The sequence below is a fragment of the Hyperolius riggenbachi genome, chromosome 8 (assembly GCF_040937935.1).
Source record: "Hyperolius riggenbachi isolate aHypRig1 chromosome 8, aHypRig1.pri, whole genome shotgun sequence".
Classification (NCBI taxonomy): domain Eukaryota; kingdom Metazoa; phylum Chordata; class Amphibia; order Anura; family Hyperoliidae; genus Hyperolius; species Hyperolius riggenbachi.
Window position 1 is genome coordinate 51,447,309 of NC_090653.1, and position 72,089 is coordinate 51,519,397.

At 45.6% G+C, this 72,089-nt stretch overlaps 1 long non-coding RNA gene across 1 annotated transcript; it reads right to left on the minus strand.

Moving 5' to 3' along the window:
* Window positions 1–29,691: 29,691 nt before the first annotated feature.
* Window positions 29,692–56,066, minus strand: LOC137528149 (uncharacterized). The gene is made up of 3 exons (XR_011023294.1): window positions 55,981–56,066; window positions 37,844–38,009; window positions 29,692–29,800 (listed from the first exon to the last, which is right to left on the minus strand). It is a non-coding gene; the product is annotated as an uncharacterized lncRNA (long non-coding RNA).
* Between the last annotated feature and the right edge of the window lie 16,023 nt (window positions 56,067–72,089).

Here is a 72,089-nt window from a genome sequence, read left to right on the forward strand (position 1 = left end):
TACATTGTTAATGGCAGGGTTCTTAAACTTTGCACAGTTGGTCACTGGGCGACTGGGATTAATATTCAGAAAAGTGGATGGAGCCTACAAAAGTGAATCAAAGTTCACCTATTGCTTTCCAAGGGGAATATTTAATTGCTGCCATTCTTGCACTGTTAATGGCACAGGCCTCAAACCTGGTACAGTTGGTTATTGGGTGACTGGGGTTAAAATTCAGAAAAGGGGGTAGAACCACAAACAGCCAATCAGATTGTTTTCATTCCAATACAAATTATTGATGCCAAAGACCGCAAAGCTCACAAACTTGGTCATTGAGTATTTGTTTGTTAGGGTTAGAAAAAATGGGCGGAGCCAACACCACCCAAATACATAACCGGGCAACGCCGAGCAATCAGCTAGTTAAATATATAATTTAGGCACACCCTTATATTACATAGAAATGGTAAGATTGGGTGAAAAAGATTGGCTCATTGGCCAGCATTAAGCTGTGTACACACGACAGATAAAATTCTTTGCAAACCAAGAAACCAATCTGCCACTTAAGCCTGGTACACACTTTCAATTATGATTGGCCAATCACTGACCAACTTTACCACCTCCCTGTAGTATGAGGGTTTACCTACACAATCTGCTCATAGTATTTAATACCCGTTAACTCTTACTACATGGAGGTGATAAAATTGGTCAGTGATTGCCCGGTTTGAAAGGCTGATTGTGCTAAAGGTGCTGTACACAGTTCATGCAAAAGACTGCATTTGTAGTCAATTTACTTCCTTCTTTTCATGCATGCGCTGCACACACAAAAAAAAAACCAAAAAAAACACAAAACACCTCAATTGTTTAATGAACAGTCATCATCAGGCCTGTGGAGTCAGAGTTGGATTCTGAGCCATTTTGGGTACCTGGAGTTGGAGGTTTCATAAACCGAGGAGTCAGAGTTGGATGATTTTTGTACCACATCCACAGTCCTAAGGGGTCAGAGTCGAGGAATCTGAGCCATTTAGGGTACCTGGAGTCGTAGTTAGAGTTTTGGTTTTATAAACTCTGTAGTCGGAGTTGGATGATTTTTGTACCGACTCCACAACCCTGGTAGTCATCAGATCCACCAGGATGGATTTGAAAGATTGAGAGACAAATATCTTTTGCTACTATCTTTGGAAGTCTTTTGTAAACTTTTTTTAAGCTGGGTACAACGGTCTGATAAAAATCTTTGGCAGTTGAGGAATCAGACTGCTGCATAGATTTGTCATGAAGGTTTGAAAGACTGTAGCCTCTTTCACACTGGCATGTTTTCATTGCGTTGCATTACCCATTTTTAATGCAGGGTGACACAAAAGCAATGAAAGTCTGTGGGACATCTCAGATCGGAAGCGGTGCAATGCCCTGGAAGCATCCGATCTGACATTTGGTCAACAGCGCGTTATGGGACAGCATCTGCGGTGACGTACGTTGACCGGACAATCAAGTCAATAGGGGCGCAGATACAGTATTGTAAACTCTTTCGCGTTAGCATTGCGGTGCACAGACGCCAAAGTAGTCTGGCTCTGCGATGGAAAAATTGTTTGCAACACGTATTTCCGCCACATTGAGCAGTAGAGAGCCTCACTGAGGATCCTTGCACACTGCATGAGATTCCGATTCAGATTCCGCTTTTTAATTGTTTTTTACATCCGATTCCGATTTTTAATCCTTACTGCATGCTGCATTTTTTTATCCTTTTTTCTGTTGATTGTACTCAGGGAAAATCGGAATTGAAAATTGGAAACTGAATCGGAATCGCAAAACGGATTTACAGTGTGCAGGGAGCCTTATGGTGTGTTTTGCTGACAATCACAATAAGGCCCATTGATGTAAGTATACACAAACCTTGTTTTTGGCATTACGATGCAGTGCGATCCGCAATATAAACTCTGGTTACCAATGTGAAACCGTCCTGATCATTCTTAGGGCCCTTTCACATGGGCAGTTGAGCTGCATGTTCAGTGAGCAGTGACAAGGCAGCAGCAAGCAGTTGTGAGAGTTCAACAGTCTTTTTACTGCCCATCAACTGCCCATGTGAAATGGCCCTAAAGATGCTGCACACAGGCAAAAGAGCCTTTAATGTAAAAGACCAGAGAAGTGTTTTTGTAGTCCATTTATTTCCTCTCTGAGCACAAAAAAAAAGTTAAGAAATATCTGCAGATCTTATACACACCTTGTTTAACGAACAGTTATCTGTATATCCAATCCGCCAGTATGGACTTGAAAGATTGAGAGACCAATTTCTTTTGAGGTCTTTTGCAACTTTTTTTTACAGTTTTTTTTACAAAGATTATCTACAGATAGTATTTTCCAAATACTTTTATCTCAGGTGTGTACCCAGCTTCAGAGTGTGCAGCAAGCGACAAAACTTGTCCTCAGAAGCCCTTTACAAATAGAAGTACAAGACAAGATATTCAATAAACTTTATTCCTTAATTTTTAACAGTCACAGAGAAGATCAGTATAAGCATTAGTCATTTAGCAGAGAGGCAGATTAAAGTAGAGCAGCTGTAGAATAGCCCATCCCCACAGTTACTGGGGCGCTACAGAAATACAAGCCCTGTAACATAAATAAACCTGTCTGTAGAGGATCAGAACTGAGAGACATAGAGGGACAGTATAGCCAGCAGGGCGGCGCCAATCAGGGACATCACATTGGTGGATGCAGAGTTGCAGAGATTTTTTGAGCAACAGGATACTTTGAGCTCTGAGGAACCATCTGAAAAACCTGGAAAATTGGCACAGAGGGCTTTATTCGCGCAGCTTTTAGCCTTAATTTCATTTGTTCCTGAAACACAAAACAACATACAGTAAGTATAAGAGGTAAAACATCTACCTCCCAAGCCTTGTCACCATCAGATGAGCTGAGAAGTTTATTTGATGTAGTGCCCTCTGGTGAAGGCGTGAATAAAAGTGTAAGCAGACTTATAACCTCCATAAATTAAAGGAGCACTCCAAAAAGGGTCGTTTGATTTAGGCTTAAGTAGGAAAACCATTTGTAATTTACACCTTTTTATAAAAATTCTGCCCTTCAAAACGTTACCAAGTTCTAAATTCTCTCTCTTTTGCCAGGTGGCCAACTCACCAATAGGCAGCGAGACCAGTTTTATCAGTACTAATCCTGGAGGAGCACAGCCAATTAAACTAATAGAGCTATAAACATTACCAGGATAATGCAGCACAGTGTGTGCTACCATAGTGTAGACTGCTTTAAATCTAAGGCCACATACACACATCAGACCATAGTCTTTTGAAAATGAAAGATCACAGACCAATTTTACCCCCTTCCATGTAGTATGAGAGCCATACCTACACAGTCTTTTCTATGGAGCTGAACTCCCCATCAGACAGAAATCTTTGCAAGATGCAGCACACACAGATGCTGTACAGACACAAAAGATCAGTATCTGCTAAAGATCTGTTTCTGCCAAAGATCTGTTCCTGCAAATTGCATTCATAGTCTATGAGATCTGCAGATCATCATACACACCTTGTTTAACTGACATTCATCTGCAGATCAGACAATCATCTGCAGATCTGAAAATCCATCCTGGTGGATCTGATCTGCAGATGAATGTCTGTTAAACAAGGTGTGTATGATGATCTGCAGTAGAGATGGGCCAAACCTCCGATTTTAGGTTCGCGAACCGGGTTCGCGAACTTTCCCGGAACGTTCGGTTCGCGTTAAAGTTCGCGAACCGCAATAGACTTCAATGGGGATGCGAACTTTGAAAAAAATAAATAATTATGCTGGCCACAAAACTGATGGAAAAGATGTTTCAAGGGGTCTAACACCTGGAGGGGGGCATGGCGGAGTGGGATACATGCCAAAAGTCCCGGGGAAAAATCTGGATTTGACGCAAAGCACCGTTTTAAGGGCAGAAATCACATTGAATGCTAAATGACAGGCTTAAAGTGCTTTAAAACATCTTGCATGTGTATACATCAATCAGGTAGTGTAATTAAGGTACTGCTTCACACTGACACACCAAACTCACCGTGTAACGCACCGCAAACAGCTGTTTGTGTAGTGATGGCCGTGCTGGACTGGTGCGCACCATGGCGAGAGTGCAGGTTTTGGTGGCTTTACAGCCCATATGGTCGCCTGGCTGATGTAGCTGAATGACAGAACAGTGACTGTCCAGCTGATCAAATTTGGTCTGACCACAATGAAGCAACGACCTTATTATCTTTTGTGTGCCCCCCGAGACACTCATCTAGGCGCCGGTCATTGCTTCATTGTGATACGCAAGCCCCTTCACCACGGCAAGGTAATGATCACGAAGGGGAATGGGCGCATGTACATGCCTTTTCTTTTGTTGTTGCAGCTGCCCGCAGTGCAACAAGAAAAATTAGGCAGTCATGTACACGCACCAGAAAAATTATTACAGCGGCCGCTGCTAGCAGCGGCCTAAAAAATTCAGCAATCCGCCTGGAGTCCCGGACCCTGTTGGTGGTGGCGGAGAAGGTAGTCAAGCGGCCTGCAGGCAGACATGCTGTGTGGAGGGACTGGGAGTGACTTAGTCTTCTTGGGGCAGCCCAGGCAGCCAGTCACACGGCGTGCAGGCAGAGATGCTGTGTGTGCGGGGACTGACTTAGTCTTGGGGCGGGCAGCAGCCCTCCGGGATCCATGCCTCATTCATTTTGATAAAGGTGAGGTACTTAACACTTTTGTGATTTAGGCGACTTCTCTTCTCTGTGACAATGCCTCCAGCTGCGCTGAAGGTCCTTTCTGACAGGACGCTTGCGGCACTGAACACAACAGGTATGCAGTGGCGGGTTCACTGAACACAACAGGTATGCAGTGGCGGGTTCACTGAACACAACAGGTATGCAGTGGCGAGTTCATTGAACAGGTATGCAGTGGCGGGTTCACTGAACAGTACAGGTATACAGTGGCAGGTTCACTGAACAGTACAGGTATGCAGTGGCGGGTTCACTGAACAGTACAGGTATACAGTGGCAGGTTCACTGAACACAACAGGTATGCAGTGGCGGGTTCACTGAACACAACAGGTATGCAGTGGTGGGTTCACTGAACACAACAGGTATGCAGTGGTGGGTTCACTGAACAGGTATGCAGTGGTGGGTTCACTGAACAGGTATGCAGTGGTGGGTTCACAGCACAGGTATGCAGTGGTGGGTTCACAGAACAGGTATGCAGTGGTGGGTTCACAGCACAGGTATGCAGTGGCAGGTTCACTGAACAGGTATGCAGTGATGGGTTCACAGCACAGGTATGCAGTGGCAGGTTCACTGAACAGGTATGCAGTGATGGGTTCACAGCACAGGTATGCAGTGGTGGGTTCACAGAACAGGTATGCAGTGGTGGGTTCACTGAACAGGTATGCAGTGGCAGGTTCACAGAACAGGTATGCAGTGATGGGTTCACAGAACAGGTATGCAGTGGCAGGTTCACTGAACAGGTATGCAGTGGTGGGTTCACAGTACAGGTATGCAGTGGTGGGTTCACAGAACAGGTATGCAGCCAGCCAGGAACAAGTTAAGCCTAACTAATCTTTCCCTCACTAACGCAGGCAGCACACGAGTGACCGTAATGGCCGCCGCTGCCTGCCTTATGTTCGCCAGCGGGACGCGAACGCGAACCACCGAAGTTCGCGTGGAACCGTTCGCCGGCGAACCGTTCGGCCCATCTCTAATCTGCAGATCTCATAGACTATGAATGCATTTTGCAGGAACAGATCTTTTGCAGGAACAGATCTTTTGCAGAAACTGATCTTTTGAATGTCTACTCTACAGCATCTTTGTGTGCAGCATCTTGCAAAGATTTCTGTCTGATGAGGAGTTCAGCTCCATAGAATAGACTGTGTGGGTATGGCTCTCATACTACATGGAAGGGGGTAAAGTTGGTCTGTGATCTTTCATTTTCCAAAGACTATGGTCTGATGTGTGTATGAGCCTTTAGACTCGGCTAGGAGGGATCCGCCAGACACTGACAACTGATTGTCAAAAATGACACTGACAACACAAATTGGTCAAAAATGTTAGAATCTTCTCAATTTTCTCTTTTTATCAAGTAATTTCCAACAAATCACACAGTTAACTCTTACAATGTACTTCAATTTCTTTACAACTCTATTTCTTCTTACACCGGGTGTAGTGACTGTGACGCTAGAAAGCAAGTGGGTTACATACATGGAGTCGATAATTCTCCACAACTAATTAATCACAGTTTATAATTAAACTTCAATCCTGGCTATCATAAAACTACAGATGTACATTTACTTTCTTCCCTCTACTAGGCCTTACTATAAAATTAGCTCCCTTTTCACGTAATTAACCACTTGAGGACCACAGTCTTTTCGCCCCTTAGGGACCAGAGCTTTTTTTTCGATTCAGACCACTGCAGCTTTAACGGTTTATTGCTCGGTTATACAACCTACTATCTAAATGAATTTTCCCTCCTTTTCTTGTCACTAATACAGCTTTCTTTTGGTGCTATTTGATTGCTGCTGCGATTTTTAGTTTTTATTATATTCATCAAAATAGACATGAATTTTGTAAAAAAAAAATGATTTTTTTAACTTTCTGTGCTGCATTTTTCAAATAAAGTAACATTTCTGTATACATTTTTGTCCAAATTCATTGTGCTACATGTCTTTGATTAAAAAAAAAACATTCAGTGTATATTTATTGGTTTGGGTAAAAGTTATAGTGTTTACAAACTATGGTGCAAAAAGTGAATTTTCCCATTTTGGAGCATCTCTGACTTTTCTGAGCACCTGTCATGTTTCATAAGGTGCTACAATTCCAGGATAGTGTAAATACCCCCCAAATGACGCCATTTTGGAAAGAAGACATCCCAAAGTATTCACTAAGCTGCATGGTGAGTTCATAGAAGATTTTATTTTTTGTCACAAGTTAGTGGAAAATGACACTTTGTGACAAAAACGGAAACATTTTTTCCATTTCTGCTAACTTGTGACAAAAAAAATAAATAAATCTGCCACGGACTCACCATGCCCCTCTCTGAATACTTTTAAGGTGTCTACTTTCCACAATGGGGTTATTTGTGGGGTGTGTTTACTGTCCTGGCATTTTGGGGGGTGCTAAATTGTAAGCACCCCTGTAAAGCCTAAAGGTGTTCATAGGACTTTGGGCCCCTTAGCGCACCTGGGCTGCAAAAAGGGGTCACACATGTGGTATCGCTGTACTCAGGAGAAGTAGTATAATGTGTTTTGGGGTGTATTTTTACACATACCCATGCTGGGTTGGAGAAATATCTCTGTAAATGAGATTTTTTTGATTTTTTTCACACACAATTGTCCATTTACAGAGCGATTTCTCCCACCCAGCATGGGTATGTGTAAAAATACACCCCAAAACACATTATACTACTTCTCCTGAGTACGGCGATACCACATGTGTGACACTTTTTTGCAGCCTAGGTGTACAAAGGGGCCCAACGTCCCATAAGTACCTTTAGGATTTCACAGGTCATTTTCAGGCATTTGGTTTCTAGACTTCTCCTCACGCTTTAGGGCCCCTAAAATGCCAGGGCAGTATAGGAGCACCGCAAGTGACCCCATTTTAGAAAGAAAACACCCCAAGGTATTCCGTTAGTAGTATGGTGAGTTCATAGAAGATTTTATTTTTTGTCACAAGTTAGCGGAAATTGATTTTTATTGTTTTTTTCACAAAGTGTCATTTTCCACTAACTTGTAAAAAAATTTTTTTCTATGAATTAACCATACTACTAACGGAATACCTTGGGGTGTCTTCTTTCTAAAATGGGGTCACTTGTGGGGTTCCTATACTGCCCTGGCATTTTAGGGGCCCTAAACCATGAGGAGTAGTCTAGAAACCAAATGCCTCAAAATGCCCTGTGAAATCCTAAACATATTTCTTCCACCCAGCATGGGTATGTGTAAAAATACACCACAAAACAAATTATACTACTTCTCCTGAGTACGGCGATACCACATGTGACACTTTTTTGCAGCCTAGGTGTTCTAAGGGGCCCAACGATCCTATTAACAGGTCATTTTGAGGCATTTGGTTTCTAGACTACTCCTCACGGTTTAGGGCCCCTAAAATGCCAGGGCAGTATAGGAACCCCACAAGTGACCCCATTTTAGAAAGAAGACACCCCAAAGTATTCTGTTAGGAGTATGGTGAGTTCATAGAAGATTTTATTTTTTGTCACAAGCTAGCAGAAATTGATTTTAATTGGGTTTTTTTTGTTGCACAAAGTGTCATTTTCCACTAACTTGTGACAAAAAATAAAATCTTCTATGAACTCATCATACACCTAACTGTATACCTTGGGGTGTCTTCTTTCTAAAATGAGGTCACTTGGTGGGGTTACTATACTGCCCTGTCATTTTAGGGGCCCAAAACCGTGAGGAGTAGTCTGGAAACCAAATGCCTCAAAATGCCTGTTCAGGGGTATAAGCATCTGCAAATTTTGATGACAGGTGGTCTATGAGGGGCCGAATTTTGTGAAACCGGTCATAAGCAGGGTGGCCTCTTAGATTGACAGGTTGTATTGGCACTGAAGTGCAGGAAGCGCAGGATGTTCTCAAATCGTGACCGGGACATGGCAGCAGAGAACATGGGCATGTGATGTATTGGGTGCGTAGACCAATAAGACCGCAATACATTCTTTTTGACCAGACCCATGTTAAGGAGAAGGCCCCAAAAAATGTTAAGTTCGGAAACTTGGAGTGGTTTCCACCGAAAAGGCTGGGCATGGTAGCTTCTTGGATTGGCGGTTGCATTTTGTGTGGCATAACTGTTGGTCTCAACGACAATTAAGTCATAGTGACCAGCAGTGATCACAAAGAAAAAAATTATGTCACTGCGGTGGGGCGGGTGAGGGTTTGGCCGGGTGATCAGAAGCCTGCAGGGGGCAGATTAGGACCTGATCTCATGGATAGGAGTGCCAGGGGGTGACAGGGGGTGATTGATGGTTGTCTCAGGGTGTGATTAGAGGGGGGAATAAATGCAAGCAATGCACTGGGGAGGTGATCGGGGGGGGGGGGGGGGGGGGGGGTCTGAGGGCGATCCGAGGGTGTGGGTGGGTGATTAGGTGCCGGCAAAGGGGCAGATGAGGGTCTGATCTGATGGGTATGATGGGTAGCAGTGACAGGGGGTGATTGATGGGTGATTAGAGGGGAGAACAGATGTAAATAATGCACTGGAGAGTTGTGTAGAGGCGGGGTCTGAGGGTGATCTGAGGGTGTGGGCGGGTGTTTGGGTGCCCGCAGAGGGCAGTTTAGGGTCTGATCTGATGGGTAGCAGTGACAGGTGGTGACAGTGGGTGATTGATAGGTGATCAGGGTGTGATTAGAGGGGAGAATAGATGCAAGAAATGCACTGGCGAGGTGATCAGGGCTGGGTTCTGAGGGCGTTCTGAGGGTGTGGGCGGGTGATTGGGTGCCCGCAAGGGGCAGATGAGGGTCTGATCTGATGGGTAGCAGTGGCAGATGGTGACAGGGGGTGACGGGGTGATTGATAGGTGATCAGTAGGTGATTACAGCGGAGAATATATGCAAGCAATGCACTGGCAAATTGATAAGGGGGGTGGTCTGAGGGCAATCTGAGGGTGTGGGCGGGTGATTGGGTGCTCGCAAGGGGCAGATTAGGGTCTGATCTGATGGGTAGCAGTGACTGGTGGTGACGGAGTGATTAATGGGTGATTAGTGGGTGATTAGAGGGGAGAACAGATGTAAACAATGCACTTCGGAGGCGATCTGAGGGCGGTCTGCGGGTGATCTGAGGGTGAGGGCAGGTAATCAGGTGCTTGCAAAGGGCAGGTTAGGGTCTGATCTGATGGGTGTTAGTGACAGGGGGTGATTGATGGGTGATTGACAGATGATTGTTGGGTGATTGACAGGTGATTAGTGGGGAGAATAGATGTGTACAGTACACGGGGGGGATCCTGGGAGGATCTGATGGTGTGATCAGGAGCCCCCAGGGGGCAGTGTTAGTGACAGGGGGTGATTGATGGGTGATTGACAGGTGATTGACAGGTGATTATTGGGGAGAATAGATGTGTACAGTACACGGGGGGTCTGGGGGGCTCTGGGGAGGATCTGAGGGTGTGGGGGGTGATCAGGAGCACCCAGGGGGCAGTGTTAGTGACAAGGGGTGATTGATGGGTGATTGACAGGTGATTGACAGGTGATTAGTGGGGAGAACAGATGTATACAGTACACAGGCAGGGGGGGGTCTGGGGAGGATCTGAGGGTGTGGGGGGGGTGATCAGGAGCCCCCAGGGGGCAGTTTAGGACCTAACCTATAAAATAGCACTGACAGATAGTGACAGGGAGTGATTGATGGGCGATTAGGGGGTTGATTGGGTGTAAACATGGGTCTGGTGGGTGGGCAGGGGGGGGGTCTGAGGAGTGCTGTGGGCGATCAGAGGGCAGGGGGGGGCAGGATCAGTGTGTTTGGGTGCAGACAGTGAGGGCTGCAACCTGCCCTGGTGGTCCCTCGATCACTGAGACCACCAGGGCAGGAGGCAGCCTGTATAATACGCTTTGTATACATTACAAAGCGTATTATATGCTTCCTATGCGGCGATCGTCGGGTTAACAACCCGCCGGCGCTTCCCATTGGCCGGCGGGTTGATGTCGCGGGTTTGCGGAGCCTTTTGCCGGAGGATGCGTGCGCATAACAGCACGCGATCCCCGGCCAGCAGCCACATAACGAGCCGCCGCCGATGGGAGTATTGCGGTCGTTTAGGCCTAGCCTTTGCCGCCGCCCATAGGCTGTAGGCGGTCGTTATGTGGTTAACTCAGGGTATTATCTTAGAGCAAGCGTGTTGTACTGAGCAATTCAGTTCTATGGCCTAGTGAACACCGAGCAGTTTTGGTAGCGTTTTTAGAACCGCTTGCGGATGTGGAAACACATGGGTAATGTATTTCAATGTGCTGGTGCACACCAGAGCAGTAGGCGTTTTGCAGAAACGCATACTCCCGGGCTGCAGCATTTTTTGGATTTCTGCCTCCAATGTTAAGTATGGGAAAAACGCAAAACGCTTGATAAAACGCCAGATCAGAGCAGTTTTCCAGGCGTTTTTGTTACAGTAGCTGTTCAGTAACAGCTTTATTGTAACAATATCTGTAATCTGCTACACAAAAAACCGCTACACAAAGCCGCAAAACGCTAGCAAAACGCTTCATAATAATAAGAAAAAACACTTCAAAAATCGCTAGCGTTGGGGGCGTGTCCAAGATGGCGCTCTGTTAACAGCTTTTTATGAGGAGCTCCAGCGCCCGGCTACTAAAGCTACAGTTTTCCGCCGTACCGCTGCACTAAAACTGCACCTAGACTCGGCTGTTACCCTCCTGATCCTGCAGGAACAAAACTGGAGTGGTACGATCCACCACGAGCTGCTACTGAGGAGGAACCGGCGCCGCCACTCCCAAGCAGAGGAGACTCCCCTGGTCCGTCCAGATCCCAACGGACAACCAAGCGGTTCTTCCCGTATAGCTCTGAAATGTCTCAATGAAACAAGGGGAGAGACAGAGATAAAGAGAAGGACGGGGGATAAACATACCTCTCCAGAGAAGGCTGCTCCCCAACCTACACCAGTGAAGGCGGCCCAGAAAAACAAGCAGGAGGTCCAGGCCATCGTCCACGAGACTTCCCAAGATGGCGACGAGAATCTCCCTCCGCCCCCCCTGACCCACATGAAATCTTGGAGGCCATAAAACAATGCCAAGCGATCTTAACCCTCAAGATGGATAATTACGAGACGGGCTTGGATCTTCTGAGGCAGGATGTCTCCAACCTGAGAGACCGCACAAGGGAATCCGAACGCAGAATCTCGGACCTAGAAGACGCCAAACAAAGTCACTCCCGCGCAATTCCCAGAATTGAAAAAAGGCTTGGTGAGCTGGAAACAAGGGCAGTCGATGCTGAAAACCGAAATCAACGCAATAACCTGAGGCTATTGGGTCTCCCTGAGGGATCCGAGGATGAGAAAGTCCCAGACTACATTGAATCACTGCTCCGCAAACTCCTCACGGAGGACACCTTTTCGCCTTTTTTCCTTATAGAAAGAGCGCATCGTATGCCCGCAAAGATGGGTCCCCCGGGCGCACTTCCCAGGCCAGTGATCTTTAAGGTTCTCAACTACAGGGACCGAGATGCAATCTTGAAAGCAGCGCGGAAGTACGGCGACCTCATGTTTGGAAACACCCGCCTCATGCTATTTGCAGATTTCACCGCTGAACGCAGAAGCAAAGGAAAACATTCGCCCAGGTGAAAACTAAGCTTCAGGAGAAACAAATCAAATACGCAATGTTGTTCCCCGCCAGATTAAGGGTACAGGATGGCGAATCAACCATCTTCTTTGATGAACCTGACAAAGCCATGACTTGGATTAAATCACTCCGGTAACAGCATTGTGATTTCTACTAACTCCTTCTTACTCAGGTACTGTTGCTCTCCCTCCTCTTTAATAATAGTTACTTTAATGTCTGATGTGGGATGCACTCTACCATGCTGATGCTTTTGGCCCTCCTACCTGCTCACCCAGACTGCAAAAGTACTGAGCTCAGCCAGGTCTGCACCTCGGTGCCGTGTGTTCTGCACCCCTGCAATATACACTCCGCCCACTGGATAAACCAACCATAGCCAATTGGTGATAGATATACTTTTCTTGTCTTTACTTTGCCGTTGTATGTGACCGGATACAGTCTACCTAACCCTGCTATCCATTAACTGCATAATTAAGGCCGGTTGCAATCCGGTGTTTGCTATTATCCGTGAGATGCCTCAACCATTGCATTTCTGCTTACTACTTATGATGCCCTGTTAAATTGTTATCGCACAAGCTATGTATACTGAAATGTTTTTTCTGAATGATATACCCCAGTTTACTTTACATACATTGATGCTATTGCTTATTTGACACCCCCCATTTTTATTCTTATTCCCTAACAGTCAATATGATACTGTCTGCACACGTTGATTTACTCCTCTGGTTGCCTGCTGGTGGGGAGGGGGGGGGGCGGGACGGAGGGGGGTAGCCGGCCCCGTCACTGGGTCAGCCATTAGCTGGCCTACACCCCGGCTGGCGCCTGCCCTGTCCCTCCCGCCCTTCTTGCGGGCGGCGTTTAGGGAGCTATCTTCGGTGATGTAGTGCGGGTGGGGTGTGTTAGTGAGAAACGGAGTGCATCCCTGGATATGTCCGGCTCTGGGGGGAGGACGGTGCACGGTTAGGGTGGTGGGCCCCGTCACTGGGCTGTTCCGCAGCTTACACCCCGGCCTGCACCCGATCTGTCCCCCTCCGCCTGTCTGGGGCCGAGACAGTTCATTGCCTAGGGTTATTGATAGGCCTATAGCTGAAGGTAGATGGTGCACTTTTGATTGCAATTTATTCGGTGCTCTCCCTGGGCCTGGGGAGTCTAGTGCAATGCCTAGTACATGTAGCAATACTTAGCTTCTATCACTTGCCGCATGTTGGGCATGTCATTTTATAACACTTGCTCCTTGTAAATTTCTCTAACAACCTCCCATTAAGCTGCGTGGACTCCGCAGGGTCTGAGGAGATGTTGCCATCTAGCCCATATATAAATGCCATTTTTCCGGGCTCTTTTTTTTTACAAAACACTCAATCCATAAATGCAATTTCACGGCTCTCCACTGGGTTCGGCAGAACACTGTGCCCCTTTATTAAGGTTATCTCTGTCACGGACATAATTATACAAAACTCTTACTTTACTCGGATTTCATTTGGTGACAGTAGTGGAGAGCTGTGCAACCACACCAGTGTTGACAGCTGGGCGTTGATGAAGTGCGTCCTCTCCGATCACTGCATTGCTTCAGACCCGGAGGGATGCACCTTCTAAGGTAGTAATGGGCTCTGTTTTTATTCCCAAACAACCACCGTGGGGTGAAGGCCAAGGGCTTTTTGCAACTAAATAAATCCTAAGCGTTTATGTATAAGGTATACTTATACAGGAGAGCAACAGTCTAAACGTATATGGTTATAGTTTGCAACGGTTCAAATTTTGCACCCCCGGTTTGACTGGGTGAAGCCGGGCGTGGGGGCTCCTGGCCAGCACACATCCTCAACTTTTTCTTTTTCTTTTACAACTACAGTCTCTACTCCGCTCCCTCGCCTCCCACCTAGTCCAGTCCCTACCCCTTCTTCCCTACCCTTCCTAAATCTCTTGCTTTCTCTTTCCTTTCTTCTCTTCTGTTCTGTGTGTTGTTAGTCAGAGTAGTGGTTTAGTATCTGGCACATGTAGCCGGCTTCTACACTACCCTGAAATAGTAGTTGGGAATAAAGCTGTGGTAATATATAGTTTTGGTTATACTACAGCAGGGTATTTTATTTCTTACTGTTAGTTTATAGTCCTTATAGTTTTAATCAGTGTTGTGCTGTTTTGTCTATGGTACTCCACATGCTTTCTAGATGTTTGAGACCTGCCGGTTCCACCTATGTACAATTTTCTCGGTCCCCCTCTCTTCCTAACATCACTCAAACACACCAATGGAGTGTTTGAGTGTTTTAAGTATATTATCCTGGAACGTGAGAGGACTTCGATCTCCTTTTAAAAGGTCTTTAATGTTCCAGTATCTGCTTAAAAACCTCATATTACAATTCTCCAAGAAACTCACCTGAATGGTAAGCTGACAAAGTCTCTGGGAAAGCAATGGGTTGCTACTGCCCTACACTCAACTTACTCCTCCTTTTCTAGAGGGGTTTCTATTTTAATCAGGAAAACCCTAACTCATAAAGTAATTAGCTCGCATATAGATAATGAGGGAAGATTTATTGTTACAAAGCTTAATGTGTCTGGGATGGTTCTGTGCATTGTGGGTGTGTATGCGCCCCCGCCCCTGCGGAGAGCTCATATTACCTCTACCCTGCAAAAATTCCTCCCTGCAAAACTAATAATAATTGGAGATTTTAATGATATCATAGGTATGGGCAGAGATTCTGCTAATCCCTTGAGACCGCCTAACTCTGACCTGTGTGGCTGGGCAGATGCTCTCTCATTAAGTGAGGTATGGCGTTGGAAAAATTCCCAAACAACTGCGTACTCGCAATTTTCAGCTACTCATAGATCAGCAGCCAGAATTGATTTGGCATTCGCTAAAGCAGATCTTATCCAGTGTGTCTCCAGTGCCGCCTATCTTCCGAGCGGCCTCTCCGATCATGCTCCACTAGAAATTAGATGCAAAATTGGGATACACTATGATAAAAATCTGTGGAGGTTAGAGGTTAGACCCTAAATAGATATCCGATAAAGAGATAGGGGACAAAATGACTCTCGCTATTCAACAATATTGGGATATAAATGAGGATACAGCCTCTATACAAATGGTCTGGGATGCATTTAAAGCTAACATAAGAGGCGAATACATTAATCAGGTGGCCGGGAAAAAGAAGGAATATGCTACTGCCTACACTTTATTGCAGAGGGAGGAGGAACAGGCTGCACTGGAACACACAAATAACCCCACTGACTCTACCTATGAAAATCTTATGCAACCTAAACGTAACCTTGATCTCCATTTGTCGGATATTACTAAAACCTCAATCTCAGAATGGAGGCAGTTGACCTTTGAAAAGGGGGACAAGAATGGGAAACTACTTGCAAACATTTCAAGGCCCTCTGACGCCCATTCCAACATCCCTGAAATTAAGCTCCCCTCAGGAGAAACTACCTTTTCGTCGATTCAAATTTTAAACTCATTCCGTTCCTATTATACGGAACTATATAAATTCCCAAAAATGCTTACCTGAGGAAAATTTATGCGTGCTCTAACACCAAGTTTTAACCCTAGCAAGTCTGGCTCTGCAAATCTGGCTCAATTGGCTATTCATGAGGCAATGCTCATGCAAATATGCATTTGCTTTCGCACGCCAAACTATGCAGGTAAAGCAAATGCATATTTGCATGAGCAATGTCTCGTGATTAGCCAATAGGCCAAATTTGCAAAGCCAGATTTGTCAGGTTCACTTGGTTGATGCACACATTTTCTCTCTGGTGTAATTAGCTATATAAATTCCATGCCAAGTTTAATCAAGATGAAATAGTCACGCAATTGTCTACTCTTAATCTGTCTTCCCTGCAAGATGATGTTGCTCTAGCAATGGAAACAGATATTACGGAGGATGAAATTATTGATGCCATTGCATCTTTCCTTCCCAATAAATCACCCGGCCCTGAACCCATCGAATTTTATAAAAGATACTCTCGTATTTTAACCCCCCACTTAAAGAGAATCTGTAACGTCAAAACGTCCCCTGGGGGGTACTCACCTCGGGTGGGGGAAGCCTCAGGATCCTAATGAGGCTTCCCACGCTGTCCTCCGTCCCTCTGGGGTCTCGCTGCGGCCCTCCGTACAAGATGACGTCATTATTTACCTTCCCGGCTCCTGCGCAGGCGCTCTGACGGCTGTCGGCTCCAAAGTAGGCGGAAATACCCTATCGCCGTCGGGTCTGCTCTACTGCGCAGGCGCAAGTTTCCGGCGTCTGCGCAGAAGAGCGGACCCGACTGAGATCGGGTATTTCCGTGTAGTTCGGAGCCGAAAGCAGCCACAGCGCCCCCGCTGGAGCCAGCAAAGGTAAATATTGAATTGGACAGTCGGGTCTGTCGCCGGCTGTTCGGAGGGCTGCAGCGAGACCCCCGTGGGACCGAGGACGGCGTGGGAAGCCTCATTAGGATCCCGAGGCTTCCCCACCCGAGGTGAGTACCCCCCAGGGGATGTTTTTGATGTTACAGAGTCTCTTTAAAAAAAAAAAAACAGCTTAGAACAGGATCAACTTACTCCCTCATTTTATAAAGCTCATGTAATCCTTATATTAAAACCTGATAAGGACCCCTTATTTCCTTACTGAAGAATGATTTTAAAATTCTCACTAAAATAATAACTAAAAGAATAAATTCCTCAATTACTGATGTTGTCAGTCCAGATCAAACGGGATTCATGCCCCATAAAACTACCTATATCAATCTTAGACAGATTCACACACATATATGTGGAGTTGCTCAGGACTCCCCCCCCCCCCACCCCCCTCCCCCCAAGCCCTCGCGTTCATAGATATACAGAGAGCTTTCAACTCTGTTGAATGGCCATATCTCTGGGCCACGCTATCTAAACTGAACTTCGGAGCGAAACGTATCTCTTGGATTAATACCATTTACAAACTCCCCGAATCACAGCTAAAAATTGGATCTGAACTCTCGGAGACGATTAAATTATGCAGAGGCACCAGGCAGGGGTGCCCTCTCTCTCCGGAGCTTTTTGCTCTTGCCATGGAACTGATTGCTTCTGCTCTCAGGAATCTCCCGACATTACCGGTTTTTGGGTGGGAGCGCTGGAGGAGAGGGTATCCCTGTACGCTGACGACCTAGTAGTTTATTTAGAAGACCCGGGGGCCTCACTTAATGGTCTGTTGGACGTCTTTAACACCTATGCACCGATATCTGGACTGAAAGTAAACTGGAGCCACTAAATGCACTTCCCACCCTCCACTCCCCACTTGAGATAGTTCCTAAAACTAAGTATCTTGGGGTTTGGATTACAAATAATAATACACATTACCTTGAAAATAACATCATTCCATTGCTACAGCATACGAAACAGAAACTGCATGGCTGGCAGACCCTCCCCTTGTCACTTATCGGTAGAATAAACCTAGTAAAAATGTAATTAATTCCCAAATAGCTTTACCTTTTCAGGAATTCTCCAGTTTGGGTTCCCAAATAAATAATCTCCCAGCTAATCTCATTACTCATTAGCTTTATTTGGCATAACAAAACCCCAACAATTAGCCGTAAAAAGCTGCAGAGACCCTGGGCGGAGGGGGGACTAGCACTCCCAGATCTCTTTAAATATTTCATTGCAAGCCAACTAGTGACTGCTAGATGGTGGCTTATACATCCTCAAAGCATGGAACATTGCCATCAGCTGGCACTCTACCCAAAACAAACTATCCCCCAAGATTCCCTTATGGAACAATCCATCCTTGCAACAATTCTACAAAATCCCTGACCCTATAGTGTGGATAGCCAAAGGAATTACTCATATTGAGCACATAGTGGCTGGATGGTGTAATGGTTAAGGGCTCTGCCTCTGACACAGGAGACCCGGGTTCAAATCTCGGCTCTGCCTGTTCAGTAAGCCAGCACCTATTTCAGTAAGGAGTTTCTTGGGCAAGTCTCCTTCACACTGCTACTGCCTACTGAGTGCGCTCTAGTGGCTGCCTCGCAAGCGCTTTGAGTCCGACAGGAGAAAGGCGCTATACAAATACTGCCATTATTATTATTATTATTATTATTATAATATCAGCTTGAACCCTCACCCAATTTGATGCCCTTAAAGGGATACTGTAGGGGGGTCAGGGGAAAATGAGCTGAACTTACCCGGGGCTTCTAATGGTCCCCCGCAGGCATCCTGTGCCCGCGCAGCCACTCACCGATGCTCCGGCCCCGCCTCCGGTTCACTTCTGAAACTTCTGACTTTAAAGTCAGAAAACCACTGCGCCTGCGTTGCCGTGTCCTCGATCCCGCTGATGTCATCAAGAGCGCACAGCGCAGGCCCAGTATGGTCTGTGTCTGCGCAGTACACTCCTGGTGACATCAGCAGGAGCAAGGACACGGCAACGCAGGCGCAGTGGTTTTCTGACTTTAAAGTCAGAAATTCCAGAAGTGAACCGGAGGCACGGCCGGAGCATTGGGGAGTGGCTGCGCCAACACAGGATGTCTGCGGGTGACCATTAGAAGCCCCGGGTAAGTTCAGCTCATTTTCCCCCGACCCCCCTACAGTATCCCTTTAAAGAAAAATGTACGCTACGCGCTACCTAACGCGCACTTTTTTAGATACATGCAAATTAGGCATGCTTTTTCTAAACAATTTGGTAATACTATAATTGGGATTGGCCTCTCGGATCTGGAAGAAACATTATATAGAGAACAATTACCTAAAACCCTCTCTGAAATTTACAAAAATATTATTCTAATAACAGAACCACATATTTCCCTCTTCAAACAAGCCTGGCAGATTCCAATACCTAACCTAGACGATGAGGAATGGGAATATGCATGGATCAAACCCTTTAACTATCTTATTGCTTCCAGAGATAGGCTAATTCAGTTTAAAATTCTCCACAGATCATACTTAAAGGAGTTCTGTTAGGGGTTTCTGAGGAGGAAAACAGACACTTACCTTGGGCGTCTATCAGCCCCCTGCAGCGGTAATGTCCCACGGCGGCGTCCTCCCATCTGCCGTTCTCCGCCGCCGGCCCCGGTCTAGCGCGGCATGGGATCCAACTGCGGCTGCGCTACAGTGGCCGCGCACCCGCTCGCTTCCGCCTGCGTCATTGGAAGCTTACTGCACAAGTGCAGTACAAGGCTCCGTTGTACTGCGCCTGCGCAGTAAGCCTCAGATGACGCGAGTGTAGGCGCGGCAACGCGCATTATTCGTCTGTGTGACAGACATTACCGCTGCAGGGGGCTGATAGAAGCCCTAGGTAAGTGGCAGTTTTTCTCCTCAGGAAGCCCCACAGAACCCCTTTAACCCCTGCAAAGCTTACTAAATTTAACCCTACTGAACCTGTACCCTGCTGGAGATGTGGCTTTATAGCAGCTGATCTAGATCATATCTTATGGGTGTGTCCCAAACTTGTCCCCCTTTGGTTTAGCGTACGGGAATTCATAACTAGGGTCACTAAAATAACCATTCCTAACTATCCTTTGATATGTATCTTGGGAATTGTGTCAGGAATAGCATGCCTAAGAGCGCAGCAGACACTGGTTGGAATATTACTTTACTATTACAGGAAATCCATAATCCTTAACTGGAAAAAGGAGGACCCTCCTTCCCTGTCCTTCTGGAAAAAACTGGTTAACTGTAACAAGCGGCAGGGATACGGCGGTCACGGAGAGCAGCGTGACCGCGGCGCCATCCCCGCCGCTCAGCTGCGCACGCCACGCACGAGGCTCTCGCCCACACACAGCCTCAGGTCTACGCGTGTGCGCGGCCAGCTGTGAGATCTATACGCGTCCCGTAGACGCATCAGCTGACCTGTGGGTCAGCTGACATCACGGGGGGGGGGGGGGGGGGGGGTGCGCCTCACCGCTGATAGGCTGGGCAGGCTCTGGGATTCCCTTCCTGAATAAAAGACACAGGCTTTCAGTTGCCCACTGTCTGTTGTTGCGAATACATTGTGTTAGCGCTCAGACCTAGTCAGGTTCCTGCTGTGATAGATGTATATGCAGTGTCTGCGATATACATCTATCTCTAGTTAGCATATTTGATTGTATTCATTGTATTTTTCTGTGTATGACCCTTTGCTCATTTCTGACTACCCTCTCTGCCCTGTGATTCTGTACCTCAACCATCTGACTTCTGTTGCCAACCTCTGCCTGAACGTTACTCTGAGCCTGTCTTCTGATTCTGTAACTCTGCCTACCTGATACCGTTGCCGACTATTGCTTTACTCTCACTCCGATCTTGCCTACTGATTTTGTATCGTATCTGCTCATCTGTTGCCCACCTGATCTGTCTGACCATTCTACTCACCAGTGGGCCCTCGCCACTGGTGAGGTTACTGCTGTAGTTCCGTCCGCGAGCCTCTCTAGTCACTCGAGGTTCCGCTGAGGATCTATCAGTGTATACAGTCTGCACCAATCACTACACACTGTGTAATAAAGTTGTGTGTCTTCACTGTTGCTCTCCAGTTGCCACTATATCTGTATTATTGGTGATATTGCAGATCACCACATAATCAGAGAACTATTACCTTGCTAACACTCAGATTGTTACATTAACGACTCTGTTCATCTATACAAAGCCGCATACATTGCTAGGGGATGCCCTCAGAAATTTCAGAACGTTTGGAAGCCTTGGTCCAGCAATAAATCAACGGCATAAATATCCTATAATTATACAGACTACTACAATGGCCTGAAGCTTTCCAATGCTGCTAAATACTGTGTACAGATAATAGATAATCTTTTGTTGCTCCTTCTATTCCGCTTTAATTTTGATGTGCCAGGGGGGAGGGGGTTGGATATAATCTATCAGGTTAGAGCCTTAAATGTTAGGTACAGTGGGTTGCAAAAGTATTCAGCCCCCTTGAAGTTTTCCACATTTTGTCACATTACTGCCACAAACATAAATCAATTTTATTGGACTTCCACGTGAAAGACCAATACAGAGTGGTGTACACGTGAGAAGTGGAACGAAAATCATACATCATTCCAAACATTTTTTACAAATAAATAACTGCAAAGTGGGGTGTGCGTAATTATTCAGCCCCCTGAGTCAATACTTTGTAGGACCACCTTTTGCTGCAATTACAGCTGCCAGTCTTTTAGGGTATGTCTCTACCAGCTTTGCACATCTAGAGACTGAAATCCTTGCCCATTCTTCTTTGCAAAACAGCTCCAGCTCAGTCAGATTAGATGGACAGCGTTTGTGAACAGCAGTTTTCAGATCTTGCCACAGATTCTCGATTGGATTTAGATCTGGACTTTGACTGTGCCATTCTAACACATAGATATGTTTTGTTTTAAACCATTCCATTGTTGCCCTGGCTTTATGTTTAGGGTCATTGTCCTGCTGGAAGGTGAACCTCCGCCCCAGTCTCAAGTCTTTTGCAGTCTCCAAGAGGTTTTCTTCCAAGTTTGCCCTATATTTGGCTCCATCCATCTTCCCATCAACTCTGACCAGCTTTCCTGTCCCTGCTGAAGAGATGCACCCTCCGAGCATGATGCTGCCACCACCATACTTGACAGTGGGGATGGTGTGTTCAGAGTGATGTGCAGTGTTAGTTTTCCGCCACACATAGCATTTTGCATTTTGGCCAAAATGTTTCATTTTGGTCTCATCTGACCAGAGCACCGTCTTCCACATGGTTGCTGTGTCCCCCACATGGCTTGTGGCAAACTACAAACGGGACTTCTTATGCTTTCTGTTAACAATGCCTTTCTTCTTGCCACTCTTCCATAAAGGCCAACTTTGTGCAGTGCATGACTAATAGTTGTCCTATGGACAGAGTCTCCCACCTGAGCTGTAGATCTTTGCAGCTCGTCCAGAGTCACCATGGGCCTCTTGACTGCATTTCTGATCAGCGCTCTCCTTGTTCGGCCTGTGAGTTTAGGTGGATGGCCTTGTCTTGGTAGGTTTACAGTTGTGCCATACTCCTTCCATTTCTGAATGATCCCTTGAACAGTGCTCTGTGGGATTTTCAAGGCTTTGGAAATCTTTTTGTAGCCTAAGCCTGCTTTAAATTTCTCAATAACTTGATCCCTGACCTGTCTTGTGTGTTCTTTGGACTTCACGGTGTTGTTGCTCCCAATATTCTCTTAGACAACCTCTGAGGCCCTCACAGAGCAGCTGTATTTGTACTGACATTAGATTACACACAGGTGCACTCTATTTAGTCATTAGCATTCATCAGGCAATGTCTATAGACAACTGACTGCATTTAGATCAAAGGGGGCCAAATAATTATGCACACACCACTTTGCAGTTATTTATTTGTAAAAAATGTTTGGAATCATGTATGATTTTCGTTCCACTTCTCATGTGTACACCACTTTGTGTTGGTCTTTCATGTGGAATTCCAATCAAATTGATTCATGTTTGTGGCAGTAATATGACAAAATGTGGAAAACTTCAAGGGGGCCGAATACTTTTGCAACCCACTGTAAATGTTATGTGGAGTATGTTTACCCCACCTGCGTGTTGGAATTCTAAATGTTTTTGTTATACTATAAAACAATAAAAAGAATGTTTAAAAAAAAAACTCTAGCGTTTTGCGGATCTGCTAACGGTTTTTGGTGTGCACTAGGCCTAACAGTTTCTGTCCCTTGCACAGAGTCCAATCTATCTTGCTCAGAAAACCTTATTCTTATATTTTTTATATCACATGTCGTTCCTTCATAGATTGTCAGAAAAAGGTAGCTCAGGTTTGCTTTTGTTAAAGTTCGGTCCTTCCTTTCAGAATAGTAGAGCAGGAAATGAGTAAATACGTAAATAAATAGAATAAATAAAATAAATAGAAAAAACTTGGAAGCTCTTTCTTTTTCTTAGGTGAGACCTCCAAATGGATTCTGCCACCAGTTAACTGCTTTTCTTAGGAAAACGACTTCAGGGTTGAGCAGGTCTGCCAGGCACATGACCTTGTAGTTCCCGGACATTTCCATGCCAAATAAAATAAAACTTTTTGGGAGGGGTACTGGCTACACAGTCTCTCTGTATATATGAAAAATATATTGCATTCAGCTACAACTAACGAATTAGTTCGTTTCTCGACAGGGCTAATTTGATAGCGCTATCTGAGATACTTTCAGCTCAAGCAGAATGAGATAACTTCCATATTTCTCACCTGAACGGTATTCCTTAAACATGCTCAAAATCATAAACTCCATGCTTTCCTATTCTGGCTGAATGGCTCCGGCCAGCCTGTGGGAAGCAGTTCTTTGAATAAGCTCAGCATTTGCTGAGCCTATTGACATCTATCTGAGGTAATTAAAAGTAAACACTAGCCTCTTGGACACAAGCATTATTCCTGTTCATTAGCAAATCAAAAGACACCCCACACCAGAGTTACTGCTAGTTCTCTGCTGAGAGGATGAGAGACTCCAGGTTGCTACAGGTAGCCCCTACACAACCAATCCAGATTCTATCGATCTTAATCGCAATCGATGCAGAACATCGATTGCGATGGCATTTTTTTCCACGCGCGGTTCCGTGACACCTACAACAGCCAATCAAAATTCACCTATTGATTTTCAAGGGGAATATTTACATTGCTGCCATTCTTACACTCTTAATGGCAGATGCCTCAAATCTGGTACAGTCAGTCACTGGGAGACGGGTTTACATTCTGTAAAGGGGACAGGCCACAAATAGCCAATCAGATTTGTTTAACTTAAATGGAAAAAACGTATTGTTGCCAAGGACCCCAAAGCTTATAAACTTGGTCATTGAGTGACTGTATTTCAAGGCTATAAACAGTGGGCGGAGCCAAAACAACTAACTTTTTACATGGGAAAATATAAACTACAGCCATTCTTACACTGTTAATGGCACGGTTCTCAAACGTGACACAGTTGGTCACTGGGTGACTGCCTGGGATTAATATTCATAAAAGCAGGTGGAGCATACAACAGCCAATCAAAATTCACCTACTGATTTTCAAGGCGAATAATGAAACTGCTTTCATTCTTACACTGTTAATGGCAGAGGCCTCAAACCTGCTACAGTCGGTCATTACGTGACTGAGGTTTAAATTCACTAAAGGGGGGGGGGGGAGGGGAGCCACAAACAGCCAATAAGATTTCTTTGCTATATAAACTGCTTCCATTCACACAATTTTGATGCCAGGAACCCGAAAGCTTACAAACTTGGTCATTGAGTGACTGTGTTAAGGTTACAAAAACTGAGTGGAATCAAAAACAGATTTCCCTGGGAAAATGTAAGTAAACTGCAGCTCTTCTTCACTGTTAATGGCAGGGTTCTCAAACTTTGCACAGTTGGTCACTGGGTGACTGGGTATAATATTCAGAAAAGTGGGTGGAGCCTAAAAAAGCCAATCAAAATTTGCCTGTTGATTTTCAAGGGGAATATTTAATTTGCTGCCATTCTTGCACTATTAATGGCACAAGCCTCAAACTTGGTTCAGTTGGTTATTGGGTCACTAGGGTTCAAATTCAGAAAATGGGGTGGAGCCACAGACAGCCAATTAGATTTGTTTTGTTTTTTTACTGGGAAAATACAAATTAATGATGCCAAGAACTGCAATGCTCACAAACTTGGTCATTGAGTGACTGGGTGTCCAGGTTACAAAAAGTGGGCAGAGCCAAAAACAAATTTCACTGGGAAAATATAAACTGCAGGCCTTCTTACACTGTTAATGGAAGGGTTCTCAAACTTTTCCCAGATGGTCACTGGCTGACTGAGATTAATATTCAGGGAAGTGGGTGGAGCCTATAATAGCCAATCAAAATTCACCTGTTGATTTTCAAGGGGAATATTACAATTGCTGTCATTTTTACACTGTGAATAGCAGATGCCTCAAACCTGCTACAGTTGGTCATTGGGTGACTGGGGTTCAAATGCTGGAGAGGGGGTGAAGCCACAAACAGCCAATGTGTTAGGGTTAGAAAAAGAGGGTGGAGCCAACACCAGCCAAATACATAGCCGGGTCATTAGCTAGTATACTCTAAATAAGTCTACTTCATATACAAGTCAGCTCCCTAACTCTTGCCCTTTTGGGGGCCCATTTCCACTTGTGTGGAATTAAGGAAAAGTTCATGCACGCAATGTTGCAATAAGTGTGTGCTAAGTCACTAAGTAAACTGCCATTAACAAGGTATGACCAGATACAGCACCACACTTATATTATGTTCAAAAAATATAACAAAGTTTATTCATCTTCACAAAGCACCATAATACAGTTTAAAAACATCTAAAAACCATTTGAACACCTCCTATCATTGGTAATGGATATCACATAAGTTTGAATGAATAAAGACCTGAATATGGTAATATTAATGAAATCACCTGGGTAGCTCAGATAAGAGCAAAAAATCAAAATAACCATACACAGGTCATACTTACCTCCTGTGTAGTCTACTCCTCAACCTATTTCTCCTCTCCTGCGTCCTGTTTGTCCACTGTGATCAAGGGGATTCTCCTTCCTCCATTTCAAAATGGCCATTACCCCATAACAGCTTCCTGGTCAGCAAACTGTTAAACTGCAATATCGCACACTTGAGCCATAGGGAAACATGGACATTACCTTGCACATTCAGTTGAAACCGACAACTGCTGATATATAACTGACAGCAACTGGTATATTTCAGTTCTGACAAAATATTGTCAGAACTGGTAGGGATCACTGTAAGAAGAACATGGTGAGCGTCTGAAAGGAACTGATGGTGAGGGAAGTATGTAATATTCATTTGCAGGTACGTCATGTGTTTATTTTAAATAATTTTACTCGCTTCAGGTTCCCTTTAAGTTGGTAAATATAAAGGCTCAAGTACAAATCAACACTAATCCAGTAACAAAAATGTCCATGTCCCCCAAATTTAGGTACAAAATACTTATATATTGGCCAAGGCCACGTTTTCTGAATCAAATGTACAAACAGGGAGTCCCCAACATGGACTCCAAGCTATTTAACAAGACAAGAAACAAGAAAGTGGTATATTGTACAATATCAACATATAGTACGATTCATTTCTTTAGGCTTCATTCACGGGGCACACAATGGAACCCAAATGCAAAGTCGCACAAGAAGTGTCCACGTTCAGCTATGTTAGGTTGCACTGCGTTACAGGGCGTGACATTATGGCGCATGTACCAACTTCATAACACAAGGCATTCTAACGTATGTCATTCATCCACTTTTGTGTTGTCATAGGCCACCATTTTACTGTATCTGTCAACACATCAGTTATGTCCAACACACGGCATGCAGTGCGTCTTGATAACGTGATAAGTTACAACTCAATGCAACGCGTGCACTGTGAACCGCGCATAGACTTTACATTGCCTGCATCTTGCAATGTTAATTTTCCCCTGTAACATCTCACCTGAACTAAAATTGATAGTTATAACAAAATGACCACCTATAAGACGATCGGTGGTATTTTCACAACACACCAGAATATCCCACTGTGAACGAAGGCCTCAAGGTTGCAGAGATAACCTGTGCATTTGAAACATTATTCAAGAGGCTAAACAAGATAGTATTGGCATTAGGATACAGTATTGTCTTGGCTTTAATATAGGGCACAGCCTCAGTAATGCTCTATGCTTTAAGGCTTATTCAGTTTCCTTCATATTTATTCCTTCACAATTATTGCCACAAGGACGGACCCAACTCCCACTCCATATTGCCATGAACACCCACTGGTAGGTTTCCTCACTGCTATTGACATCTCTTCCCCACTGCCCCCCCCAACCCCCCCCCCCCCCCCCCAGCTACTGCTATATTTGCCCACTGGTGTATACTGGTGTATATAGTCATATCCCTGGCCTGGGTGGGAATGGTCGTCTTCTGTACATTCTCTATATGCGCCGAGTGGGTCAGCGGCTTCAGGACCACCAGATGAGTGGTGGAAGAGAGGAGCCAGCGGCTAGTTGGTAGGCTTGCTCTTCTGTACATTCCACATGTGCCAAGAGGAATAGTGGCAGCAGGACCACCAGAGTGGTGAAGTAGAGGGACCAGTGGCAGGACAGGCATGCTATGCTGTGTTCTCTGCATGTGCTACAGGACCACCAAAGTGGTGGAGGAGAGGAACCAGCAGCCGGAAGGACACGCTCTTCTGTTCACTCTGCATCCAGTGGCTCGCTGAGCCAACTATAAACTGAGCAAACAACAACAGGGCCGCTATCAGAAATGTGGTGGCCCCTCACACATCATCAGGCCTGGGCCCCACCCTCCCTGGGCTCACCCACTGGTTGCTGTGCCATCCCATTAGCCACCCCACCCCCACAGCGGGATGCAGCAAAAAGTGGGCATGGCCATGGCATGTTGTGGGTGGAGCCAAATACTAGCAAAATACAGATAGTCCCCGGTTAACAAATGAGATAGGGACTTGTAGGTTCGTTTTTATCCTTTATCCGTTCTCTTTTGTCCTCCTCTTTTCTTCCTGTGCCTCTTTTGTCCCCCTCTGTCTTATCTCAATCTGTGCCTCTTTTGTGTCCCTCTGTGTGACCTCATGTTCCAATCTCATCTCTTTTCTCCCTGTGCCTCTTTTATCCCCCTGTGTTACCTTTTGTCCCCTTCTGTCTCAGCTCGTCCCCCTGCCCTAGCCAGGTATAGGTGCTCCCAGTATAGGTAGCCAGGTATAGGTTCCCCCAGTATAAGTAGCCAGCTATAGGTGGTGCCCCAGTATTGGTAGCCTGGTGTAGATGCCCCCAGTATAAGTAGCCTGGTATAGCTGGTGCCCCAGTATAGGCCAGCAAGATACAGGTGCCCCCAGTACAGGTATTCAACTATAGGTGGTGCCCCGGTATAGGTAGCCTGGTATAGTTGCCCCCAATATAGGTAGCCTGGTATGGGTGGTGCACCAGTATAGGTTAGCCAGGTACAGGTGCCCCCAGTATAGGTAGAAAGCTATAGGTGCCCCAGTATAAGTAGCCAGGTATAGGTGGTGCCCTCAGTATAGGTAGCCAAGTATAGGTGGTGCCCCAGTATAGGTAGCTAGGAATAGGCGGTTCCAGCCCCAGTATAGGTAGCCAGGTATAGGTGGTGGCCCAGTATAGGTAAGCCTGTAGCCAGATATAGGTGGTGCCCCAGTATAGAAAGTCCACTGTTGCGGGCTCACTCATCTACATCCCACGTTCAAGCGCTGCTGTCACTTCTCTCTCAGTGCTGGAACGCAGTGTGCTGGTTAGTGAGCCACAGACCCGCAGCCAGCACATGCGACCCTTCCAGTGCTTTGGGGGGGATAAGGACCCCCAGAAGCCCTGGGTCCCTCACTGCAGTGTCAGTTGTGTCCCCCCCCCCGATGGCTGCCCTGAACAACACTAAGAGGTTGGCAGGCACTCAGAACAACAGCTGCATATAACCAGGAAGTCTCAAATTGAAGTGAATAAGCCCCAGCCCCTTGTGATATTCAAATATAAACTAGTATTTTTATACAGTGTCATTTGGAGGCCAAAAAGTTTGGTTCAAATCAGTGGTTAACAATAGGGGATACAGCCCCTGCACCCGTGGGGGGCATTCTGGGGCCTGCCCAGGGCTGTTTTGGGGGGCAGGAGGGGTTGCAGCATGAGGGGAGAGCATGGCCACACATCGGCGGGGAGGTTGGGCCACTACCCCCTCCCTCACCTCGGGCTCTCCCCTCAGCGCTCCCCCTCCAGCATTAAATAGGTGGCAGTGGTGGGCAGGAACACAGACATACCTCCATGTGTTTCACATGCCGGAGGTTCCTCTCTCTAAGCGTCTGACACTACTTCCTGTTTATCAGGAAGTAGCGTGAGGCACTTAGAGATCGGACCTCTGCGGTGGAACACATGGAGGTGTGCCTGTGTTCCTAAGCAGACCTGGGGGGGAGCATCCACATTTTTGCAGGGGGGTCCTGTGATTTCTAGTTACGCCCCTGGTTCAAATGCAACTATATGCAATAATGGTAGATTCATCTCCATTGGTCTCCTACAGCTACATTTTAGGCAAGATTTTGTAAGGTAGGAATATCATCTTAAAGTTAACCTCCAGACTAAAAATGTACTCAGCAGAACTGAAAAGGCTTGATGTTTTTTTAACAGTTGCACAGCATTAGAACTTTGTTTTTCTTATCTAAAACTCATTTTTAGCTGCACAGAAGAAAACTGCCCGGGCATTTTTCCCCTGATGCTGTGCAAAGCATGATGGGATTTCTGATATTGTTGTTCTCGTTCTGCTGATTTGGTGCAATTTTTTTTTTTAATTTGATATTTGAAGCCTAGTGCGCGCAGCTGGGAGGGGTGTTCAGGCCACAGGACAGATGGAACTGTGTCATATGCTCCATGTCACCTCCTTTCAACCAAAAAGATGGCTGCCCCCGTGAACAAGATGGCTGCCCCCATGAAATCACAAACATTTGCCTGTTCTTTTAAAACAGGGTGGGTAAGAGATTTTATTACCTATCTATTTTAATTAATATAGCTAATGTAACTGAATGACAGTGTGTTTGTTTAGGCTAGAGTTCCCCTTTAACAGCTCAACTCACCTATCTTAGCAGAAGCAGACAGACACCGATCTAATCCAGAGGTGCATGTCACAGTATCTTTACAGGTGTTGTCGCTAGCACCACATACGTAGCATTTCAGAGAATTACCTGTGGAGAAATAAAAACATTTGGCCTCATAAATAAGAACATCTCAACAGTAAAATAAATAAAACAGAACTCTTTTCTTGAGAAATATGCAATAATTCTGTTCAGCTCTACACACTGGAAGCAGTAAAAAACAATTACAAGATCCGATGAATGAAAAAATACTTAGATCACTTAATTTAATTTTTGAAATACTGTTTGGGTTTTTTTAACGTGGTAATTTTAAGATTTGAAATGATTTGGAAAACAGAATTTTAGCCAAGAAAAGCACTTTGTCATAGAGTATTACAGAGTGAATTGAAATGGACTTTCAGGTCTCGTTCACACTAGGGGTGTTTTTGACATTTTCTTAAGCGCTGGCGATTTTCAAAATCGCTCTGAAAGCGCTTATGCACTGATTCTCTATGAGAGAGTTTACATCTGAGCAGTTAGTTTCTGATCTGCTCAGAGAACCGGTGCATGGGCCATGTTTGAGGTGATTCCGCCTCAATGGAAGGTATAGGAAACCGCAAAAAGCTTACTAAATCACTTTGTGCAGCGATTGCATGAGCGTTTTTAAGAATAAATACTTGTATTTATTTTTTTCCGGATCAAAAAGTTAACTTCCTGACTGACGTCAGGTAGTGAAAAAATGCAATTGCTCTGCAAAAGTGCTTAGAAAAGTGCTTAACAAAAACATTCAACGCACAGATATCGAAAAACAAAAACGTGTCAAAAAACAGTCAACGCGAATGTGAACGTGATCAGAGCGCAAAGTGAACGAGGCCCTGGAGAGAGTTTTCACACCACTCGTTTTACCAATAAATAGATTTTGTGCAAGCCACTGAATTACGTTTAAAAGTAACACTACTGACCTTAAAGTAAACCCGAGGTGAGGGTGATACAGAGGCTGCCATATTTATTTCCTTTTAAACAATACTAGTTGCCTGGCAGCCCTGTTACCTAATCTACTGCATGCTTGTTCAGGGTCTATGGCTGAAAGTGTTAGAGGCAGAGGATCAGCAGGGCTGCCAGGCAACTGGTATTTCTTAAAAGGAAATGAAAATGGCAGCCTCCATATCACTCTCACCTCGTATTCACTTTAAAGCTGTAAGGCGATTTATTAATATTATTTTTTTTTTTTTTTGCTCATGTTGTAACTTATTCTAATAAGTGATCCAGTCAGCTGGTTAAAGAGAAAGTTTAGTGTAAAGGAGCCTAAAAGTGATGACTTTTAGGCTCCTTTACACTATGAAGATTACGCTGCAATGCAATTGTTCTTCAATCTCATAGCAACTTATCCTAAAATGCATGGCAAGCATACAGTGAAGCATACAGTACAATGAAAGTATGCCTCACTGCCACTGTTACACTGTAAAGGCACTGCATGTTATGTGCTGAATCGCACCACAATCAATGTGATAGACCAATACAGGCCCAGATTTACATCACAGGAGCCTATAAGCACAGATGTCCTGGCACCCTATACTTCACCCTCCATGAACCTACAAACCCACACCGAACTGCACCACAAGTGTTCTGGCTGGCCCAGGCAGCTGTCACTTCCCATCATAGGTAGCTACAGGTGCTCCTTAGTATTAAGTAGCCAGAAGTACCCTCAGTATTAAGTAGCTAGAGGTGCCCCCAAGTAGCCAAAGTTAGGCCTCTTGCACACTGCATGCGATTCCGATTCCGATTTCTAATCAATTTTTACATCCGATTCTGATTTTTAATCCTTACTGCATGCTGCATTTTTTTAATCCGTTTTTCTGTTGAATGTATTCAGGGAAAATCGGAATTAAAAATTGGAAACTGAATCGGATTTGCTGTGTGCAGGGAGCCTTAGTGGTGCCCCTGACTGAAGGGAGATCTCATCAGTGTAATGCAGAGTGCAGAGTGAGTAACCTCTCATTTACACTCTCATCAGGACTCTGCATAGGGAAGGAGGGAGAGAGGCACTGGGGAGGGGAAACAGTAAATTCGGGCGCCTGAGGCAAGTGGACAAAAAGGGCGCTGCCATTCACTCCCATGATAAATATCGTTTAATGGGCCCCGAGCAGGAAAAAAGGGCGCCCGAGAAAAATAACGTTTTACAACCGGCGCCCGGAGACTTTTAATGTTTTATAACTGCTTCTCATGATTACACATTATTTAATGATTTATAATTTTTTGAACATAATTTTTAAACGAAAAACAGTACATTCTTTTTTAAAATATTATTTTTAAACGAAAAACAGCACAATATTTTTTAAAAACATTAATGCTTATCACAGGGGGGTCTTAGGTTTAGGCACCACCAGGGGGGTCTTAGGTTTAGGCACCACCAGGGGGCAGGGCCGGTTCAAGTAACAGTTGGGCCCTAGGGCAAAATTAGCCTGGGGGCCCCCCAACAGACACCCTCCGACCAAAAAGCATCCTTAGAGGCCCTTTGTTGCAGCCAAACTTTCCTCCTGGGCCCCTGAGCTGGCTGCTGACCCTCCCCCAATCACCTCCCAACTTAACAGACTCTGCAGAGACCCTGTGGAGCAACAGTTAACATGGGGGAGGGACACCTTGGGGGTCCCTACAGGCTCTGGGGCCCTGGGGCAGTTGCCTATTTTTTCCTATGGTAGCTCCAGCCCTGCCAGGGGGGTCTTAGGTTTAGGCACCACCAGGGGGGTCTTAGGTTTAGGCACCACCAGGGGGTCTTAGGTTTAGGCACCACCAGGGGGGTCCTAGATTTAGGCACCACTAGGGGGGTCTTAGGTTTAGGCACCACCAGGGAGGTCTTAGGTTTAGGCACCACCAGGGGGGGTCTTAGGTTTAGGCACCACCAGGGGGGTCTTAGGTTTAGGCACCACCAGGGGGGTCTTAGGTTTAGGCACCACCAGGGGGGTCTTAGGTTTAGGCACCACCAGGTGAGTCTTAGGTTTAGGCACCACCAGGGGTGTCTTAGGTTTAGGCACCACCAGGGGTGTCTTAGGTTTAGGCACCACCAGGGGTGTCTTAGGTTTAGGCACCACCAGGGGGGTCTTAGGTTTAGGCACCACCAGGGGGGTCTTAGGTTTAGGCACCACCAGGGGGTCTTAGGTTTAGGCACCACCAGGGGGGTCTTAGGTTTAGGCACCACCAGGGTGTGGTTAGGGTTAGGCACCACCAGGGGGGGTGGTTAGGGTTAGGCACCACCAGGGGGGTCTAGGGGTTAGGGGTAGGTACAGGGAGGGTTCTGTATGAGAGTAGGGTTAGGTATAGCTTTAGTAAAATTCTTATTAATTTTTTATAAAACGTTATTATACATTTCACTTTTTAAACAGGGAAGATTAACGTTTTTACAATTGCCGATTTCATACACATTATTTAATGATTTATAACTTTGTAAAAGATTATTTTTAAACGAAATATGGGCATAGTGTGAAAGGAGCCTTAGGGGACAAAAAATGTATAAGTTATATAAAACAGAGGTTACTTGGTAGTGTTAGTGGGTGCGGGCTGCATCAGAGAGGGTTAACATGCCTTTGTCGCCTCCTCTCGCCTCTGCGCAGTGTGCTGCTTTCCAGCAAAATGTTAGCAGTAGAGACAAGATGAAGACAGGCACTCTAGAGATGATGCTATAACAGAAATGGAGATGGCCCACTAACCAATTGTACTATAACAGAAACGGGTATGGCACACAAATAGACTGTATTTTCAGCATACAGAAGCACACAACATATTTTGGGCGTTGTGTCGTTGACACCTGAGGATAGGCAATGCCCGAAACATGTTGAGTGCTTCTGTATGCTGACAGTACAGTCTACTGTGGAGCCGTTTCTGATATGGTACAAGTGATTTGCAGGAGTGATGTCCCTGCAGGGGTCTGTCACCAGCACGCAGGCCTAGAGCCATTGTCCTGAATGGTGAGGAATGTGTGGATACAATGAATACTCTAGAGATGATGATCATAGATAGCTACTGAGGAGATATAAGCAGCCGATCCAGGTTACCACTTCCTTTACTTACTGTACAGTATCTGCATTTCCCATCGCCATATTCTTTGCCCTTTGCTGTGTCATTCCCCATCTCCTGCCCCACTATTCCACTCAGTATTAGAATATTGTAACTGCCTAAGGGCCCATTCACACTTAAAGAAAAACATTACTTTGTTACAGCTGATTTTTTTTTAATATTCTACTTTATTAAATACCAGTATATCAGATTCCAATAAAGTTCCCCCCCAAAAAAATTAACAATAACCTTACAAACAAAACAAAATAACAAAGAAAAAACATAAATAAACTTCACGAACATCCATTTCCACTAGACATTATCTCTCTATACTCAGTAGAATCCATAAACCCAATCCAATCCAACCATTTAGTAGAGTGGGGCCGAACCTCCGATTTTAGGTTCGCGAACCGGGTTCGCGAACTTCCGCGTAAGGTTCGGTTCGCGGAAAAGTTCGCGAACCGCAATATACTTCAATGGGGATGCGAACTTTGAAAAAAAAAAAATTATGCTGGCCACAAAAGTGATGGAAAACATGTTTCAAGGGGTCTAGCACCTGGACCCCCAGGTGGAGGAGTGGGATACATGCCAAAAGTCCCCGGGAAAAATCTGGATTTAACGCAAAGCAGTGTTTTAAGGGCAGAAATCACATTGAATGCTAAATGACAGGCCTAAAGTGCTTTAAAACATCTTGCATGTGTATACATCAATCAGGTAGTGTAATTAAGGTACTGCTTCACACTGACACACCAAACTCACCGTGTAACGCACCGCAAACAGCGGGTTCACTGAACAGAACAGGTATGCAGTGGCAGGTTCACTGAACAGAACAGGTATGCAGTGGTGGGTTCACAGAACAGGTATGCAGTGGCAGGTTCACAGAACAGGTATACAGTGGCGGGTTCACTGAACAGAACAGGTATACAGTGGCAGGTTCACTGAACAGAACAGGTATGCAGTGGTGGGTTCACTGAACATGTATGCAGTGGTGGGTTCACTGAACAGGTATGCAGTGGTGGGTTCACAGAACAGGTATGCAGTGGCAGGTTCACTGAACAGGTATGCAGTGGTGGGTTCACTGAACAGGTATGCAGTGGTGGGTTCACTGAACAGGTATGCAGTGGTGGGTTCACAGTACAGGTATGCAGTGGTGGGTTCACAGAACAGGTATGCAGTGGCAGGTTCACTGAACAGGTATGCAGGTATCCAGTGGGCTCACTGAACAGAACAGGTATGGTGGGCTCACTGAACAGAACAGGTATGCAGCCAGGAACAAGCTAAGCCTAACTAATCTTTCCCTATGAGAGACAGTCTGCAGCAGCTCGACCTACTCTCACTAACGCAGGCACACGAGTGAGCGTAATGGCCGCCGCTGCCTGCCTTTTATTAGGGGGGGAGTGGCTCCAGGGGCTAGTGTAGCCTAATTGGCTACACTGGGCCTGCTGACTGTGATGTAGAGGGTCAAAGTTGACCCTCATGGTGCATTATGGGGCGAACCGAACTTCCGCAAAACTTCGCCTGCGGGACGCGAACGTGAGCCTCACGTCCACGGCAGGTGCTGCTGTTGCTGCAGGGAGGTGAGGCTCATGTCTGTGCAGTCTACGGGGCTGTGCGCACAAGGTGAGCTCACGGCTACTGCCGCTTCAGAAAGCGCCGACTGTCCTGGAGATACCATCTGGGAAGCCTCAGCACTCCATTCCTGTTTGTGAGCCTGGTCCGTTAAGAGGACTGCAAGCATCTACTGGCTGGTCTCTAAGCACAGCCACACTACATGAAGTGAGATTTGACCTGGGTAGGGATGCTTTTCTCTACTTTTACATACCCTGAGTGCGCTCTTTTTGTGTTTTTTGCATTTTTTGGGTTAGGAAATTTTTGTTGTGCTCTGTCCCATTTACAAGGTTGTGGATAAGAGGCTAGCGGTCTTAACTTTGTGCACTAAAGTCCCAGCTCCAACTTCGAACTAGGACACTATCTTGTATGCGGCTGCCCTAAAGTTTTCCTACCACTTCTCAAGAATATACTCATTGTTTAACCATTTCTGCTGCACGGACGTGAGCCTCACGTCCACAGCAGGTGCTGCTGTTGCTGCAGGGAGGTGAGTCTCATGTCTGTGCAGTCTACGGGGCTGTGCGCACAATCATGCAGGCAGAAGACTGCGATCGCAATGGTCCTGGCGACAGGGGAGATTGGTGGCAGGGGACAGAAGTCCCCTGAGCCAATTCATGCATGTCTGCCGAGAATGATCACTGTTTTTGTTCAAAAACAGTGATCATTCTCAATTGGTGCCACCGATCGCTCGTTTCCACCACGCTCGCTACCGCTTGTTAAATGAATGAATGGTAACTTTTTTAATATTCATTCATCTCCCCTGTAGTCCCCCATGATCGCTGGCATCAATGAAATGCCTGCATCACTTACGAAATGTAACAGCCACGTGTTACTTCCTATATAGTGCACTTATTGTACGCGAATAGGAAAAATGCGCGAGGACATCCTGTGGCCAAATAGTAAAATTACACCTACATACATTGGGGAATATTTTTTTTTAAACAATTAAAGCCACCTGGACGTGATTGTCACGTCCAGGCGGCTGCTGCTGTGCTTCTCTGCGCTCCCATGCATGATCGTGCCTGCGTGCCCTGTGCCAACCCCCTGTAGCCTGGAGATCAATTAATGGGAAATCTAAGTCCCTGGCAGAAAAACTGACGGCTTCTCATCAGAAGCCGCGGTCTTTCTGACAAAAAAAACGTTTCCCGTCCTCCTTATACTTCCTGAAAGCGAGCACTTCGCTTCCAGGCCGAAAAAAAATCTCACCATGGCCATCTTGTGGCCAAATAGTAAAACTACATCTACATACATTTTTTAACAAAATAAACCCATTTTATTACATTTAAACTAACTGTTTACCTCCAACACCAAAAATGACCCAAATAAAATTTTTAATGGAAAAAAAAACTACAATTAAAAAAAAACAACAAAAAAACATAAATAGTTAATTAGTGACCTAAGGGTCTGAACTTTTTTAATGTGCATGTGAAGAGGGTATATTGCGAACATTTTTTAAATTATAAGCTTGTAAATAGTGATGGACACAAAACTGAAAAAATGCACCTTTATTTCCAAATAAAATATTGGCGCCACACATTGTGATAGGGACATAATTTAATTGGTGTAATAACCGGGACAATTGGGCAAATAAAAATACATAGGTTAATTATGGTAGCATGTATTGTTTTAAGGCTATAATAGCCGAAAACTGAGAAATAATGCATTTTTTGTTCCATTTTTGTTCTTAATATTCCTGTTAACATTTATTTAGAAAAAAATTATTCTTAGCAAAATGTAAAACCCAAAGAAAGCCTAATTGGTGGTGGAAAAAACAAGATATAGATCAATTCATTGTGATAATTAGTGATAAAGTTATTGGCGGATGAATGGGAGGTGAAAATTGCTCGGGTGCTGAAATGGTTAATATGTATGTCAAAAGGGTATATTTTTGTTCAATTTTGGGAATGTAATTATTGATGGATGTCAATCTGAAAATAAATAAATGGGGAAATAAAATGTGTGGCTTTTATTCACAGTGGAACGTTTTATTTTAAAACTACAATGGCCGAAAGCTGAGAAATATTTTTTTTTCCATTTTTTTCTTATTATTCCCATTTAAATGCATTTAGAATAAAAAAAATCTTAGAATAATGTACCACCAAAAGAAAGCCTGATTGGTGGCAGAAAAAAAGATCATTTTGTTGTGATAAGTAGTGATAAAGTAATTGGGGAATGAAAGGGAGGAGCGCTGAAATGTGAAATTTTCCTATCGTTCATAAGGTGCAAACAACCCGCGGGCTGAAAGAGTTAAAGGTCTTGGCCCTAGGCTATAATGAAGATATTAGATGATGACTATGAAACATTGTGGGCTGATCTGAAGCACAGTAAAATACATGAACTATTCTGCATACCCTATAAAGAACTGTTATATATAAATGCATAACAATAATTTAGTCATCAGGTATTCTGAACACACCTGAGATCTTATCTTACCCTACTCATATCCCTTTTCATAAAAATATTAGCATTCAAGTCCATTTACTGAATTTTACTTACCAGTGTGTAAAGTGAAGAGGAAGACCAGGGCAACAGGTAAGAAATACTTCATTTTCATGACAAGGGACTATATATGAACCTTCTGGTATGAGTCCTGCTGAGTGTCTCTGCTGCTCTCTTCTGCTTATAAGCTCCTCTGCACCCAATCAGCTTTTGCCAGCACCCCCTGCAGGAAATGACTGTTTACTCAGTGTTCTAATAACCCAACCTTTACAGCAGAAAAATCACGAGGTGTGCGTGGGGACATTGTATCCACCCATTCACACCTACCCACATTCATTTTGGATCAGTCCATCCAATTTTGAAGACTGGAGATGGCTCCAAAATAAATGGGGTTGTGTGGTTTTTCTTACCCAATGTACACCTCTACATAAATGAACAATGGGATCTGAGAAGGTCTGGATACACAGTGCACAGATGCCTAAGTTTTATTACTGATCGCAATAACTGGACGTTTACTACAGAGGCATTGCTATAGGGGGGCAAAGGGGGGCATATGTTCCGGGTGTAACACTGTGAGGGCACTCAGCACGGCCGCTGCACCCCCACTTCTCTCCTTCCCTCTCACTGCAGAGGAGTGCAGAAGCATTAAGAACAGTCTCCAATGGCGTACGTTAAAAAGGGGTGCTGGGAAAAAAGGGCGCGGGGTTTTAAACGATAAACATGGATAACGTTTAAAAATATAATGTACTATATTTCGTTTAAAAATAATGTTTATAAAGTTATAAATCATTAAATAATGTGCATGAAATCGGCAATTGTGAAAACGTTAATCTTCCATTTAAAAAGTGAAATGTATAATAACGTTTAAAAAAAATTAGTAAGTAACCCTCCCTGTACCTACCCCTAACCCCTAGACCCCCGTATTGGTGCCTAAACCTAAGACCCCCCTGGTGGTGCCTAAACCTATGACCTCCCTGGTGGTGCCTAAACCTAAGACCCCCCTGGTGGTGCCTAAACCTAAGACTCCCCTGATGGTGCCTAAACCTAAGACCCCCCTGGTGGTGCCTAAACCTAAGACTCCCCTGATGGTGCCTAAACCTAAGACCTCCCTGGTGGTGCCTAAACCTATGACCTCCCTGGTGGTGCCTAAACCTAAGACCCCCCTGGTGGTGCCTAAACCTAAGACTCCCCTGATGGTGCCTAAACCTAAGACCCCCCTGGTGGTGCCTAAACCTAAGACTCCCCTGATGGTGCCTAAACCTAAGACCTCCCTGGTGGTGCCTAAACCTAAGACCCTCCTTAGTGATCACTGTATTGTGTGTAGAATAATGTTTTAGAAACAGTAAGGGATAAAATATATTACAATTTACATTACGTACTGATCGCTTTATTTTGTGAATAATAATGTTTTACAAACAGTAAGGGATACCATTTAAAACAATGTTTTATTGAAATAGGAAACATAAATCATCACAAGCAGTTATAAAACATTAAAAATCTTCGGGCGCCGTTGGAAAACGTTATTATTCTTGGGCGCCCTTTTTTCCTGTTCGGCGCCCAGTAAACGATATTTATTATGGATGTGAATGGCGGCGCCCGATTTGTCCACTAGCCTCCTGCGCCCTTTTTTACTATTTCCGTCTCCAATGTACCACGATGATGTCATCCCTCCTCTGCAGTGCTTCCAGTTTGCTATTAGTAACAGTGGCCCCATGTGACAAGAGACACAGCTGTTATCAAGGAGAGGAGAGGATGCTGGACGGGCTGCAGAGGAGAGATGACATCATGGCTGAAACGTTGGAGCCAGTGAGTCTTCTGAAATTTTTTTTTAAATTGGTCTACGTCAAATTTAGCCATTGTGACTATGAGCCACTGCTCGGCCAAATTTCTGAATTTTTTGCTAAAATTTGGTTTGGGTGGCAGGGTGGCGGAATGGGAAGGTGGTTTAGGGGTCACTGATCACAGGAAAAAAATGTGTTCAAAATCTGAGAGGTCAGGTGCAGAACTATATTGACCGGCCATGGAATTACCCTAATTGCTTTCGACGAATGAAAAGGTAATCAAATTAAGACAGATGTCCACTGTGTACAGCATTAGCATCTGGTTCTGTAAATTACTCGTTTATCCAAGCAATGGTATATGTAAAGAAAAAAGTGACACATTTTTGTGCTCTAAAGGTTTTGGCACTTATTGGCCTCATTTCCACTACATGCAAATGTATGCATTTATGTGCAACAAAAATATGCATGGTAATGTAAGTCTTTGGCAGTATTTTCCAACCTTGTACTCAAGGCCCCCCAACAGCACACGTTTCGCAGGAATCCACAAACATTCTTCCAAACTAAGCACCACTATTGCCCAGGAAGGCAATTTCTCATGTGACGCTTTAAATTAAACTTGTAATGTGGAAGCGAGGGAGATAAATATTAACCTCAGTAGTTTGAAGCTCCTGGATGGTGCAAAGGCTTTTCGGATCCTTGGCAAGCCCACTGATCCAACTCAAGGTCCCTCTTCTCTTCTGCCTATTTATTTTATTATTTATTTATTTAAGTATTTATATAGCGCCAACATATTATGCAGCGCTGTACAGAGTATATATTGTCTTGTCACTAACTGTCCCTCAGAGGGGCTCACAATTGAATCCCTACCATGTCTATGTATGTATCGTGTAATGCATGTATCATAGTCTAGGGCTAATTTAGGGTGAAGCCAAGTAACTTTATCGGCCATGCTCCAATCAAGGTCGGCCTGGCTTTTGTCCTCGTGCCTGACTTTTTTCCTCAGTGAACAAGCACTTCATTCTTCTGGGCATGAGCAGAACTTACTCGCACATGGGTTTACTTATCCACAATGGGAGTGCAGCCTTGAGATACCAATTTGACAAACTTTTGTTGAATAGATTTAGAGGTACCCTGCGCTGGAATGGTGGACTGCAGGGGAGGGGGGGCGTGGTCCAGAAAACCTCTGGACCATCCACAGGTTTCCAACTAACTTCTTTTGCAGTACAGTAATGATACAATAATACAAGAACATTTGTAAAGCCCTTTTCTCCCATAGGACTCAAAGCACATAAATATGTCTCAGATCGATAGATAATTGTAGGGTGGACTGTGTTACAGAGAAAATTGTCAGGTGTTCGTAAATGCCATGCTAAACAGGTGGCTTTATCATTTTGATCTAATATTGGGGAGAGGTGGGGGGGGGGGGGGGGGGGGTAAGAGATGCAGTTGCAACAAGTCCTTCAGGTATCCAGGGGAAATCCAAGAATTTGAATGTCAATAAGCCAATCTTAAACAGAATTCTTCATTTTATCAGTGGTCAGCAGTAACCTCCTTTCCAAGTAAGGCAGCTTCCGGGAGGAAAATGTTAAGGCGCCATATAGCCGTAAAACTGACTGGCTGGGAATGTAACAACCTCAGCATATGAGAATTACCTTGTTTTATATATGTATTCTATAGTGCTAGTTGCTTCCGCAAGTGTTGTATGACCTACCAAGAAGACTTAGGGAGTAAGGCACAAAAACAGAATGCCAAGGCAGTTAGTTGACTATACTGAGAAGGAGGTCTGGATTTCCGGGCACTTCTGCTGTTGGTGGTCATTTAGGGGCTTAATGCTTGGTGCACAACTGAATTTTCATAGTTCCTGTTGATAGAGTTTTTTTTAGAGTGCACTGTGTGAGGAGGACCTTAAGATTTCAATTGAGCATTAAAAATGAAATGTGGTCTTCATTTACACCATTGTGGGACAATCCAAAGTTATTGTCTTTTTTCGAATACTCCAGACCCCATCATATGGGCGCCCCTTGGAGTCAAGTCCCTTAATGAGGAATTTAGCAAAAAGGGGGAAAAATCAATACTTTGCAAAGTGAGAAGTTAAAAAATAGATGAGAGATCAAGAAATTATTAATATTCACTATGTAATTTGTTCATATTGTTTGATCCACAATCTACTTGCACGTCATCATCTTTCCTACTGGTAGACAAGAAAAAAAAACTAGACAGCACCAACTGCCATTATTTAAAACCACACCCACTAACAAGGCAGTAGGCTGAAAGGTTTTTTTTTAATGGATATACATATGCACACAGAGAGATACTGGTTGCTTGGCAGTTGGAAACAGTTGTTATTTCCCACAATGCAACAAGGTACACAGACAGGAAACTGCCAGGACCTAGGTCCTGACATCACACTGTGGAAGGGGTTTCACCACAATAGCAGCCATACAGACCCCCCCCCCCCCTTCCCTCCCGATGATCTATGTGAGAAAAGGTAAAGATTTATTGTGGTAAAGGGGGTATCAGCTACTGATTGGGATGAAGTTCAATCCTTGGTTACAGTTCCTCTTTAACTGCTTCCCATCCGCCTAATGCAGGATGGCAGCAGGACAGCGGCTCTCTCATGTCTCCTGGACGCCTATTCGCGTCATCTCGCGAGGATCGAGTTTTTACAGGTGCTCACCCAAGCGCTCGTAATAACCATCATTCTGCACAGCAGATCCCAGTGATAAGCATGCCAGCCACAAAGTGGAGGCAAACAGCTCAGTGCACATGCATGAACCTGGCAGCATGTGGCCATCTGGATTAGCAACCAAGGCAGAAAACGGGCAAACAGCTCAGTGCATATGAGAGCGGGGTTACTCAGGGGGACACAGAGGTGTGCTATAGATACTGCCCAGCTCTGGCTGGGTATCCATCAAAAACCTGCTTCAAAAAATCTGCTAACGGAGTGACAAAGAGGTTGACCTCATCCATCAAAATCTGCTATGTACTCTGCTTATGGGGTGGCACAAAGGTCTGTATTTCCTACCCTCGACTTATACATGAGTCAATCTTATTTTCCAGGGGGTTTTTTTTAGGTAGAAGTTGGGGGGTCGGCTTATACTCGAGTATATACAGTAGTTTTGTTTTTTTTTTTCATTTTAGCATTTGAAAATAAGAAATATATCAATTTAATTGATGGGACTAAAATTTTGAGTCAGTTAAACACATTTTTCTATAGAAAATAATATATATTAACACAAATCTGTACATTAGTCTTCAAAGAGGGACAAATAAGGAAGAAAGAGAGACAGAGGGATTTAGTTGCCAAAGAGGGGCTGCCCCTCACTCTAGTGTTTAGCGATTTGCGTTTGCGATTTTGCAAGGCGAAGTTCAGGATGATTCTTGGGTGAATGGGGGTTTTTCTGCTTGTTCGTTTGGATTGAACCACTCCGCTACCTGAACCGCGCTTGCGATTTTGAAAAAGGTGGCGGCGCGTTGGTGGGAGCTCTTTTGTGGAGTAACATTGGCCGGACGCTGATTTCAAGGGGCAGGCAATTTGAGAAACACTGGGGGCGTTCTTGGTGTGTAACAGTCCTTGGGTCCATTCGCACTAGTGAACTCAGGGCACTAGCGATGTGTGCTGGTCATCTTGTAGCCTCCTCTTGTCGATGATCACGCAACCGTCCTATGCACAATCAAAGAATGCAGAGTCAACTCGAAAGTATTTGGCCAATCAGAGAATGCAAAAAATTACTAAGTCTCCTTGGAAAAAATGGAATTCGGAAACGGAATTCAGAAATCCGCGAAATCGGTAATCGGCATTGTCGGAAATCGGAATCTCCGCGGAAGCAGAAATTAGCATTTACTACCACCCCTATCAACCAATCCTTTAGCTTTAGTTCCTATAGCTACACCATTTAGTTCCTTTAGCTACACCATATCCAAGATAATCAAGAAACACTGGCAGCCATCTATTGGGAGAGAATAGTGATGGAGCACAATTTTAGCACAATTGTGATTTTCCATCGTAATTCTCAATTACCGTGTGAAATCGTAATGCAAAATTCGGGGTACACTGGTAATTGATTTCATTTGTAAATGTAATCAGGAACCATAATTTTGCATATATTGGTAGGTGAACAGAGGCGCCAGAAGGATAAAAGTACCTAAAAATGTTTAAAAAATTGCTGGGAGGAAGTGGTGGACTCGCCTCCGTTAAAGCAGACACCAAGGACTGTAAATATATAGATATACACATTTATTGAAAATACCCCAAAGATGCAATGCGTTTCGCGGGCACAGCCCACTTCTTCAGGCAATAAGCAGGGGATAAACAACAGCAATTCAGTTATAGCAAGCAGAGCACCTCTGTCAGACAAAAGGAAGGAAAAATGTATTTTAAACTAATTTTTCTGAGTTTGAAAAACATTTTTCCTTTGGATTTTTAAAATAGATTTTCTCAAAAACTACAAGGTATTTTTTTTTATTTATTTTATTCCTTGTTCCCACCCTTCTCCTTAACATATGTATCAATTTTGGTGATGATAGCATGTATGGGGACTTTGCTTTCAACCGCTAAAGTCGGCACAAAATTACTCAATAATTGCGCAAAATTACATGTGGATTGCATGAAATAAGATGAATGTCCAAATTGTAATTACGTGTGGCCATAATTGCGAAAATGTAGCAGATTGTAATTAGGAGATTGGGCTCATCACTAGGAGAGAATATCCCTGGTGTTTTAGAGCTCCATTATAACCCCCTGTTTTCACATAGGAAGGCCCCCTTGCTTCAGGAATAGGGTGCCCCAGTCTGACGTTGTGATGTACAGACCTGGTATATACCCCTGTTTACACTGCACACATCGTAATAGTGTACTTAGGGGTCAACATACTGTATTGTATTGCATTGTAGCAGCTAGGAAGAATAATAGAATAAGCAGTTGAGAAAGACTTATCTCATTAGTATAGAGTTTTTCTTCTTGGCCTACACGGGAAAATTGTAAAAAGTGATTTCGGGAAATTCTTTTATAAAGGCCATGTAAAAAACTGTGAACAAGGTCATCTGTCTTTCACATTTACAACATTATGTAATTCACTTGGCATAATAAAGCATTTGACAAGACAGCGATCTATAAAGAATACTTTAAATGCATTGGCGGTATTATTTAGCAGATGCGGAATTCAAGTTGGGTTGCCGGTTTATGACATGTGGTTCTCTATAAAGTTTTGTGGTCTTACCAAAGTAGGAAATATAAAAGCGGTGTGTAGGTGTATGCAAATAGTTGTACTTAAATTATTTCCTTATTTCAATATACGAGGAGATGCTGATAAGTCCTCGACTTTGCCCCCTTCCAGATGAAATAGAAATACGAGTGTGGGGGCGTATGACAGCCTAATATCTTAATGTGTAACTGTGCAAATATCACTGTTTGCGATTCTTAAACTTTTCTTTTAGTGAGAAGATGTGATGTCCGAGGCACAAGCAAGTTTCACATTGTTGGAGGTACAATACAATACAATACAATAACATTTGTAAAACGCTTTTCTCCCATAGGACTCAAAGCGCATAGTTGTGTCTCAGCATTAATGTTACAGAGGAGATAGTCAGATGTTCATGAATGCCAGACTGAAGAGGTAGGTTTTCAGTTTAGACTTAAATGCTTCCAGGGATGGAGCTGTCCTGATTGGGTGTGGCAGGGAGTTCCAAAGTGTAGGGGCAGCATGACAAAAGGCTCTGTCTCCAAAGGTTTTGAGGAGGACTCTGGGTGTGACCAAGGTGTTACGTCCTTTTGATCTAAGATTGTGGGGGGTGTGATGCAGTTGCAACAAGTCCTTAAGGTATCCAGGGCCCAGATTGGCTTACTGACATTAAAATCCTTGCACAATCTTAAACAGAATTCTCCATTTTATCGGTAGCCAGTGGAGTGAGCTCAGGGTTGGTATTATGTGGCAATGGCGGGGTTGGCTGGTTAACAGCTTTGCGGCGGCACTCTGTACTAATTGCAGGCGGCGTAAGTCTTTCCTATGCAGGCCTGTGTAGAGGACGTTGCAGTAGTCTAACCTTGATGTGACGAAGGCATGAACTAGGGTTGGAAGATCCTCTGAAGGAATTAGGTGTTTAATCCTTGCAATATTCCTTAGATCACACACTATCCGAATGGTTACCAGGGTAAATTGGACACACACTATGTCTAAAAAGACAAACCCTATAGGTATAAATAGGAGGTGAAATAAACTCCAAAGTAAAAACACCAGATGGTGCTATCGAATGGGTCACCCAAAGATGCGGGGCCCATATAGTGTGTTACCCTAATGGCGTAGCAGGGTCGCACCCATGCCAATATAGAGGGTCTTTGCTGATCCCCCCCGGTTAAAAAATGCCGGGGTGTAGCTAGCTCGTAAATGGCGGGTGCTCACACACTGGATATAGCAGTGCACGATATGGGATACCACCACTGGCCAACTGTATATCGATAATGGCCAGTGGGATACCCAGAGTGCTGCCGGCACTGCTAATCCCCAATGGGGGGAGTAAACGGAGGGTCAAAAGTGCATAGTGCTGTACAAAAGTGGATCACCCTAATATGAACATATTTCACCCTAACAGGCTTCCTCAGAAGGTGCTATACAATATATACACAATGCTATACACAATATATACAGAAAACCCCCAGTAAAACTCCCACAATAGCTTAAGTCAAAGCTACCTGTATGCTGGCAAGCCACTGATTAAATACCTAGTCTGGCAGGAAATGGATCACACCCGATGGGTGGAGGGAGGATAGCCACTCCCTCCTAATTAACTCTTCCAAAAGTGTAATGGAGGCAAGCCCTCGTATGCGTGATAAGCCCAATGGCAAAGCATACAGCCATCAGATATAGTTATCCGGCCAAGTGTATCTCCTGGTCGATCCATATGTTGGATGTGCAGTGGCTGTAAATGTATGTGCCAGGGGCCGGTCCGTCTGTCACTTCCGCCCCCTGTACAGCCATGTGTGTACAGGTGTAACCATGGCAATAAAAACGCCCCCCTATGACACAGAGCGGCTGGACCAATAGTATAGAGGTCACAGCCGCTCTCAATGATGTGCGCGTAACGTCCTGTAATGACGTCACAGCGCATATTCCCCCCTGAGCAATTGCCCAGTGTACGAGCGGGTAGCCATGGCAACGCACGCACGCTACGCTGTTACGTACAACGCATCCCCGCGTCACCAGCTATCACACCCACGTGGGTCTGGATGGTGACGGCAACAACGCCCCCAAGCAGTGGGCGTGTAAAGTGTCGTGCACAGCGCAAAGACACTCCCACCAGCATCCGATAGGCTGGTGGAGAGTGTATACAGGGTTGCCATGCCAGCCGACCCGCACCAATGTGCGTAGCCGGTGGCGATAGTGGATACATCAATGAGAGTCATCCAATGCATAATGTACATGCAAAGAGCTGGCTGTAAGCGGGGGGGGGAATTACTTGTTTGGGGGGGCGGGAGTGGAATCGGGGGAATTCCCACCTGTCAGACCAGGCACAGTGGACGTCAGCTGGGAGGCCAAATGGGGAGCGCAAAGGATGTCACAATAAAGTGCTGTTAAGCAACAAATTGTACAAAAAATGACACTGGAAGGAAAATAAATGCTCAACTGTATAGAGGTACATATTCACAGGTGCTGGACGAATAAACATCTGTGAAACAATCTAGTTAAACATGACAGAACAAGAGTTCATAGAAAACATGCCAAATTAAAATCCTCATTGAGGCCACGGGGGGCGATGGTATCCAAACGGAAAATCCACTCAGATTCAATCTGTGTGAGTTTGCGGTCGAAATTTCCACCCCTTCTATCCTTTTTCCAGCATTGTATCCCCCAGAAAACAATGTTAAACCGACAGACACTGTGAAATTCGTTCATATGTCGTGCAATCGGGGTACTGCTTTTGTGCTTGATATGACCCACATGTTCCAGTACCCTCTCCTTAAATTGTCGGGTGGTTTTTCCGATATACCACGGATTGCAGGGGCACCTCGCTCCGTATACCACCCCTCTTGTTTCACAGTTGATGAAAGATTTTATTTCAAAAGTTCTGCCGCTATGGGGTGCTGTAAAGGACTTTGTGGTGGGAATATATCTACAGGCCTTACATCTGGCACACCTAAAGGACCCGGTGGGCTTAGGGGGTAACCAAGTCCCCACAGGTTCAATGGTGTTGGAAAAGGTGCTGTGGACAAGCATATCACGAAGGTTAGCTGACCTCCTATATGTGATCGCCGGATGTACAGGCAGATGTCTAACGAGATCCTTATCTTTTTGTAGGATCGGCCAATAATGTTTCATGATATTAAAAACAAACTGAGAGTGTTCCGTGTAGGTCCCAATCAGTCTCGGTGCACTGACCATGGGTGAAGGGTTACACATGCTACCACTGCTCTGGACTGGAAATAAGTTGGTGTTTTTATCTTTCTTGTTTGTTGCCAACAGCGTCTCAGTCCGCGGAGTCGCTAGCGCCCTTTTGTGGGCACTATCAATTACCTTGTCAGGAAACCCACGTTGTTTAAACCGTCTGCGCAAAAGTTCGCATTCTTTATTAAAAGCAATCTCTGACGAACAGTTCCGCCTAGCACGTAAGAACTGACCAACTGGTATGCCCTTTTTGAGGGAGCTAGGATGAGAGCTCTCCCATTTCAATAGGGCATTTGTAGAGGTCGGTTTACGAAAGATCTCTGTTTCAATACAACCCCTGTCGTTAATAGTGATAGTAAGATCAAGAAAATTAATGGTTTGGGGATGGATCTCGTGGGTGAATTTCATCCCCACCTGGTTGTCGTTAAGTATGCTCACAAAATCTTCAAACACCGAGATTGGGCCTTCCCATAGTATCAGCACGTCATCTATAAATCTGCCCCAATACAATATGTGTGATGTAAAAAAGGCTAGATCTTCCGTAAACACAATGCGGTCCTCCCACCAGCCCAGGAACAGATTTGCATACGACGGGGCACAAGCTGTCCCCATCGCACTGCCCCTGAGCTGGTGGTAAATGCGACCGTCAAACATAAAAACATTGTGCGTAAGTATGAACTCAAGTAATTTAAGCAGTAGTTTGTTATGTTCATGAAGGTGCTGCCCTCTTGTGCCCAAAAAGAAACTAACCGCATTCAGGCCTAAACTATGTTGGGGGCGTTGTTGCCGTCACCATCCAGACCCACGTGGGTGTGATAGCTGGTGACGCGGGGATGCGTTGTACGTAACAGCGTAGCGTGCGTGCGTTGCCATGGCTACCCGCTCGTACACTGGGCAATTGCTCAGGGGGGAATATGCGCTGTGACGTCATTACAGGACGTTACGCGCACATCATTGAGAGCGGCTGTGACCTCTATACTATTGGTCCAGCCGCTCTGTGTCATAGGGGGGCGTTTTTATTGCCATGGTTACACCTGTACACACATGGCTGTACAGGGGGCGGAAGTGACAGACGGACCGGCCCCTGGCACATACATTTACAGCCACTGCACATCCAACATATGGATCGACCAGGAGATACACTTGGCCGGATAACTATATCTGATGGCTGTATGCTTTGCCATTGGGCTTATCACGCATACGAGGGCTTGCCTCCATTACACTTTTGGAAGAGTTAATTAGGAGGGAGTGGCTATCCTCCCTCCACCCATCGGGTGTGATCCATTTCCTGCCAGACTAGGTATTTAATCAGTGGCTTGCCAGCATACAGGTAGCTTTGACTTAAGCTATTGTGGGGGTTTTACTGGGGGTTTTCTGTATATATTGTGTATAGCATTGTGTATATATTGTATAGCACCTTCTGAGGAAGCCTGTTAGGGTGAAATATGTTCATATTAGGGTGATCCACTTTTGTACAGCACTATGCACTTTTGACCCTCCGTTTACTCCCCCCATTGGGGATTAGCAGTGCCGGCAGCACTCTGGGTATCCCACTGGCCATTATCGATATACAGTTGGCCAGTGGTGGTATCCCATATCGTGCACTGCTATATCCAGTGTGTGAGCACCCGCCATTTACGAGCTAGCTACACCCCGGCATTTTTTAACCGGGGGGGATCAGCAAAGACCCTCTATATTGGCATGGGTGCGACCCTGCTACGCCATTAGGGTAACACACTATATGGGCCCCGCATCTTTGGGTGACCCATTCGATAGCACCATCTGGTGTTTTTACTTTGGAGTTTATTTCACCTCCTATTTATACCTATAGGGTTTGTCTTTTTAGACATAATATTCCTTAGATGAAAGAAGGAATGTTTCACAACAGCTGAGATTTGATTCCTGAAGCTTAGTTTCCCATCAATCAGTACTCCCAGGCTGCGCACACAGTCTGAGTTGTTCAGGTCTGAGCTCCCTATCCTTAGCGGTGTTGGTTGAGAGTGGGGCTACTTTGCTGTTGAGCCCTGGCCCTCGATAACAAGAACCTCACTTTTGTCAGCATTAAGTTTTAGTCAATTATTATTCATCCACTCCTGAAGCTCAGCTAAGCATGCGTTTATTTGTGGAGTAGGGTCTGTGACGCCAGGTTTGAATGACAAATATAGCTGGGTGTCATCAGTATAGCAATGATATGTCAGGCCATGTTTTTGTATGATTTCTCCAAGTGGCAGCATGTATATGGTGAAAAGTAAAGGGGATAAAATTGCGACCTGAGGTACACCGTATTTTAGTGGTACAGGGTTGGAGAGGAAGGGCCCTCAGGCTACCCTTTGTGTTCTGCCAGCCAGGAAGGAGTTGATCCACCGGAGGACAATGCCATCTATGCCACAGTACTCTTGTAGCCTGTTGAGCAGGATTTCGTGATCGACTGTGTCAAAAGCCGCTGAGAGGTCGAGTAAAATCAGGATGGAACATTGACCCTTGTCTCTTGCAATGAGCAGATCATTGCAAATCTGGGTGAGGGCTGTTTCACAGCTGTGATATTTCCTGAAGCCAGATTGTAGAGGGTCAATGATGTTGTTTTTGGAGATCCTGGCTTCAAGTTGGAGGTAGACAGCCTTTTTGTAACGTTTGAGGGTTTCTAATTCCGTGGTCAGCGCACAAGACGCGCGCTGACACAGCGGAAATCCTCCACAAACGTGTAATTTGGAGAACCCAGGTTAGGTGCAATGCACCGGTAGAGGGCAATTCCCACCAGCAGATGGAGCTGTGGAGTGCAGACGAGCACAGCCTCTGCATGGCCACAGATGCCAGATGGGAATTGTACAGATAAGGCAAAGTAGGGCACGATAGCCCTCTGAGAGAGCACAGAGACAGACTAAATGTGTGTTCCCCAATCTAGTCGCCACACAGCGACGGTGAACACACATCCGCAGAAACAAAGCGGGAACGCAATCGCAGGAGAGAGGCGATTGCCAGAAGTGACACAAGGCTGAACAGAACAGAGCACGAGAGTAGCAAAAGCACAGCAAACAACAATGAGAAGATAAAGAAAATAACAAACGCTAACTAAACGTGAACACCGCACTCATTCGCAACAGCGCACGCGTTTCAGCACGATCACCGCGCGTTAAGCACCCAGTGATAAGCGTGCCACCCTAACTAGCCAATGACACACAAACACGAAATAGAGAACGCGAACGCTTGCTAAACGGATACCTCACCGAGCCTACAGCAAGCGTTCGTACCAGACAAGACAGACAAACAGACAGATGGGGCTGCCAGTAGCAACCGCTGCTCTGGCTAGCACCCCTAAGGCAGAGATACAGAAGGAGACACTGCCACTACCACTAGGGCAAGTGCGATCCAGGCAGATAAACAGAAGGGGCTACCAGTAGCAACCGCTGCTCTGGTTAGCACCCCAAAGGCAGAATACAGAAGGAAGCACTGCCACTACCATTAGGGCTAATGCAATCCAGACAGATGGAGCAGCCAGTAGCAACCGCAGCTCTGGCCTACACTCCCAGATAGACAGAACGATTTCCTGTCGACCGCCGCTGGCGACAGGACAATCGCAGCAGAGAGACAACACAGGCAAAACAGATAAACTTTAACAAACAAACAGGGCTGATACTCTGGGAGAGTTAATCAGTAACAAACCATGCAATGACCAGCAAAGGATTCTGGGAGAATATGGTATTTATACTGCCAGCCTTCAAAGAAGGCAGCTAGGCAATCTGCATAACAAATATATGCAAATTCCTCAGCAGCAGAGCAGGTCTGAAACTTGCAAAGTGAAGACAGGTCTCTTTTCCAGAGACCTGCAGCCCTCAGACTTAAGGAATGGTCAAACAGCTGTCTGCCCGTGCACACAGCTGAGCAGATTGTTACACTTTTCAATAACTTTTCCCAGAAAGGGGAGGTTTGAGACAGGTCTGTAGCTGTTTAGAGCATCTGGGTCTAAGGATGGTTTCTTGAGTAGTGGCCTGACGATTGCTTCTTTCAGAGTAGAGGGAAACCACCCTTCTTGTAAGGAGCCGTTGACTATTTTGTGGAATGCCGGTGTAAATAGTTCAGGGCATTTCAACATGAACTTAGTGGGGCCAGGGTCCAGATCGCAGCGCAGGTAGTCTGGCGAAGGTTTGAGAGGATATCCAAGATGTCTTTTTCAGTGATTACCTTAAAATCAGACCATGGAGGTAGGCTATTTTTGCACCTGTTATATGGCTCTGCATGGGTTTCTGGGGCTGTAAATTGAATGGCAGATCGTATGGAGGAGACTGTCTGAGAAGAAGTGGGCAAATTTCTCGCACAGTTCCTGTGAAGGTCTGATGCTGGATTTCCTGCAAGATGGATTGCAGAGACTGTCAACTGTGCGGAAGAGTTGGGCAGGTCTGTTAGCTGCATTTGCAATTTCGTGAGACAGGAATAAGGACTTCTTTTTGTTAGTCATCGTTTGATATTTTTTCAGGTGAGCAATAGAGATGTAGCGAACGGTTCCAGGCGAACTTTGGTGCTTCGCGTTCGCCTGCACCAGGCGAACTTTTGCGGAAGTTCGATTCGCCCCATAATGCACTATGAGGGTCAACTTTGACCCTCTGCATCACAGTCAGCAGGCACATTGTAGCCATTCAGGCTACACTAAGCCCTGGAGCCCCCCCCCCTTATATAAGGCAGGCTCGCTGGCCATGACACTCACTCGTGTGCCTGCTGCAAATAGACAGACTAGGGAGAGCTGCTGCTGATTTTTTCTCTTAGGGAAAGATTAGTTAGGCTCTTGGCTTGCTCCTGGCTGATTGTTATTGCTAAAATAGCACCCCTCAACAGCTCTTTTGAGAGCTCTAATGTTTTCCTGATGTGTTTTTTTTGTGTGTGTTGCTCACTGACATTATACAGCCCTATCTGTTGCAGCTGGTCCTTGGTAATTGTTATTACTGTGCCAGCCAGGCCCTGCCTAACTATCTATGCTGGGACACCTACCTATGCCTACCTAACTACTGGGGCACCTACTTACCTATATGGGGACACCTACCTACCTACCTATACTAGGGGACCTACCTATGCCTACCTGCCTATACTACGACTCCTACCTATGACTAGCTAACTACTGAGGCACCTACCTATGCCTACCTACCTATACTGGGACTCCTACCTATGCCTACCTACCTATACTGGGACCCCTACCTATGCCTAGCTAACTACTGGGACACCTACCTATGCCTACCTACCTATACTGGGTCTCCTACCTATGCCTAGCTAACTACTGAGGCACCTTCCTATGCCTACCTACCTATACTGGGTCTCCTACCTATGCCTAGCTAACTACTGAGGCACCTACCTATGCCTACCTACCTATACTGGGACTCCTACCTATGCCTACCTACCTATACTGGGACTAGTACCTATGCCTAGCTAACTACTGGGGCACCTACCTATGCCTACCTACCTATGCCTAGCTAACTACTGAGGCACCTACCTATGCCTACCTACCTATACTGGGACTCCTACCTATGCCTACCTACCTATACTGGGACTAGTACTTATGCCTAGATAACTACTGAGGCACCTACCTATGCCTACCTACCTATACTGGGACTCCTACCTATGCCTAGCTAACTACTGAGGCACCTACCTATGCCTACCTACCTATACTGGGACTCCTACCTATGCCTACCTACCTATACTGGGACTTGTACTTATGCCTAGATAAGTACTGGGGCACCTACCTATGCCTACCTACCTATACTGGGACTCCTACCTATGCCTACCTACATACAAGAAGATAATAAGGTAGTTGCTTCATTGTGGACAGACCAAATTTGATCAGCTGGACAGTCACTGTTGTTCTATCATTGAGCTACCACAGCCCGGCGACCATATGCGCTGGAAAACTGCTACGGCCTGCACTCTGGCCATGTTGCGCATCAGTCCAGCACGGTCGTCACTACGCAAACAGCTGTTTGCGGTGCGTTACACAGTGAGTTTGGTGTGTCAGTGTGAAGCAGAACTCTAATTATACTCCCTGATTGATGTATACACATGCAAGATGTTTTTAAGCACTTTAGGCCTGCAATTTAACATTCAATGTGATTTCTGCCCTTAAAACTCTGCTTTGCGTCACCTCCAGATTTTTCCCCGGGACTTTGGGCATGTATCCCACTCCGCCATGCCCCCCTCCAGGTGTTAGACCCCTTGAAACATCTTTTCCATCACTTTTGTGGCCAGCATAATTTTTTCTATTTTTCAAAGTTTGCATCCCCATTGAAGTCTATTGCGGTTCGCGAAGGTTCACGAATGGGGTTCGCGAACCGAAAATCGGACATCTCTAGTGAGCAATTAGCGAAAGTTTGTCATCAGGGGAATGATGTTTGCACCACCTTCGTTCCGGTCTGCGTGCCTGTTTCTTTAGTTCCTTTACAGAGTTGTCAAACCAGCGAGCGTGATGTAATGGTGCGGAACGTTTAATCTTTAAGGGAGCTATGGCGTCAAAAGCGGTTGAGACATTGTGGTTATATTTAACCCATTCAGGTTCCGTCGTTTTCACGTGAGAAATGTTCACCTCCCATTCATTAGCCTATAACTTTATCACTATTTATCACAATGCACTGATCTATATCTTGTTTTTTCTGCCACCAATTAGGCTTTCTTTGGGGGGTACATTTTGCTAAGAGCCACTTTACTGTAAATGCATTTTAACAGGAAGAATAAGAAAAAACTGAAAAAATTCATTATTTCTCAGTTTTCAGCCATTATAGTTTTAAAATAATACATGCCTCCATAATTAAAACTCACGTATTGTATTTGCCCATATGTCCCGGTTATTACACCGTTAAAATTATGTCCCTATCACAATGTATGGCGACAATATTTTATTTGGAAATAAAGGTGCATTTTTTTCCGTTTTGCATCTATCACTATTTACAAGTTTAAAATAAAAAAATATAGAAATATTTCATCTTTACATTGATATTTAAAAAGTTTAGACACTTAGGTAAATATTTACATGTTTTTTTTTTATTGTAATGTTTTTTTTTTATAGTAAACATTTTATTTGGGTAGTTTTGGGAGGGTGGGAGGTAAACAATAGATTTATAATGTAAATGTGTGTTAATTTAAAAAAAATTTTTTAACAGGTGTAGTATTACTTTTTGGCCACAAGATGGCTGCCATGAGTTTGTTTACATGACGTCACTCTAAGCGTAACATACGCTTACAGTGACGCATCGGGAAGGGAACGGCCAGAAAAGGCGCAGCTTCCGAGAGAAGCTGTCGCTTTTTCAGCGGGGGAGAGGAATCAATGATCGGGCACCATAGCCCGATACATTGATTCCCTGGCTACCGAATCCACGGCCGGGAGTGCGCGTGCACGCGCGCGATCGGCCGCGGGAGCGCGCGGTAGCGCGCATGGTTCCCGGACGTAGAAACTACGTCCAGGAACCAAAATAGGTTAAGGACCATGGATTCAAGGCCTAAGTTGTGATCTGTCAGTCCGCCTAGATTGTGGCTGTTCTGTAGGTGTTGGGGTATCAAACCTTTCAAGGAACGATATTTTATTAGTTCTTTCACTTGGTGTTTTGTAGCCGGTGCTGTAAAGGAGAAGTTTACAGTGTGGTGGTCTGACCAAACTACTGGATCAATGTCCACATTGGATATTAGGAGTTCTGAATGGAAAATGAGGTCCAAAGTGTGTCCTTTTTTGTGGGTAGGGAGGTTGACGGCTTGAGAGAAGCCCAGTTCATTCATGGAGAGAAGTAGCTCAGTTCCTAATTGGGAAGAGAGTGTATCGACCCATGCGTTAAAGTCTCCCAGAATTATCCACCTAGGGTGTTTCAGTGTTATGCAAGATACAAGTTCTGCTATTTCCTTGAGAAAAGCTGAGCCAGCCAGGTATGGGTCATCATGAAGTTTATGTTTCTACAGGGTAAGTTAGCAAAGTACAGTCACACTTGGCAATCCAAGGGTAATAGTGCCGGACCTGAACCGGATTTATAACCACAAGAGCGTGCTCTCAGAAAAGAGCTTGTGTCGCACTCACCTCCATATTGTGATCTGCAAGGAGTTTGTATGTTATTTCCAGGTCTGTGTGGGGTTCCTCTGGGCACTCAGTCTTCCTCTCAGGTCCCAAAAACATACAGATAATCATAAGTTAATTTGCTTCACCTAAACAAGGTCCTAGGCTACAAAGTACATATGATTATGGTAGAGATTGAGTTTGTGAGGTCCAACTGAAGGACAGTTAGTGACAAGACTATATAGCCTGTACAGCGCTGCAGAAGATGTTGGCGCTATATATAATAATAATCTTATATACACCTTATCAATATTTCCTTTGATCCTTTTAATTGTGGCCAAACCGATCTCAATATATATGATCTTAAATTGAATCTAAAGTGAGGCGGCCATTTATTTCTTTTTAAACATTATCAGTTGCCTGATGTCGTGTTTATCTTTATGACCTCAGTAGTCTCTGAATCAGGGGCGGACTGACAACTCATGGGGCCCCCGGCAATAGGAGATTATGGGGCCTCGTGCCCACATTTCACATTATTTTTTACAGACTAAGATATAATTATTTACTGACAACAGATATTTTACACTGATAAACAACCCTGCGATGCGCGTAGCGCGGTGTGCCGAAAAATGGGTGTGGTCACGCAACAGAATGTGGGCGTGGTCATGGGTGGGGCAAAATATACATGACCTTAGCAGTAGTGTAGAAGGTCTGCCGGGGAAGTTTGAACTCTGCCATAGTGTTTCCCACCAAAATAGACGTAACCTGGCAGCAGCGGTTCCCCCAAATACACATAATTTGGCAGCGGTTCCCCAAAATATGCGTAATCTGGCAGCGGATCACCAAAAATACATGTAATCTGGCAGCAGTGGTTCCCCCAAAATACACATAATCTGGAAGCAGCGGTTCCCCAAAAATACACTTAATCTGGCAGCTGTTTCCCAAAATACACTTAATCTGGCAGCAGCGGTTCCCCAAAAATAGTTAATCTGGCAGCAGTTCCCCCAAAATAGGTGCCCCCAGTATAGGTAACCAGGTCAAAAGGTATCCCCAGTGGAAGTAACCAGGTCTATAGGTGTTTCCTGTGCAGGTATCCAGGTCTATAGGTGTCCCCAGTTTAGATAGCCAGTTTAGATAGCCAGGTCTATAGGTGTCCCCAGGATAGGTAGCCAGGTCTATGGGTGTCCCCAGAATAGGTAGCCAGGTCTATGGGTGTCCCCAGTATAGATAGCCAGGTCTACAGGTGTCTCCAGAATAGGTAGCCAGGTCTATAGGTGTCCCCAGTACAGATAGCCAAGTCTATAGGTGTCTCCAGTATAGATAGCCAGGTCTATTGGTGTCTCCAGTATATGTAGCCAGGTGTATAGGTGTCCCCAGTATAGCCAGGTACTGGGGACCAGTATATGTAGCTAGGTCTATAGGTGTCCCCAGGAAAGGAGGCAGCCAGTGAAAGGGAGCGATGGGCACAGCCGTGGAGAAGAGGGGTCGTCTTCCCCCCTTCCCTCACCTTGGGTCCCCCCTTCCTGGCTCTCCCTGGGGATTACTGTTTAAGTCTCGGCGCAGCGGCTGACAGCAGGCAGGGACTTACTGCTGTTACACAGATGCCGGAGGGAGCTCTGCTCTGTGCGCCGCTAGTCTGATCTTGAGTAGACCAGACTAGCGGCACACAGATCACATTTCCCTCCGGCGTCTGTGTAACAGCGGTAAGTCCCCGCCCGCTGTCAGCTGCTGCGCCGAGACTTAAACATTAATCCGAAAGGGAGAGCCAGGAAGGGGGGCCCCAAGGTGAGGGAAGGGGAGGAGACGACCCCCCTTCTGCGCCGCTGTGCCCATCGCTTCCTTTCACTGGCTGCCTCCCCTCCTGCTCAGGGTGCTCTGGTGCCCCCCCCCCCCTGACCATGGGCCCCCGGTCTGTGCCCAAGTGCCCGAATGGTCAGTCTGCCCCTGCTCTGAATCTCATACCTGAAACAAGCATGCGGCTATTCCAGTCAGACTTCAGTCAGACACCTCATCACCGTGCTTGTTTAGGGGCTGTGGCTAAAAATATTAGAGGCAGAGGATCAGCAGCACAGGGGGGCAATAAAAAATAAATATATCAGCCTCCATACTCCTCTCACTTCAGGTTCCCTTTAAAGGTTCATGTCTTTGATCTAGTAGTATCGCAACTGTTGAGTCAATACCACAATTCCAGTGAATCACAAAGTAAAAAAAATGTACTATAAAATCAGCTTTATATAGTAATGACTGCATGGTGTGAGCTTAAAAAAAATGTGGGAGGGTTGGCGGGCACTCGGGGCAAAATGATGGAAAACACCCAAAACACTATGTGCTCAGGAAAAAAGCAGAGCAGCGTATTCAAGAAAAAATAGCATAGAGAAAATCCGGCACTGTAGTGTTTTAATGTGGCAACAACTTGTAGACAGTGGCACAATGCATGCAGTCATAATGAGCATAACAGGATATGACAACCAAGCAAAATAGCAAGCAGTTGAAGTCATACCAGAATGTCTTACTTGGTGCCTGGGTGTAGATGGGAGGTGGCGGTGGTGGGTGCCAGGGGGTGCACGGCCCGACGACCGTTTCGCGTGGCTTACGCCAAGCTTTTTCTGAGGTGCAGGTGCAACAAATGCTGGAGGAGCGGCGGAGCATATAAGGTGTATTAGAATACACTTCCGGTCCGCCGCAATGGGATCCACCCCTTCCGGAGCTGCTAACCAATGTTAACCAATCCCCAGCCCAGTCTAATGGAAAGCATGGTATGGCGCATGTGCGGTCGCGTGCACGCGTCAAAGTGACGTCCGTGCACACTGACTCGCCCATAGGCGCAACTGATAGGGCGGGAGCTGTTTCGCATGACGTACGTGCACGCTGGCCAATCACAGCCCGCACCAGCCCCTTCAGCGCACGGAGCTGCATGACGCGCTCGAATCGTGTGCTAACTGGCAACCATAGCAACCTCAGTGTTACCCAAACAAATGGGGACACTGAGGGGAGGCAGCTAGTAGTAGATGCACTCCATATGGATGGGTGGACAATTTCCACCTTTTAGGGGCTGGAGTAGCTGCAGTAATGTGTTAGCACAAATAATAATGTGTCCATGCTGGGCTACAGGGGAAAGGAAAAGAGAGGAATGGTATGAAGCAGTGCCAGGGAGGGGAAAAGGAGGATAGGAAGGTGAACCCAAAAAGGGTGGAAAGTGGTAGGGTGTATGTGGAACAAGAAAAGATTGAAAGGGGGAAAAAAGGGGGGGACTGGGCTGGGGATTGGTTAACATTGGTTAGCAGCTCCGGAAGGGGTGGATCCCATTGCGGCGGACCGGAAGTGTATTCTAATACACCTTATATGCTCCGCCGCTCCTCCAGCATTTGTTGCACCTGCACCTCAGAAAAAGCTTGGCGTAAGCCACGCGAAACGGTCGTCGGGCCGTGCACCCCCTGGCACCCACCACCGCCACCTCCCATCTACACCCAGGCACCAAGTAAGACATTCTGGTATGACTTCAACTGCTTGCTATTTTGCTTGGTTGTCATATCCTGTTATGCTCATTATGACTGCATGCATTGTGCCACTGTCTACAAGTTGTTGCCACATTAAAACACTATAGTGCCGGATTTTCTCTATGCTATTTTTTCTTGAATATGGTGTGAGCTTAGTCTGTGATGAATAGGCTGTAGGCACCCTGCACACCAGTAGTTCTACACGTGTGTTTCTCTTTTATGAGCAGAAAAAGATGATTTGCATATTGAACAATGATGCATCATATGAGATTTTTCCTGCTCTCTTAACCAGTTTGCGTTCACAGTTTTTACCCCTTAGGGCCCACTCACACTTGTGCATTTTCAGAGCGATTTCAGCATTGCTAGCGGTTTGAAAAAAACGCTTGTACAATGAAAGCATATGTAAGTGTTCTCACCTAAGCGATTTGCTGAAACGCAAACTCATTGCCTGCAGCGATTCTGCAAGGATTAATTGAAACATAATTTAACTAGAAATCGCAAAACGATAATTGCTAAAAAAAAAACGCTGGAAAAACGCTTTCTATTCAGTGAAAAATTGCTGGGAAATCAGTAGAAAAAAAACTCCGGAAAATCGCTCAGCGTTTGCGTTTAGACAAGACAAGACAAGACAAATAACATTTATATTGCGCTTTTCTCCTTGCGGACTCAAAGCGCCAGAGCAGAGCAGCAGCCACTAGGGCGTGCTCTATTGGCAGTAGCAGTGTAAGGGAGACTTGCCAAAGGTCTCCTACTGAATTAGTGCTGGCTTACTGAACAGGCAGAGCCGAGATTCGAACCCAGGTCTCCTGTGTCAGAGGCAGAGCCCTTAACCATTACACCATCAGCCAGTGATTTCTAGTGTGAATAGGCCTTCAGTCGTTTTCACTTTATGCATCCGAGCAATGTTCAACTCCCATTCATTAGCCTATAACTTTATCACTACTTATCACAATGAACTGATCTATATCTTGTTTTTTCCGCTACCAATTAGGCTTTCTTTGGGTGGTACATTTTGCTAAGAGCCACTTTACTGTAAATGCATTTTAACAGGAAGAATACGAAAAAAACGGAAAAAATTAATTATTTCTCAGTTTTCAGCCATTATAGTTTTAAAACAATACATGCCTCCATAATTAAAACTCTCGTATTGTATTTGCCCATATGTCCCGGGCAGGGCCGGGCCGAGGCATAGGCTGGAGAGGCTCCAGCCTCAGGGCGCAGTGTAGGAGGGGGCGCACAATTCATTCAGCTGTCATTTCTAATTGTGTTTGAAGCAGAAAGAAATAAGAAAAGGGCATACATGGCAGTGACTGCAGGCCAGATAACTAGATATTAAGGTGTTGGGGAGATTGTGGGCCTTGTGGCCCTCTTAGTCTAATAGCAATCAGTGTGTGACGGCTGGGGTGGGAGGGGTGGAGGGGCGCACTTTGGTGTCTCAGCCTTGGGTGCTGGAGGACCTTGTCCCGGCTCTGGTCCCGGGTATTACACCATTAAAATTATGTCCCTATCACAATGTATGGCGACAATATTTTATTTGGAAATAAAGGTCCATTTTTTCCGTTTTGCATCTATCGCTATTTACAAGTTTAAAATAAAAAAAAAATAGAAATATTTCATCTTTACATTTATATTTAAAAAGTTTAGACCCTTAGGTAAATATTTACATGTTTGTTTTTTTATTGTAATGTTTGTTTGTTTTTTTATATTAAACATTTTATTTGGGTATTTTTGGGAGGGTGGGATGTAAACAGTATTTTTATAATGTAAATGTGTGTTGACTTTGAATTTTTTCACTTTTAGTTGTAGTTTTACTTTTTGGCCACAAGATGGCGGCCATGAGTTTGTTTACAGGACATCACTCTAAGCGTAACGTACGCTTAGAGAGACGCATCCCCCATGCAATAGCCAGGAAAAGCAAAGCTTCCGAGAGAAGCTGTCGCTTTTTCTGCGGGGGAGAGGAATCCGTGATCGGGCACCATAGCCCGAATCACTGATTGCCTGGCTAACGAACCGCGGGCCGGGAGCGCGCGTGCACGCGCACGATCGGCCGCGGGAGCGCGCGAACGCGCACATGGCCTCCTGGGCGTAGCTAGTACGTCCAGGAGGCTGAAGTAGTTAAGGTTCGTCACATTTTTGGCACATTGGGGGTTGATTCACTATAACAAATAACATGCCTTATCAGCGTTAACATGCCTTATCAGAGTTAAGGTGGCCAAACACTTAGGGCCCATTTCCACTACAAGGAATCTGCATGCGTTTCCTGCATGCAGATTCTCATAGACAATACAAGTGGATGGCACTGTTTCCACTGGTCAGGATTTCTGAGCGTTTTTCTGTGCAGAAAAAATCTGTACAGATGCATCGCTAGGCAATGGCAGAGTGTTACATCTGTAGAGCATTGGAGCCCAAAACTTTTACCTTAGCCATTGCATCCGATTGCTACTGACGGCAGTCATTAAAAGTTTATAAACGGGTATAGGTATTGCAGGGGTTAATAATTGATTAATAGGCTAGGCTAGGGTTAAAAATGAAATAGGAATGTAAAAAAACACATTTTATTGGGACATGTCACTGTAATTTTTTTTTTTAAGCTTTTACAACTTTTTTTTCCCTCTTCACTTTATTGAATGATTGTTGCTATAAGCTAGCAACAATCATTCACAAGACTGTGCATGCACGGTCAAGTGCACCGTTGGGAGTGCACACGATCACTTACATGCGTGGCCGCAGGCGGTGGACTTTAGTGCAGGGAACAGACAGCAGCACTAATCAGGATGTAGAATCTTCGTCCTCGAACTGGAAGAGGTTGAAGAGGATCTGCATTTAAATAATAATAGCGCCGCAACAGTTCATCCCCGCAGCCCGCTGCAGCCTGCATAGTCTTCCGGCAGGCAGAGCAGGGCTACGGGAAGATGGCGCCTGAAGCCCTGTACTGGAGACTATTTGTGTTTCCAGTACAGGGCTTTGGGTGCCATCTTCCCGTAGCCCTGCTCTGCCTGTCAGCACAGGACTTTTGCAGGCTGGCTGTGCTGCTGCAGATCGTTGGGGGAAGTTGCACCCAGGGAGAGGAGTCTTCTGCAGGTGAATAAATGCTTTTTTTTTTTTACAGGTTTTCAATAGTTTTTGGAAACACTGGCCACATTATGATTATTTTATGGTAAAACGCTGCTGCATTACGATTATTTTCTTGTGCAAGATTGCCACATTACAATTATTTTATGGTGAATCATTGCTGCGTTACGATTATTTTCTTGTGCAAGATTGCCACCAGGGTTGCTCATCCGGATCCGGGTACCCGGGTAAACCCGGGTACCCGACCATTTTTACGCTATTCGGGTCGGATCCAGATCCAGATACCTGGGCCAGTATCTGGATAGCTCTATTCCGGTATATGGCCGCATAATCCAGATACCCGCTGTGACGGACGGTTGCGTGGCCGCCGCCGCGTCCTTGAACCGCCCGTGCAGAACAGGCGATCGCAATCGATTCTCTGCATCGATTACGATTAAGATCGATAGAATCTAGATTGGTTGTGTAGGAGCATCTGCAGTCAATCTGAGTTCTCTCTTTTCTCAGCAGAGAGATAGCAATACTTATGTGCAGGATTTCTTTTGATTTGTTAATTAGCTTGGGCCATGCTCGTGTACAAGGGAATGTTTACTTTTTAATTACCTCAGGCAGATGTCAATTGCCCACCAGTTGGTGAGCCCTTTTCATACAGGGAGAGCCAGGAAGCTACTCACAGCAGGAGGCCCATTCAAAACCTGCTTCCCACAGACTAACTGGCACCGCTAAGGGCAGATGCAGATGCAGGTTTTATATGATTTTTTGTCTATTTACAGAATACCGTAGATAGGGTAGTTATGAGAGTGGTATCATTGGATCCGTAGGGTCCTGCTGAATCTCTTGATACCAGTCGAGAGGGGCCCGGGTTATTAAACTTCTCAGGAACTGAATCCTCTACCCTAATCAAGTTTGGTATCATCTGAACTGGCATATTCTGAGGTATATGAATATGTGATGGTCATGTGTGTGCGGAAAGCGTAAGCCGAGATATGACAAATGTCATATTTGGTGGGCATGGGGGAACCCATCCAGGGAGCTAACCGCCCCTGTCCAACCCCCGGGCTGTACTTGAGACTCCACCCAAAGATTTACATTGTTCAAAAGTGTCTGCGAGGCACTCTTCCCTTATTCCTCCATTTTCCACCTTCATGAGAGCTGCTGCCACTTTGAGGAACAAGTGGTAGCCATTTTGTTTCGACTTTGAACTGAGCTGAAACCAAAGGCTTTGCTGAAACTGAAACTGAACTTTACAAGTTTTCCCACAAAAGGACATCTTTCCATGAACCTAAGTGTTTTATCCTTTTCTTTTCATACTGCGCTATTAATGTCTCAATAATTGTTGATTTTAATGATTGTCTGTATATATTAATTATTTATATTGCATTAATAAACGACGTTCAAACGTCTTTTGTTTATTCAGCTACCCTATTATTCAGCTATACACAGAAACTGAACCCAGACTTCTGGAGAGACGCTACTATTGTATTGTTGTTAGCTAGACAGAATAGAGTTGTTTAACCGTTTTAATTACAGGACTAGAAATAGCTAGTCAGTGGGTGCTTCTGGCCCAGGAAAGCAGAAGTGGTGGCAGTTATACCCTGAACTAGTGTGTAAGTTGTAATTACCGTACTTCACAGGCTCCCTTCTGGTAAGGCTGCTGCCCAAATTCTGACGGTTTCTGCCCACTGATCGCGACCACAGCTTGCATGGTCTGTGACTGTGCTGAAACCGATTGGAAGGCAATTTGCGGTCTGGCCACCAGGGGCTCTGTGACAGTGGGTACCTGCCGATATCCGACGGATATCTGGATCTGGGTACTGTAACAAGGGAGATGATGTCATTGAGCCAATCATAGGGCTCCCAGCCAATCAGAGGGCTCCCAGCAGAAGCCCTAAAAACCAATCACAGAGGGGAACTCTGGCCAGCCCCACCTGACCTCATTGAGCCAATCAGAGGCCTCCCAGCCTAAACCCTGACACCCAATCACAGAAGAGAACCATGGCCAGCCCCCCTGTTTAATAAGGAGAGGTGGCATGATGAGACAGATTGTCCTTGCTTGTGTGGCTGGCTGGTCACTGACAGACTTGCTCCAGTGCTGTTGGCTTAGCCTGTATACAGTGATAAACCTAAAGCTTTGAGTGCTAAACACCTTCACTACACTATTGTTCTATTGTTTTTTTTAGCTAGCTAGTGTTATTGTTTGATTTCATTCACTCAGTTAGGTCCTGTCTGTGTCTGTGTGTGCTGTGCAGGCCAGCAGGACAGTATAGGTTAGGGCAGGGGTGGGCAAACTACGGCCGCGGGCCGTATACGGCCCACGGACATCCTCCATCCGGCCCCACGAAGCCCGCCAAAGCCTGCAGCTTGTTTTTTGTTTTTTTTTTTAAGTTAATCCGCCCCCGCAGTGTGTTGCTTGCACTCCACCCAATCAGACAGCAGGGGGACTGAGGCGGCGGCCGTGGCGTGCCCTGGTGCGTGGCTCCGATATGCTGCTTGACTCCGCCCCCCCGCCTGGAGCCATTGCCGCAACTGCGTACTGCCCGCGTGTCTGAGCGAGGGAGCGAGCTGAGCCGAGCGACCGTTCTGTGCTGGGGCCGGGAGGACCTGTCTGGGCAGCGACTGCGTGGGCTGCATCTGGCTGGCTGCATCTGGCTGGCTCGGCGACATCACGCCACGTGCCTGGCTGCTGCTGCTGCGGAGGAGGAGGAGGTCGGGTCGGAGAGAAGGTGATTTTATTTTGCAAAATGTGCTGCCACTCTCATAGCATGTGTGGGGGAATGTGCCAGCAAGATGTGTGGGGAAATGTGCCATCAATCTCATAGCATGTGTGGGGAAATGTGCCATCAATCTCATAGCATGTGTGGGGAAATGTGCCATCAATCTCATAGCATGTGTGGGGAAATGTGCCATCAATCTCATAGCATGTGTGGGGAAATGTGCCATCAATCTCATAGCATGTGTGGGGAAATGTGCCAACAATCTCATAGCATGTGTGGGGAAATGTGCTGCCAATCTCATAGCATGTGTGGGGAAATGTGCTGCCAATCTCATAGCATGTGTGGGGAAATGTGCCATCAATCTCATAGCATGTGTGGGGAAATGTGCCATCAATCTCATAGCATGTGTGGGGAAATGTGCCATCAATCTCATAGCATGTGTGGGGAAATGTGCCAACAATCTCATAGCATGTGTGGGGAAATGTGCTGCCAATCTCATAGCATGTGTGGGGAAATGTGCTGCCAATCTCATAGCATGTGTGGGGAAATGTGCTGCCAATCTCAGAGCATGTGTGGGGAAATGTGCTGCCAATCTCAGAGCATGTGTGGGGAAATGTGCCAACAATCTCATAGCATGTGTGGGGAAATGTGCTGCCAATCTCAGAGCATGTGTGGGGAAATGTGCCAACAATCTCATAGCATGTGTGGGGAAATGTGCTGCCAATCTCGGAGCATGTGTGGGGAAATGTGCCAACAATCTCATAGCATGTGTGGGGGAATGTGCCATCAATCTCATAGCATGTGTGGAGAAATGTGCCATCAATCTCATAGCATGTGTGGGGAAATGTGCTATCAATCTCATAGCATGTGTGGGGAAATGTGCTGCCAATCTCAGAGCATGTGTGGGGAAATGTGCCATCAATCTCATAGCATGTGTGGAGAAATGTGCCATCAATCTCATAGCATGTGTGGGGAAATGTGCCATCAATCTCATAGCATGTGTGGGGAAATGTGCCATCAATCTCATAGCATGTGTGGGGAAATGTGCCAACAATCTCATAGCATGTGTGGGGGAATGTACTGCCAATCTCATAGCATGTGTGGGGAAATGTGCCATCAATCTCATAGCATGTGTGGGGAAATGTGCCAACAATCTCATAGCATGTGTGGGGGAATGTGCCAACAATCTCATAGCATGTGTGGGGGAATGTGCCATCAATCTCATAGCATGTGTGGGGAAATGTGCTGCCAATCTCATAGCATGTGTGGGGAAATGTGCCATCAATCTCATAGCATGTGTGGGGAAATGTGCTGCCAATCTCAGAGCATGTGTGGGGAAATGTGCCATCAATCTCATAGCATGTGTGGGGAAATGTGCTGCCAATCTCATAGCATGTGTGGGGAAATGTGCCATCAATCTCATAGCATGTGTGGGGAAATGTGCTGCCAATCTCATAGCATGTGTGGGGAAATGTGCCATCAATCTCATAGCATGTGTGGGGAAATGTGCTGCCAATCTCATAGCATGTGTGGGGAAATGTGCCATCAATCTCATAGCATGTGTGGGGAAATGTGCCAACAATCTCATAGCATGTGTGGGGAAATGTGCTGCCAATCTCAGAGCATGTGTGGGGAAATGTGCCATCAATCTCATAGCATGTGTGGAGAAATGTGCCATCAATCTCATAGCATGTGTGGGGAAATGTGCCATCAATCTCATAGCATGTGTGGGGAAATGTGCCATTAATCTCATAGCATGTGTGGGGAAATGTGCCATCAATCTCATAGCATGTGTGGGGAAATGTGCCAACAATCTCATAGCATGTGTGGGGAAATGTGCCATCAATCTCATAGCATGTGTGGGGAAATGTGCCGCCAATCTCATAGCATGTGTGGGGAAATGTGCCATCAATCTCATAGCATGTGTGGGGAAATGTGCTGCCAATCTCATAGCATGTGTGGGGAAATGTGCTGCCAATCTCATAGCATGTGTGGGGAAATGTGCTGCCAATCTCATAGCATGTGTGGGGGAATGTGCTGCCAATCTCATAGCATGTGTGGGGAAATGTGCCATCAATCTCAAGCATGTGTGGGGAAATGTGCCAACAATCTCATAGCATGTGTGGGGAAATGTGCTGCCAATCTCATAGCATGTGTGGGGAAATGTGCCAACAATCTCATAGCATGTGTGGGGAAATGTGCCAACAATCTCAGAGCATGTGTGGGGAAATGTGCCAACAATCTCATAGCATGTGTGGCGAAATGTGCTGCCAATCTCATAGCATGTGTGGGGAAATGTGCCATCAATCTCATAGCATGTGTGGGGAAATGTGCCAACAATCTCATAGCATGTGTGGGGAAATGTGCCAACAATCTCATAGCATGTGTGGGGGAATGTACTGCCAATCTCATAGCATGTGTGGGGAAATGTGCTGCCAATCTCATAGCATGTGTGGGGAAATGTGCCATCAATCTCATAGCATGTGTGGGGAAATGTGCCAACAATCTCATAGCATGTGTGGGGAAATGTGCCAACAATCTCATAGCATGTGTGGGGGAATGTACTGCCAATCTCATAGCATGTGTGGGGAAATGTGCTGCCAATCTCAGAGCATGTGTGGGGAAATGTGCTGCCAATCTCAGAGCATGTGTGGGGAAATGTGCCATCAATCTCATAGCATGTGTGGGGAAATGTGCTGCCAATCTCATAGCATGTGTGGGGAAATGTGCCATCAATCTCATAGCATGTGTGGGGAAATGTGCCAACAATCTCATAGCATGTGTGGGGAAATGTGCCAACAATCTCATAGCATGTGTGGGGGAATGTACTGCCAATCTCATAGCATGTGTGGGGAAATGTGCTGCCAATCTCATAGCATGTGTGGGGAAATGTGCCATCAATCTCATAGCATGTGTGGGGAAATGTGCTGCCAATCTCATAGCATGTGTGGGGAAATGTGCCAACAATCTCAGAGCATGTGTGGGGAAATGTGCCAACAATCTCATAGTATGTGTGGGGAAATGTGCTGCCAATCTCATAGCATGTGTGGGGAAATGTGCCAACAATCTCATAGCATGTGTGGGGAAATGTGCCATCAATCTCATAGCATGTGTGGGGAAATGTGCCAACAATCTCATAGCATGTGTGGGGAAATGTGCCATAAATCTCATAGCATGTGTGGGGAAATGTGCCATAAATCTCATAGCATGTGTGGGGAAATGTGCTGCCAATCTCATAGCATGTGTGGGGAAATGTGCCATCAATCTCATAGCATGTGTGGGGAAATGTGCTGCCAATCTCATAGCATGTGTGGGGAAATGTGCCATCAATCTCATAGCATGTGTGGGGAAATGTGCCATCAATCTCAGAGCATGTGTGGGGAAACGTGCCATCAATCTCATAGCATGTGTGGGGAAATGTGCTGCCAATCTCATAGCATGTGTGGGGAAATGTGCCATCAATCTCATAGCATGTGTGGGGAAATGTGCCAACAATCTCATAGCATGTGTGGGGAAATGTGCCAACAATCTCATAGCATGTGTGGGGGAATGTACTGCCAATCTCATAGCATGTGTGGGGAAATGTGCTGCCAATCTCATAGCATGTGTGGGGAAATGTGCCATCAATCTCATAGCATGTGTGGGGAAATGTGCCATCAATCTCATAGCATGTGTGGGGAAATGTGCCAACAATCTCATAGCATGTGTGGGGAAATGTGCTGCCAATCTCATAGCATGTGTGGGGAAATGTGCTGCCAATCTCATAGCATGTGTGGGGGAATGTGCTGCCAATCTCATAGCATGTGTGGGGGAATGTGCCAACAATCTCATAGCATGTGTGGGGAAATGTGCCAACAATCTCATAGCATGTGTGGGGGAATGTGCCAACAATCTCATAGCATGTGTGGGGAAATGTGCCAACAATCTCATAGCATGTGTGGGGAAATGTGCTGCCAATCTCATAGCATGTGTGGGGAAATGTGCCATCAATCTCATAGCATGTGTGGGGAAATGTGCCATCAATCTCATAGCATGTGTGGGGAAATGTGCCAACAATCTCATAGCATGTGTGGGGAAATGTGCTGCCAATCTCATAGCATGTGTGGGGAAATGTGCTGCCAATCTCATAGCATGTGTGGGGGAATGTGCTGCCAATCTCATAGCATGTGTGGGGGAATGTGCCAACAATCTCATAGCATGTGTGGGGAAATGTGCCAACAATCTCATAGCATGTGTGGGGGAATGTGCCAACAATCTCATAGCATGTGTGGGGAAATGTGCCAACAATCTCATAGCATGTGTGGGGGAATGTGCCAACAATCTCATAGCATGTGTGGGGAAATGTGCTGCCAATCTCATAGCATGTGTGGGGAAATGTGCTACCAATCTCATAGCATGTGTGGGGGAATGTGCCATCAATCTCAGGCGGATTGATGGAGCTAATGTAGCTCAAAACTGCACACATCCTGTCATGGAGACACCTTTTCCTGTTACCACCCACATCCTGTCATGGCCACACCCTTTCCTGCTATGTCACCGCCCACATCCGGACATGACCACGCCCATTTTTTTTTGCTGCGGTGCACTTCGCGCGCCGCACTCCGGCCCCCCGGCCCGTTTTAAAAACTCAATGTGGCCCTTGACTTAAAAAGTTTGCCCACCCCTGGGTTAGGGAATAGGATTACTGTGTTATTGTATTGTATTATATAGTTAGTTAGTACTGCAGTTAGTTGTTAGAGAGAGTAGTACTGTGTTAGCTTACTACAGATTACTGCAGTGCTGCTGTGCTGAGCATTTTCAGTGTGACAGTTAGACAGATAGTGTGCACTGTTTGTCCTCTACTCTGTGGTCTGTCACTCTGTGCTGATTTGATTTAAAGTCCAACCCCGATTTCATTAAAGTAAAAGTACCCCACATCATCTGGTGACATCATCACGTATAAGTTGTACTATGTCTGCTGGAACCGGCAGCCGGGGGAGGGGCAGCAAGGGCAAGAGGACAGGGAGCAACATTACAGCCACCCTCAGAAGGTCTGCCGTGTCAGTGTCGATCCCAGCGGGCAGCCTACCCTCAGTCAGCGAGCTTTTCGCTCCAGGCGCCACGATTGAACTCAGGGCTGTTAGCCGCAAGGAGTTTGAGAAGGATGTTCTGGGTTTTGAGGAGGGGGGGGGGGTATGATGTTGATGATGGGATGAAGGACCGTGACTACCATCCACAGGATGAGGATGTCAGCTCTGACTCTGAGGAGGAGGATGCATCGTGGGTTTGGCACGGAGGATCAGCATTGCAGACAGTGGCCGTGGAATGCGGGACCCACCAGATCCTTCTACCACTACCACCAGCCGCACCACTCAACCCCCAACCGCCACAGGGAGGAAAGCCGCAGCATCCCATTCAGGCCGCAGGGGAATCTTCACCTCCCCAATCTGGCATTTTTTACCTCTGCCCTCATTGGACAGCAAGTTTGCCATATGCAATGTGTGCAAACTACAGATTATTTATTTATTGTATTTATAAAGCGCCAACATATTACGCAGCGCTGGACAATAAATAGGGATACATACAATATTTAGGGGTGACATTCAGCAAAATGACAAAACCTGAATACAAGAAAGACCAGATCATGGAGCACAGTATCAGTACCAGGTAATGCTTAGTCAGTCACTGGAGGGGAGCATGGAGATTAGGCAAGTTAGGTACACTCAGATGCATAGCATGGGTTCACAGTAATGGAGGTGCATGATCAGGTAGGACACAAAAGGAGGAGGACCCTGCCCAAAGGCTTACAATCAGATGAGCAGAGGTTGTGACCCCTACAAGTATGGCACCTCCAGCTTCATCACCCATCTGGCCAAAAACATGTTGTTGAGCATGAGGAGTTCAAGACGCTGAAGCAAGCTGGCACTGGCTCCCACCGCCACGGTGCCACAGGCCACTGCTGCTGATACCAGATACCACTACTTATATTCAACCCAAAACACAATTGAGGTGTCATTTTTTGGAGGTGTCTGGGCTGAAAACTGTCATGTCCCAGTTGTGCGATTGGACTTTGGACACAATGTGGGCTGCACGACCGCTGTCTGGAACCTAGTCCTGATGTTAATTGACAGCTTTTTTTTTTTTTCATTTTATGTCCACCAAATAATAAATTAGTGTTTCCCTATGCTACATGCATCATTTACCCTAAAAACCCTTTTTAAAGCTATTTAAAGGGCACTTTCGGTTTTTCTATCCAGATACCCGCGGGTAATTTGGTCGGATACCCGAATTCACTCGGGTATCCGCAAGGTCGGATCCGGGTACCCGAATCGGATCCAGATATCTAGGTACCCGGATCCGGATCCGGGCGGGTATTAAAAAGTACTACCCTGATTGCCACATTACGATTCAATTATTTTATGGTGAATTATTGCTGCATTACAATGATCTTATGGTTAAAGATTGCCGCATTACGATTATTTTATGGTGAAGCACTGCTTGCATTTCATGTGTCGGAAGTAATAGTTCTTGCATTTCATGTGTCGGAAGTAATAATTCTTGCATTTCATGTGTTGGAGATAACGGTTGTTGCACTTTATGTGTTGGAGTTAATGGCTTCACGCGCCACACTAGCATTACTGAAAAAAAATGTGCTCGAACATGATGCCCCTTTCACATTTCTGACTGCCCCCTCATATGTGCCTTTCTAGAAAACCGGCCTTGCTCCCCCGAAACCACAGCCAACAAGGATTAGTGGATTAGCAGTAGCACCTGCATATTTTACCTTTGCGCCCTACTATGCAGGCGCATGTTGCGTGCATAGTAGAGCGGACCCAACCAGGCTCGGCAATTTCTGCCTAAGCCCGATTAGGAA